This window comes from Carex rostrata, chromosome 2 (assembly GCF_964058835.1).
Source record: "Carex rostrata chromosome 2, lpCarRost1.2, whole genome shotgun sequence".
Lineage (NCBI taxonomy): Eukaryota > Viridiplantae > Streptophyta > Magnoliopsida > Poales > Cyperaceae > Carex > Carex rostrata.
Window position 1 is genome coordinate 2,148,009 of NC_135919.1, and position 71,478 is coordinate 2,219,486.

General features: G+C 33.9%; 8 protein-coding genes and 1 long non-coding RNA gene across 10 annotated transcripts; 6 read left to right on the forward strand and 3 right to left on the reverse strand.

Moving 5' to 3' along the window:
• The first annotated feature begins 575 nt into the window (after nt 1-575).
• LOC144568271 (la-related protein 1C-like) lies at nt 576-4,279 on the forward strand. Its single transcript, XM_078318565.1, has 6 exons — nt 576-919; nt 1,450-1,960; nt 2,074-2,224; nt 2,595-2,685; nt 2,838-2,909; nt 3,682-4,279. Exons 1-6 carry the CDS (start codon nt 728-730, stop codon nt 3,910-3,912), a joined length of 1,248 nt encoding a protein of 415 aa, XP_078174691.1. The 5' UTR covers nt 576-727; the 3' UTR covers nt 3,913-4,279.
• Nucleotides 4,280-13,769: 9,490 nt separating this feature from the next.
• On the forward strand, nt 13,770-17,475 carry LOC144548695 (GDSL esterase/lipase At1g20120-like). Its single transcript, XM_078297429.1, has 5 exons — nt 13,770-14,091; nt 16,204-16,334; nt 16,462-16,695; nt 16,783-17,044; nt 17,132-17,475. Exons 1-5 carry the CDS (start codon nt 13,836-13,838, stop codon nt 17,323-17,325), a joined length of 1,077 nt encoding a protein of 358 aa, XP_078153555.1. The 5' UTR covers nt 13,770-13,835; the 3' UTR covers nt 17,326-17,475.
• Nucleotides 17,476-19,445: 1,970 nt separating this feature from the next.
• LOC144568281 (disease resistance protein RGA2-like) lies at nt 19,446-21,837 on the forward strand. 2 transcript variants are annotated; one of them, XM_078318577.1, is made up of 3 exons: nt 19,446-19,978; nt 20,744-21,521; nt 21,627-21,837. In XM_078318577.1, the coding sequence occupies exons 1-3, from the start codon at nt 19,486-19,488 to the stop codon at nt 21,781-21,783; spliced, it is 1,428 nt and encodes a 475-aa protein (XP_078174703.1). In that variant the 5' UTR covers nt 19,446-19,485; the 3' UTR covers nt 21,784-21,837. The 2 variants fall into 2 exon arrangements, with proteins under 2 accessions (XP_078174703.1, XP_078174710.1); XM_078318584.1 differs by having other exon boundaries at nt 20,747-21,521.
• A 5,376-nt stretch (nt 21,838-27,213) lies between these two features.
• LOC144568294 (protein PSK SIMULATOR 1-like) lies at nt 27,214-28,930 on the forward strand. Its single transcript, XM_078318594.1, has one exon. It carries the CDS (start codon nt 27,300-27,302, stop codon nt 28,809-28,811), a length of 1,512 nt encoding a protein of 503 aa, XP_078174720.1. The 5' UTR covers nt 27,214-27,299; the 3' UTR covers nt 28,812-28,930.
• Nucleotides 28,931-33,813: 4,883 nt separating this feature from the next.
• LOC144568553 (MATE efflux family protein) lies at nt 33,814-36,065 on the reverse strand. The gene is made up of 3 exons (XM_078318919.1): nt 35,434-36,065; nt 34,915-35,328; nt 33,814-34,550 (listed from the first exon to the last, which is right to left on the reverse strand). Exons 1-3 carry the CDS (start codon nt 35,913-35,915, stop codon nt 33,950-33,952), a joined length of 1,497 nt encoding a protein of 498 aa, XP_078175045.1. The 5' UTR covers nt 35,916-36,065; the 3' UTR covers nt 33,814-33,949.
• Nucleotides 36,066-40,708: 4,643 nt separating this feature from the next.
• Nucleotides 40,709-42,604, forward strand: LOC144568580 (uncharacterized). The gene is made up of 3 exons (XM_078318953.1): nt 40,709-40,789; nt 41,047-41,338; nt 41,498-42,604. Exons 2-3 carry the CDS (start codon nt 41,057-41,059, stop codon nt 42,305-42,307), a joined length of 1,092 nt encoding a protein of 363 aa, XP_078175079.1. The 5' UTR covers nt 40,709-40,789; nt 41,047-41,056; the 3' UTR covers nt 42,308-42,604.
• A 936-nt stretch (nt 42,605-43,540) lies between these two features.
• LOC144568589 (uncharacterized) lies at nt 43,541-47,200 on the forward strand. The gene is made up of 5 exons (XR_013515688.1): nt 43,541-43,930; nt 44,022-44,252; nt 45,401-45,541; nt 45,695-45,895; nt 46,856-47,200. It is a non-coding gene; the product is annotated as an uncharacterized LOC144568589 (long non-coding RNA).
• Nucleotides 47,201-48,049: 849 nt separating this feature from the next.
• On the reverse strand, nt 48,050-49,448 carry LOC144548814 (uncharacterized). The gene is made up of 2 exons (XM_078297535.1): nt 49,273-49,448; nt 48,050-49,111 (listed from the first exon to the last, which is right to left on the reverse strand). The coding sequence occupies exons 1-2, from the start codon at nt 49,423-49,425 to the stop codon at nt 48,299-48,301; spliced, it is 966 nt and encodes a 321-aa protein (XP_078153661.1). The 5' UTR covers nt 49,426-49,448; the 3' UTR covers nt 48,050-48,298.
• A 4,719-nt stretch (nt 49,449-54,167) lies between these two features.
• LOC144550683 (uncharacterized) lies at nt 54,168-54,957 on the reverse strand. The gene is made up of 4 exons (XM_078298659.1): nt 54,875-54,957; nt 54,651-54,789; nt 54,367-54,569; nt 54,168-54,284 (listed from the first exon to the last, which is right to left on the reverse strand). The coding sequence occupies exons 2-4, from the start codon at nt 54,769-54,771 to the stop codon at nt 54,168-54,170; spliced, it is 441 nt and encodes a 146-aa protein (XP_078154785.1). The 5' UTR covers nt 54,772-54,789; nt 54,875-54,957.
• Nucleotides 54,958-71,478: the final 16,521 nt, after the last annotated feature.

Here is a 71,478-nt window from a genome sequence, read left to right on the forward strand (position 1 = left end):
ATTTTGAATAAACTAACTTAAATTATAATTAAATCGTCACTTACACAAAACACGTTTGAACATGACGTGAATTACATAACATGATCATTCACATGCTGTAATCATCTCAAACAGTATGGCATAATATTAAAATCACAACGTGCTAACCACAGCACGGCACTCTGTTGGTTTTTTTTTGGCTTCAATCAGTTTTTTTCACCTTATCTGCAGATTGCAAAAGTAACAAAATCTCACTCACAATATTATATTATATATATAAACACACAGACAAATGTATAAATAATAATAAACTTGAGCTAATGAGTCATGACAAAATAACAAGCAGCAGTAGACCAAGGCAGACTAGACTCGGACGGTCGGACCAGATCATTACTCCATATTCTCTAAGCTAACATAATATTTCCATTTAGATCCTCACCGTCCGATTAGATTCCAGGTCAATCCGTCCTGATATAGATTCTAATCGCACGGTGAGAACTCAAACAGAAATATTCTGTTACCTTAGGAATGTGAATTCGGAGACGAGCACACAAACCCATAGAAGAGAAACACAAAAAAGAAAAAAGAATATAGAGAAAAGAGAAACCTCTCTCTCTCTCTCTCTCCTCCCCATCTAACCACCTCCCTTCCCACCTCCCTCCTCACCTCTTACCTCTACCAACAAAACCCTAACCCTAACTTAACCCCACCCCTAGTAGAGGCGCCTCTCTGTCTCTCTCTCTATCTCATGGACCCCGTTCCTGACCCACCTACCTCTCCGCCGACGTTGGAAGTCTCTTCCTCCGTCAAGAAACCTGTTTGGAATATTCCTTCCAATGGTTCCATCGAGGTAAAACCCCCTGTTATAGATGAGAGCTCTTGGCCTGCTCTCTCTGAATCTGCCAAGTCTCCTCTCAAACCTTCCGATGGATCTACTGCCGTGAGATCTCCTCTTTTTGATTTATATTTCTATAAATTTACAAGAGAAGTAGGCATTGCATGCATCGGTTTCTTATCTTCTGTAGATCGATCCTTCTTATTTATATATTAATTAGGTTCTAAGTTTAGATACTATTTCCACTGATTGAGCTAAAAAAAGCTGTGGTTGAGATTTACTGGGGTTTTCCTCAATGTTCCACTATTGGGTTCATAGTTTAATTCATTTTTAATAATTTCCCTTTTATGGATTTTGGGGATTTTTAATTCCACTATTTCGTTGTTCATGCATGGAAAAAGCTTGTGCCTTTTCAATATAATGTACAACAATTTATCCTTTTTCTCTTAATTTGCTCTAAAATTTTGAGAACTACCCTTTCTCAATTGTGTAGACATACATATAATATGCAGTATATTGGGTAGTATGCATTGATGTTCTCATGTTTTGATAGTGAATATCACATTTCTCATTTGTAGGAATACAAGTGACACTGCATTTGAAATATATACTAATATCTGTATGCATTATTTCAGACCTCTGTTGCTGCACCATCCTCGCCATCTCCTTCAAAGCCTCAGTTTGCTAATCAAAACCCTAATTCACCCACAAACTCTAAAAAAACAACCAGGCGTAACATTAATTTATCACCCAACGGGCCCATACCAGCCATGCCACCTCAGAATACCCCGAATTCCGACACAGAGAAGGCAGTCACTGACAGTTGGGATGCGCACACACAAGTTCGGCAAGGAAACAGAGAAAATACTGCAAGAGGAGGAAGAGGGTACAATGGGAACAGAAGGAATGGTAATGGCAATCGTGGTGGGGTCCACCATGGAGGTGGCAGAGGACGTAATGGCGGGGGGTTTGAGGGGCAATATCGTAATTTAAGTGGTCGAGAGATGAATGGGCCACCACCCCATGGGTTTGCTGTATCACCCTATGTTAGGCCCCCACCGCCACCACCTCTTCCCGGAGCTGTACCAGCTCCTTTTATTCCATCGCCAGGTGTTCGACCATCCTTTGGAGCACCTGTGTTCCCCGGTAAGACCAACAGTCTAATTTCATTATCATTACTAAGGTTTATTTCATTATTGCCAAGTTTTTCTTTTATAATATAGATCAGTTTTAACTTCTCTTAACTATATCTTTTGCAGAGATGGCACCACCATCTCCAGTGTACTATGTACCACCAGGAGCCGCGCCTTTTGTGCCACACCCAGTGGGGCCTGCTGCTGTCTTCTTCCCACCACCGCCCGTTGACCCACAACGTGCTGCTCTTGTGAAGCAAATAGATTATTATTTCAGGTACCAAGCAGATGTTGCCATACAATCTAGTATGGATAATTAGGTAAATTTTACAGGTTTATGTCGCTCAAGTGCTGAGTCGATCTCGGTATTCACAGCTCAATGCAAAAAAACCCTAGCATATCCTAGGTGGTGCTGGTAAGGTTAAGTACTGTTACACATCAGACAGTATGTAAATTACTTTAGCTGTATATAGTTCTAGAACTTCATTCTATGTAGCTAATTCTTTTTGCATGAAGGATTTAGAACATTTGAAAATGAACTAAGTTAGTGCATTATCATTAGATGAAGAAAATATAGTGGGCACATTTTTACCACGGGTAATCACTTGTCAATGGTTTGTTACTTGCTGTTGTGTGCTTATATGCAGCTATGACAATCTATGTAAAGATACATGGTTAAGAGGCCAAATGGATGACCAAGGCTGGGTTCCTATTTCTCTCATCGCAGGATTTAACAAGGTAAATTTAATCTTTATATAATATATTTTGTGTTTTTGTCCATTTTTCTATAATTTCAGTGCCGCATAAAGTCTTTTCCCCATTACCTTTTCTGTGATATTCGATGGGTTTGTTAAATGTCAGGGTAATTTGTGAAATATATTGTTTTGTAGGTCAAACTTATAACAACAAATATACCATTTATATTGGAGACTATGCGACTCTCAGCTTTGGTGGAAGTACAGGTATTCTCCTAGTTTTTGTTTTACTTTGTAATTTGTATTTCATTTACTTGTGGTATTTTATTTTTTTTTATAAAAAAATAATCAGGTCACTCAGGCATGGTTAACCTTTCAACTTAAATTATCATATTAAATTTGAAGTGCTTTTGTGATTTCATTCAAAATATACCTCAATTATTATTATTATTTTTATTTTACCTGTTATATAACAATTAATTTGTCATTTGCTGTGGGTCAATGCATGCTAATTTTATGTTATTTTTGTTTGTTTGAGTTTGATCTGTTTCACTCCTGTTATCTATTGCATGCATGCATGCATGCTATTTTGTCAGTAGTGTAATGTCCTTTGGAGTGAGGTTATGGTAATATCTATATAATGGATTGACCCGTGCTATGGATCCATATCTCTATTTTCAAAGTTCAAACAGTTGATCCAAACCATTAAACATGATCTCCATATGAACATGTACGTGGAGACTAATTTTACATTTTTTTAGAATTTCTTTCCTATTTTTTTAGATAGGTAGAAAATCACTTGTATAGTTGTATCTAACAATTTTGTACAATCTGAAAGGTGTGATTTTCTATTTGTCTAAATAAATAGTAAAAAAAAAAAGAATTCGGTCTCCAACTACATTATCATATGGAGATCACGGTTAACGGTTTGAATTGAATATTTGAAATTTAGAAGTAGAGATATGGATCCGTAGCAAGGGTTCACTCATGGCCTTTGTTAATATATAAAAAATAACAAAATGTGTTTGCCAAATGGCAGGGTGATAAGATAAGGAAACGTGGCGATTGGATGAATTGGATACTTCCACCTGAGACACCTGTCACGCCATCTCAGTCGACACAGCACAGCACTGATAACCTGACAGCACAATTTCAAACTGTCAGTGTTGCCAGTTCGTCAAACCAGAGTGGTGTTACCCGATCTGGTGAGTCTGGAAGTGGTATTAAAAGCGCAGTAGAAGAAGAGGTAGATCATACACAGAGAAATTGACATTTGAGTTATAAAGAATGCAGTGAATGAAGGCATTTATAAATTTTGTTGGGAAATATCACAGAGATTGTGAAAATGATTTTGATGGAGTAATTATCGAGAGGCGAGAGGGGAGGCAGTAAAGTTGAAACAGGAGAAGTGAGAATGGATGTGGGTTTCATGGTATGAACATTTTGCATTTAATACCAGAGAGCGTTGAGGTGTTGATGGTGTCTATTTCTATCCTCCTTTTCTTTTTCTTTTTTCTTATTTAGTTTTATTTTTATAATGTGTTTTTTTTTCATGGCTGCAACTTGCAAACCTCCATTTTTGAGTGAGGAGTCTCACTTGACATTTTGGAAAATGATGGCAATGAATTATATTAACTTTCTTGGACTGGTTTTTTTTTTTTTTTTTTTTTTTTTTTGAAACTAAAAATTGTTTCTTGCCAAATAATAGTAGTGTACTCCATTTTGTGGGTTTTTTCTTATGTTATTGAGTAAATTATATGGTATTTTTAAGATTTTTTGGACTTCAGTTATTTGATTTTTTTTCATTATTTATGCAATTATTTTAGGAGTAATGTTTTCTTGGCAAATTTTTGTTAATTTTGGTTTTTGAAAGAAACATTATATTGTATTAATATAGAAAACTTGGTGGTTATAGAATACTGGGTTAAACTACGAGTATTGTTATGTCGATGTGATCTCAAGTTTATTCAAACAGAGCGTAACACTTGCTTGAAAATGACAGTGGCGTGAGTCGTGACAGATTAATATCTTTTCACACTTGAAGCATGAATTTCCCCAGAAAAAAATTTCTCTAGAGGTTGGGACCTGAGGCAAATTTTGTGAACCAATTTGGTCACGGCACGGTACTAAAATGGAGTATGGCTAATATAACATCAGTGTCATTTCAGTTTATATAACACAAATTCTATAACCTATCAAATCAAATTCAAATGGTGAATTCAAACCGTTCAAACTAATTTACTTTATGACGTTTACATGTAAGTTTTTTTTATTTTCGACTTATTTTAGTATCAAATCAAGCGGCAAAAAAATTGAAAAATGAATGTATTAAAATTAACTTAAAAACTTACACATTTGACCGCTTGACTTGATACCAAATAAACTCAAAAACTTATAAATTTTATATGTAAACGCACAACTAATGAAATAAATCGATTTGAACGGTTTGGATTCACCATTTAAACTCGATTTGATAGGTTTTGGAGTTGGTGTTATATAGACTGAAATGACACTGATGTTATATTAGCCATACTCACTAAAATGTAGTTAAATGTGACCAATAAAGTTTGAACACGGTATGTATGGTCAGATATGACTAACATGATATAACTGTTTCTCCGAATTTGATCACAATAAGGCATGTAAAAATTTAAATTTGACTTGATTATGATTAGCCACTACAAAAAATGGAACGATACAAATTTGCATCCCTAGACATGTTGTTATTGAATCGAATTGAATTGATCCATAATAATTATTTAAATAAATTTGAATCATAATAAAGCCATTAAACGGTTCACATGAAATTTGTATTAATTTGTTGCTAACTTGCTATAGAGGCTTTTCAAGGCCCACTAATGAATGAAAACTTAAAAGCCTTTAAAAATTCACATTAATTTGGTTGATGTTGTCGCTCACGCCGCTCACGCTCTCTCTTTTCAAGACCCACCTTATAATTATATTGGGTTAAAGTAACTGCTGGAGTTTGAGGTTTTGTTATTTCCTACTTACAAATTGGTGGCTCTTGTGACAATGAATCCGGAACTTAAAAACTTGCTTGTATAACATGAGATGGGATATGGTGCATTGCAATGCATGAAACCTCTTATGCATTGCACTATAAATTATGGATTTAAAGTCGAAACGATCGATCCGAACCGTTCATCTTGTTCTTCATATTAATATGTGCTTGGGGACCAAATTTTACATTTTTTGAATTTTTTTTACTATTTATTAAGTAATTTTGAAAGTCGCTGATCTGATGATCCAGAAAATTTTACTGTTTTTTTACTGTTCACAGCAAAACAGCAATTTTCAAAAATGCTTAATAAATAGTAAAAAAATTCAAAAAAATATAAAATTTGGCCTCCAAGCACATTTCAATATAGATTAAACATCTAACGGTTCGAATCAGTCGTTTGGACTTTAAATCCGTAATTATAGTGCAATGCATAAGGAAGTTCATGCATTGCAATGCATGATAGCATCATCTCGTAAAACATTTCATCATTTTTCATATGTATTATATATGTATAGTATTTGGAGCTTTATAGCTTTAAATGTTTGTATCCGTATCCGCTTCCGCTTCGTTTAGGGATTAATTTTCCGGATCCAAATTTCCGAATTCGGATATTAATCTTTAAACGGAGATACCGTTAGATCCGGTTTCCAGCTGGTACGGACTAAGCCAGCTTACCTCCTTTAACCCACAGCTGATCCGCATAAGCCAGACAGACCTGCGATCTTTGCTCTCTGCGATGAACTTAAGGCATCGCCCGCTCCGGTATTTATATAAAGTCTCTCTCACCCTTTTACCCAGCCACGTGGGACTAATCAAATTAACAAATATCCTGACACACTCTTTCTTTCCTGATTTTTTTCTTTCTTTTTCACCTTTTCTTCTCCATTTTAAAGTCAATGGCCACCTCCATTTCTGCTCTTTTTTTGTTTTTGTTTTTGTTTTTATTATTTCTTCCTTTCTTAATGTTCTTTTTATTCAATTTCTATTATTTATTCTTCGCTTTTTTGTGGATCAACAATAATGTAAAAAAAAAGTGATATTTTTTAATTTAAATAGATGAATTTTCATATTGGAATTTTGTTAATAATTGTTTGTATCTTAAAGTTCACATGACTCAATTATCCGATAATTATTCGTTTCGTATCTGTATTTAAATTCGTCTTTGTAAATTATCTGCTCCATATCCATATCCGTTTAAAACGGATTTGATTTTGAATTTTGACATTTGTTTACTATCCGTATTCATATTCGTATCCACTCAATGAGTGACAGATACAAATTTGGTATTAGCATTATCCGCTCTGAATTCGCTCTATTTTCAACCCTTATTTCACGAGTTATGCATTAGCAAATAAAATTCATAAAGAGTTCGGCTAAATTGCTTCTGGAATCGCTTCGACTGAAATGCTTACGGGTCAAATTTTAATGTTTGATGTTCGAAACGTCGATCTAAGTAGTTCAACAAATTGGTATATAATAAACATATAGAATACCAAATTTTTTTTACTATTTTTGGAGTTTATTTTAACTATTATTTATGATTTTTAAAAGACAGCCTCTTTTGACTTAAAAAATACTTTTATTTTTAGGTCCAAATAGGCCATCTTCCAAATATCACAACAAATAGTAAAAATCAGTATTCTAAATGTTTATTATATAGCTAATTTATTGAGTTACTTAGGTTGATGTTTCGAAGATGAAATATTAAAATTTGATCCATAAGTACTTCGGCCGAAGTGTTTCCGAAAGCATATTAGTTAACCTCAATTTATAAATTTATAAATAATTCAATAAAAATCAAGCATATTAAATAAATAGACATAATTTTAAAATTGATAAATTAAGAATCAATCAACTAAGGAATCGCACTGATTAATACATATATATAGTTTGTCTAGGTAACATAAAACATATTTAAGTGTTGGTGTTAGTTGGAAGAGTTGATATATAATTATGTGTGTTATTAATTGTTTGTAGCTCAGAATCATCATGTTTTTTTTTCTGCTAGAGAGGACACATAATAAGACATATATATAAAGCAAAATGGAAACAAAACCATGTTGTTGGTATTAAGTTATCATGTTCAAATTAGTTAAATGTCATGATCAGAACAGATCGAGGTTGTATTTGATATAAAGGGCCTCAAATAATTGTCATATATAGCTAGTATTCAATCATTTTGGGATCAACTGTTTCACTATGTGATTATATATCAAGAGAAGAGAACAGAGTAAATCTGATGGGCATTGGTTTTTATCAGTGTTTTAAATAGCGCGCTATAGCGCCGCTATAGCGTTTTCCGACCAAAAAAGCTATGGCGCTATACCCAAATAGAGCCGCTATAGCGCGCTATTCCGCGCTATAGCGCCGCTATTTGAGCATAGCGCGATTTTTTTAACCCGTACGCTATTTCGCGATAAACGCTATTTAAACCATTGGTTTTTATATTGGGTCTAATTAATTCTAACACCGTTCGATCCGTATTAAGTTATGTATGTACGGAAATTAAAGTAGACACACATATTTAAAACAGAGTGCATGCATCTTAATACAGATCAGGCGGTGACTGAGCTCATCTCTGAATTCATATGTCAATAGTATTCAATCCTTTTGGGATCTAGATATTGATATTTATAAAAGATTCGTTCTTAATAATTAAATTCACAATTCAATATACAATATTCGGATTTTAAGAATATACTAAATTGGATTGGGATATATTCTCAAATCAAGATAAAAGAAACTTTGAAAAGAAAATACAAAAAAAGGATAACTATACGTGAGATTTCATTACTTCTAAATGTTCATGAAATGTGTGTATAGATCATATTTAGATGTCATTTATTAAACATTGTTAAGATTGTCAATTTAATTCTTTGTCAATGAATATCAATCCTATATAAGTATATTTTTAGATGAATCCTAGTTATTTTTTTTTTTATATTTTCTAATAACAAAAATTGAAAAATGTATATGTCAAATAAACAGTTAGATGTGATCTATATTATTTTCTCTATATGCACATACAACTATATTACTTTTCGATTTAATTGTTATATGAATTAATAAGTTAAAAAAAAAAATATCGAGAAATTATCCACATCAATGTAATTTTACAAGTTCTTGATAGCAATCAAAACAAAATTAGCATGTCATAATATTTTACATGTATAGAAGAAAAAAAATATATATATCATATCTAATAATTTGATTTGGCATTCAAGTTTTAAATTATAAGTTATTAAAATTTTAAAAAATAATACATACAAAAGGCACAAAAATAACAAAATTAGAGGTTTTTGAACCGTCAAAAGAAATAGTCATAATTCATAAAGGTTAATTTAATTAAATTTGATTTTCTTAGTTTGTAAATTTGTAATGTAAACACACACAAAATTTTCACTCACGTCATGCATGTATTTTATTAAATTTTGACTAAAAAAAAATTCAAATTATGTTTAAAAATTCGAATTCTTATTAAATATTAAGTTTTAAACAAAACATATTTATGAATTAAGATGTTGGTAAACAGTGTTGTAAATAATAGTATGCACTCGTCCGACATACATAGTACCATTAAGTGATTAATTGAGAATCCATAATAATTTAATCGCCACCAATGATTAATGAACCGATTAAACAGCTTAACCGGCCGTTTTTTACAACACTGCAATGCTAAATATAGCACTTGTGTAGTTGTGTTGGAAAACGTTTGCTATATGACATTTATTGTTATTTATTACATGCTTGTTCAACTATGAAAATTTTATATCATAAATAATTAATTATTCATCGGAAGAAGCAGTTCCAACGGTCCAATTGTAACATGAGCTGGACCTTAATTGTAATTAGGAGTTAGGACCATGCATGGCCAATTGCGTAGGTTAATGCATCTACTCCCCCCCACACAATCACATCACCGAAATATCTTAAAAGTTGATTATCTGTAGAAAATCCGGACCGGTCAAATCTTTACTACATGAATCTCAAAAACAACAATTAATAGTATCATTTGTTGTGAGAACCAATATTTGATCTAGAGACAAAGTCAATGTTTTTTGTGTGGGAGATCACATGTTCGAAACTCAAAAGAGACAATTCTTAATAAATATTAAATATTTGGGTGATTTGACCTCCAACTTTTACTTAAAAAATACCGTCTTGTGCATTGCAAATAGGAACTGAACTAAACACGATTCTTTTGTAATACTTTATATATATAGAGAGAGAGAGACTAATATGCTTTCGGTAGCATATGGGCCAAAATATTACCAGTCCAAATTTGAAATTTTAAAATTCAAAAAGTTGATCTGAACCGTTCATCTTGTTTTCCATATTAATATGTGCTTGTAGACCAAATTTTACATTTTTCTGAATTTTTTTACTATTTATTAAGCCACTTTGAAAATTGTTGATCCAACGGTGGCTTAACAAAACAGTAAAATCAGAAGTCACCGTTGGATCAGCGATTTTCAAAGTAGCTTAATATATAGTAAAAAAAAATTCAAAATCCGTCAAATCGGTTTCAAATGACGAATCCGAACAGTTGGAACCCGCCTATTTTACGTGTGATGCATCTACATGTGAAATTTTTAAACTTTCGAATTAGTTTAGTATAAAGTCAAGCGGTCAAAACATGTTCAAAAAATGAATGCACTAAAATTATAACCTTCTAATTTTGACCAATTGACTTTATACTAAACTAATTCGAAAGTTAAAAAAATTCACATGTAGACGCATCACACGTAAAATAGACGGGTTCCAACGATTCGGATTCGTCATTTGAAACCGATTTGACGGGTTTTGAAGTCAAGCTCACCAAACACTTTGGTGAGCTTAAGAACACCCTAGTTCTACTCCACATTTTAACATATATATTATATTATATATACATATACATATATTATATTATATTATATATAGAGTTAGGCTAGGGTGCTATGGATAGCATAGTGGCCTCTATGCTACGGCTCAATATTCGAGTTTTCAAAATCCAAACGGTCGATCCGAACCGTTCATCTTATTCTCCATATTAATATCTGCTTGGAGACCAAATTTTACATTTTTCTGAATTTTTTTACTATTTATTAAGTATTTTACAAAATTGTTGATCCAACGGTGGCTGCACAAAACAGTAAAACCGTTGGATTAGCGATTTTCAAAGTGGCTTAATAAATAGTAAAAAAATTCAGAAAATTATAAAATTTGGTCTCCAAGCAGATATTAATATGGAGAATAAGATGAACGGTTCGGATCGACCGTTTGGATTTTGAAAACTCGAATATTGAGCCGTAGCATAGAGGCCACTATGCTATCCATAGCACCCCAGCCTAACTCTTATATATATACATATACATATATTATATTATATTATATATACATGTACATATATTATATTATATTATATATACATATTACGGTCCAAATTTGATTTTTCAAAATCCAAACGGTCGATCTGAACCGTTCATCTTGTTCTTCATATTAATATGTGCTTGGAGACCAAATTTTACATTTTTCTGAATTTTTTTACTATTTATTAAGCCACTTTGAAAATCGTTGATCCAACGGTTTTACTGTTTTGTGCAGCCACCGTTGGATCAGCAATTTTCAAAGTGGCTTAATAAATAGTAAAAAAATTCAGAAAAATGTAAAATTTGGTCTCCAAGCACATATTAATATGGAGAACAAGATGAACGGTTCAGATCGACCGTTTGGATTTTGAAAAATCAAATTTGGACCGTAAGCACTTCGGACCATATACATTCGAATGCACATTAGCCTATCTCTACATATATTATATTATATTAATTTTTCTTACGGCCATTAAAAATCCGGCATGAAAAATGTTGATCCGGATTATTTGTAGCAGTCTTTCGAATAAATCAAATTATATAGTATTCCATCTATTTTTTAAAAAATATAATAAATATTTGTAATATTTCAATACAAAAAATAAAAAAATTATAAATAAAAACTGAAAAATGAAAAAAAAATTTCCTAAAAAAAAAAAAAATCCTAAATCCGGAAAAAATAATTCCGGATTTAGGATCCAATTTCCGGAAAAATTTTTTCCGGAAATTGTATTGAAACCGGAAATTTTTTTTCCGGTTTGGGTAGTTTTCGAAAAAATAAGCGGTTTGATTAATTTTTTAAATTTATATATTTTTTTGAATAGAAATAAAAAAAGCGGTGAGTCACATCCAATAATGATCATTATCATGTGACGGTGATTTGCAAAACAGATAGCAGCAATTAATGCAAATTTAAAGCCGCCCCAGCAGCTCCGTGTCACATGATAAATTTATAGTTTGCACTGTGCAGAGAAGATTTTATTCTTCAGAATCAAGTCTCTAGATAAACTTTCTTATTATTTTAAACAAATAGTATAAATACCAGCAACTTTTTTTATAAATGTCTCAAACTTCTATATATTATAAATAAATTAACGCTTAATCCTAAGAGTACAAACCTCTATGCTATCAAACCAGATCTTTAATTAATTATAGGTTAAAGAAAAAAATATATAAATATTGAAATAAACTAGCTTAGTGCTAGTTTAATGTTAAAAAAACACATAGTCAAACAGTTGTTTTTTTAATGAATATATGTTAAAAACAATTAACTTATTACGTATTAAAGATAATTAACAAAGTTTTTTTTTATAAATAACTTAATCTGTTAAAAAATGCTATTAAATGTTTAGAAATAGAGGAGGGATCAGATGACACCCTTTTTTGGTGACATCGAATGACATTGTGCATTTTCAAAGTTTTCAAAGTCCAAACCATTCAACTTGATGGATATGTTAAAATGTGCTTGCAGATCAAATTTTACATTTTTCTGAATTTGTTTACTATTTATTAAGTATTTAACAAAATCGCTATATTTAGACTGTTGAATTTTTGTACCCACCTTAATAAATAGTAAAAAAAATTCAAAAAAACGTAAAATTTGATCTGCAAGCACATTTTAACATATTCATCAAGTTGAACGGTTTGGATCGACTATTTGAAATTTGAAAATACATGATGTCATCCGATGTCACCAAAAAAGGGTGTTATCTGATCCCTCCTCTTAGAAATAAAACAATTATAAAATTGATGTTCATTCACTTATTCAGTGATGCCATCGTCAAAGTAAGATCTTGAAACACAAATTTGGATTATAGCAAAAAATAATAAAATAATAAAATAATAAAATGATTAATTGACATTTATTATCAGTTTATCTTGCATAAACTGATCACAGATTTTGAACATAAATAAAACTATACAAAAAAGGAGTGTCAATTTCTAATTAGTTATCAACTAGCTAGTACTGGTACCAGTACCAGTACACAAGTCATTATAAAGTCACCAGCATTTTGCACATTAATTGTCATCAAATGCTTACATATGCAGCTGGTCACAGTGCATTCTGTAAGTAACCAAAGACAAAATAAAGATTTGAGATCAAGTAACTCAACTGTCCTCTATTTGAATTTCAAACTTAATTATCACATTTCCACACATAGAACATTGTTTTTGTCACTGAACCAAAAACTAATTTTCAAAATTAATACTGCCATGAAAATCAACTGCATGCACTAGCTAATATTACATAATCTCACATTATCTCCTTATTAGTATCAACAAATGTATATATGATCAAATAATGCTGATTTTTGTAACAATTTATTAATTGGAAAGTTAAAAATTTGTTATATTATTTTCTTTACATTGATCAATTGCTGTAAACTTTGTTTATAAGCATTACAAATATTAGGTCAAAATTATAAATGTCATACCAGACCATAGTCAATAGTATTCTCACTAGTTTGAATGAAAGTTCATTCTTGTCAGAGAAATTCTAGATTCAAGCAAGGGTGGGGCCCACAGTTATGAAGAAACTATACCAGTTTACTTTACACTGTTTAACAAACTGGCACTCAAGAGTCAAGATACTTCATTGTTTTCACTGCTCATGCACCTACCCAATTAGTATTTTTGTTTAAACAAAATCTAGCTAGCACTTAATTTGAACAGTGTAGAAATTAAAAGCCTAAAAATAAAGCATATGTGGGGACATTCCTACAATAAAAAGTAGAAGAGGCCTCCAATCTCCATCTCTTATAAAAAGAGATGTCATTCTACATTTGATAGCAACCAAAACCAATCAGAGAGAACACAAAAATGGAGGGAAAGAGACTGCTTATTTGTGTTTTGGTTTCCCTGTATCATCTGTCATGTGCAATGGCATACTCGTTTAACCAGACAAAACCAATGGTACCGGCTATAATTGTATTCGGCGACTCGATTGTCGATCCGGGGAACAACAACGACCTCAAAAGCCCGATCGTAGCTAACCATCCACCATACGGGCAGAATTTTTACGGGCATAAAGCGACCGGACGGTTCTCGAACGGAAAGATCCCAACCGACTTAATTGGTAACTAATCAATTGAACCTTCACATACTTGTTTTTGGTATCTTTTTTTAGTGATGCTATTGTAATGGTACTATATATGTATAGCGCATGTTGGTCGGTACTATAGATTAATATTTTACGTGATCTCTATATATATGAAAATGTACTTGCAAACTAAATTTTGTATTTATTAGAATTATTTTACTATTTTTTAGATAGTTTGGTGGAAAATCACTACTTTTGAATGATCTAGAATTTTTAGGTCAAGCAATCTAAAAAAAGAGTAAAAAATTTCTAAAAAAATGTAATTTGATCTATAAGTACATTTTTATATTGAGAACATGTTGAACGGTTCAATTTGATTGTTTGGATTTTTTTTATATGGTGATGATATTGTTGAACGGTTCAGATTTATTATTTGGATTTAAAAATAAAAATATTAATTCATAGTACATACCATTATACGATATACATAGTACCATAGCCTCACTCATCTTTTTTAGTATGGATTATATTACATTGAAAATCTTTGCAACTATAAAGATACAATATACTTTACAATAATATTTTAGCTAAATGAGATGAAAATATATAAAACTCTTTACAGTACTATTTTTGAAAATTATACTGAAATGAACATAAAAATCTTATGTAATTAGTAAAAATAAAAGCTTTTGTTAGTGTGGTAGAAACAAAAAGAAGGTAAGAACAGTAGCATTGATTAGGCTACAAAAATAGTTAGGTTGTGTGGCCCATGTATATATATATATTGAATCCCTCGGATTGTGACATTCTACCAACGGACACCAACGGTTAATGTAAAGACGCTTGATTTTCTGTATAGCAAATATGTGCAATTGCATCATGCAGCAAAGAATATAGTGACAAGTTAATGATTCAGGAAAGGTTCAGCGGGATTAAAAATTTATGATTCGGAAATAATTTGGGTATAAATCTGAATTATACATTGAGAGAAACAAAAAATCCCACAAGAGAGCCAGAAAAAATCACAAAAAATTCGAAAAAATTCGGAAAAAGTTCGTAAAATTCGTGAATTATTTGAAAAAAAATCGGGAAACAGAATAATACGGGGATTTACTTGTGAATAATTCACGAATCTTGTAAATTTTAGATGGTAATTAAGAACGACAACATATGGTAAATTTAGATAGTAATTTAAAACAATAATATTATTATTGAATCATTTGTTATCATATTGAAAATAATTTCTTAAAAAAAAACTAGAAAGCAAAATTCCTAGTAATAATCCTGCAATATGTCAAGTTATTTCTGAACTATATATTAGCTTATCTAAATTAACATAGTTTTCCCTTTAGTAAATTCTATATTGAGAGCCAATAAACAATAAACTAGAGACAAAACATCGCCCCCCGAATTTTACATTAATTAATATGGGGTCATCATCAATTCATCATAATAAAAGGGCATGTGCACAAATAATAATCCAATTTGTGCTCACCCTCCTCATTAAATCCTAATTTGTCCTTTCAAATCCATGCACAACCCAAAAACAATACTCAAAATTAATTCCAGTTCTACTAATAGCATCATAGCATGTAGCTAATTGCATCTGAGATCCACACACACATATATATATACCTTACATATTTGTAACCCATATACTTTTATTGCATGTATTCGTTCTTAATTGCTTCCTCTTCTTTTCCATAACAAATTACATATGAGGCAAGCAAAGCTTTGCAAAAGGGTTCAAATGCACCCAAATTTTTGTGCACCCAAATGCACTCTATCATTTTTCTCCGTTTTTAAAGTCCGGATAGTTAATCCGAACCGTTAGATGCGATCTATATATTAAAATCGCTAATCCAACGGTTTTACTGTTTTGTGCAGCCACCGTTGGATCAACAATTTTGTAAAATACTTAATAAATAGTAAAAAAATTCAGAAAAATGTAAAATTTGGTCTCCAAGCAGATATTAATATGGAGAATAAGATGAACAGTTCGGATCGACCGTTTGGATTTTGAAAACTCGAATATTGAGCCGTAGCATAGAGGCCACTATGCTATCCATAGCACCCCAGCCTAACTCTATATATATATATATATATATATATACTGCAAGATCTAACACTTGTAACTTTTTGTTTCAGCTTCAGGACTAGGAGTAAAAGATTTGCTACCTCCTTATGTGGGTTATCCACTGACTCCAGAAGACATCCTCACTGGTGTTAGCTTTGCTTCAGGGGCCACAGGATTTGACCCTCTTACCCCTGTTATTGTGGTATCATTTTCATACCTTCACTTAGCAAAACAAAATTCAAAACTAAATGCATATAAATATATCCTCCATATATTACATCCTTTGAGGAGGATATATATTTGTTAATGTTTTATTTATTTATTTTCAGAATGTCATACCAATGATGGACCAACTGAAGATGTTTGCCGAGTACAAGGAGAAACTAAAAGCCATAGCTGGTGAACAAAAGGCGGCCAAGATTATATCCGAGGCATTATACATCATCTGTGTTGGAACCGATGATGTTGCAAACACATACTTCACAACCCCTTTTCGTGTCATAGATTATGATATACCATCTTATGTCGATTTTCTCGTCTCCCATGCTAGTACCTTCATCAAGGTATCTAATGAGGCTTTCTGACAAAATGCTGCTAAAACACAATGGTGCTTGGCTTTTATTTATTTTGATTCTCTGTTATTGTGGCAGAAACTTCATGAAATGGGAGCACGAAAGATCGGTTATGTCGGTCTTCCACCGATAGGTTGCGTGCCGTCACAGAGAACTGTTGGAGGAGGGCTTGAAAGAAACTGTGAACCGAAACGGAACTACGCTGCACAACTTTACAACTACAAGATCCAGGTGGAAATTGAACAAATACTAAAAGGGCCAAGCTTTAAAGGATCAAAGATAACATATCTCGACATTTACAATATTTTGCTCGACATGATCCAACGGCCTGGCTTTTATGGTAAATTAGTCCTTCAGATTTTATTTTCTTCTTTTAAAAAGGTTACTATTTCATCATTTAATTTCAATTTGAGTGATAAATTTATAGGATTTGAGGAGGCAACCAAGGGATGTTGTGGCACGGGATTAATCGAGGTAACGAAGCTATGTAACAACAAGACGTCGACGACTTGCTCTGATGTAACAAAATATATATTTTGGGATAGCTTCCACCCGACTGAACGAGGTTACAAGGCCATTGTCAACAATATTTTCGACAATTATCTCCATGCATTAATCTGAAGAAGCAAATGAAAGCAATCGATCTGCGTGCACTTTTTAGATATAATCTGTGCCTTTCTCCCTTCTTCTTGAATTGTTTTTGTTATGTTATATGAGATTCATCATTTGTAAAATTCTATGAACATTCCAAAATTAAGATATTTTTTTTTCATGTAGCAACTTTTATCTTGTTGCTGTTGGTTTCCATGTTAAGATCATGAAAATCTCACCTCAAATATCAATTCTTCTGCAGAGAGTTATGACTAGAATGACAAAAATGGTAGACCAAGGTTTATATATATATATATATATATCACCCCAGCAATTTTTAGATGTATTTTTGTGAAAATTGAACCCACATTTCTCCGCAGAGAGACATAGCTCATGCCACAGCACCAAGCTCAAATTTCTAGACCAAGGTTGATATGATGAACTGCTTTTTAAATGATTAAGGATTTCGGTTATATATAGTCCACATTGGTATACACAAGTTGACTTGCTTATGATTACAAATATGTCATTTCCAAGATGGCCCAACAAGCCCAAAGCACAAAAAAAGTGATCCATTTCTATTGTATCTCACAAGTTAACACTACATTGAAAGGTTCTTGGGTTTCAGTTTCAGCTAAGGAGAAGGAATTTTGTCTATTCCTGATTTCTAAAATTAATGTTAGAAATTATGACTCGATTATAACTGAACGTGCCATGGGGGTGAAGTAGTGGTTTGCTAAACCCGTTAGGGGTTGAACCCGTTTTGCCCGGTCCGTACCCGTTGCCTGGGTACAAACGGGTAGACGGGTAATAAACGGACCGGACAACATAATTTTGAAAAAAACCCGTTGTACCCGTACCCGTCTACCCGCCAACCCGTACCCGCCTACCCGTACCCGTCTACCCGTACCCGTACCTGACCCGTTACAAAATTTGAATTTCAAAATTTTTTTGGCGGCACCCTATAGAATTCAGATCCAGTGCAATACCTGACTTTGTAGAATGAGATCTGAGTCATCAATTTTAATTTGGCATGAATCTCAAAACGGACCCCTATATCTAAACTCCATCCGGGATGTCCTTTAACTTGGCACGAATCTCAAAGCATAAAAATTCAGAAAAAAATAGAAAAGAAAAAAAAAAAAAAAAAACCCGCCCGTACCCGGGATACCCGTACCCGTCAACCCGCAACGGGTACGGGTAATAAACGGGTAGGGTAGTGGTTTTGGGAAAACTACCCGTCTACCCGTTGCGGGTTGTACCCGTACCCGTCCTACCCGTCTACCCGCCCTACCCGTTACCCCTAACGGGTTACCCGGAACGGGTCACGGGTAACCCGTTAGCAAACCACTAGGGTGAAGACAGCGCCAATACAAAACGGATACCGATATTTTAATTAATACTCTAAAAATAATGAAATTAAAAAACATCTACTCCGTTTTTTAAAAAAAAAATTCCTGACCGTCCCCAATGGAGTGGTCCACTCTCACCACTAGATTGCCCTGCACTGGGGCAGTCAGCTATTAAAATCAGCCCTCCTCCCAGTGGAGCGGTCAGCTATAAAACCTACTATATATTGGTTTTTTCTCTTCCGTTCACTCAAAATTCATTCAAAACGGCTGAGCAAAGACAAAGAGAAAGAAAAAGAAAAAGAGAAGAAGAGAAAGATGATTTTTTTGACGACTCCAAATATTTTTTTAATTACTTTTTAAATTGTAATATATTAGTTTTTAAATGTTTAATTGTTATTTAGAATCAACCGATTTTGTAATTATTTAATTATTATTTAGATGTAATTTGTTAAGGACAAAATGGAGAGCGCGCACGCTGCTTTTTTATTTTTTTTTTATTTTCCATTGCAATTCTCCTCCATCATTTCTCTCCGTTTTTCCTCCCAGAAAAATGAGCTAAAGCCTAAAGACCACGAACTTGCACGACCATTTCGTGATTGAACAAAAATACCATCTCATTATGTTAGTGGTAATAAAGAAAGAAAATATATATCCTTATATCATTTTCGTGTGAGCAAGAGAAAATTCTATTGTATGGAAACTGCACTGGAACTTTCTTCGTCAGTCAGTCAACGGATAGTCTTCTACTTCAACCGTTGACTCGATTCTTCCCATCTCTACTTCAACCCAAGCAAAAAAAAAAAAAAACCATTGCTCCCATCAAAACGAAACAAGGAAAATGGAAAAAGGAACAATGATTTTTGAGAAATTCATCGAGGCTGTAGTTAGTCAAATCGTGAATTTTTTTCCCACCTTAATCACCAATCTCCCGACCAAAGCATCGGCTAGGGCTGAGCTGGACAAGCTCCGCGATCGTGCAACTCGGATACAGGCCCGGCTTGCCGATGCAGAGCAGAAGCACCAGATCGAGAACGAAAACGAATCGGTTCTTCTCTGGTTGAGCGAGCTCCGATCAATTGCCTCTGATACTGAAAATTTGAAAGAGGAGTTTGAGGCACGAACTCGGATTGCGACGGAAGCTTCTCATTGGGCCTTCTTATCATTGGCTTGGTACTATTGGTGCGTGTTGAGTCAAGTTGATGAGATAAACAAGAAGTATGATAATATTTATAAGGATAGGAAAGCACAGATGTTATACTTAGAGGAGTTCGATCAGGCTCGTCCTGTCACTACAACTAGAACATCTGCTACTTGTCAAACAGGCTCATTGGGTGAATGCTCTTTTTTCTTCTTGTTTTTTATTTTTTTATTAAAAAAAAATAGCTTCCTGTTGCCAAATTTGCATGTTTACCTTATTTTTGGTGCTAAGTTGGTTCATGTCCTTGGATGAAATAGGCTCAATATTTGCATTTTAACTTAATTTTGGTCCAATGTTAGTACCTTTCTTTTAACAAACAGTTTTCATCTAATAAGAAGTACGAAGGCTAATTTTTTTTTGTAATGATATTAGATTTAAACTCAAAAGTGGTCTCTTAGTTTAAATTAGTAGGTGGAAATATATATATGCCATTTAGACTGGGTTAAACTCGGGTTGGCATTTTAAATTAAACATATAATTTGATTTGGTCTATGTTGATTCCTGATTGCAAAGCTTGACACAAATGTGTGCCATTAAAAGGCTGCTTGGTTTATCCCCTTTGCCAAATTGTCAGATTTAGTTTGTTTTACATACACAGTGGTTAATTTCTGTTTCTCTTTCTTCTTTTGGATGAGAAAGGCTGGACTAATAAATAGACACTTTAACCTTTTTTTATTAACCAAAAACTAATTAATGGCAAATGTTTCAGTCGGGTAACAATTGGGTCAGTTCCTACCTAATATATGCTTTCAGCGCTTGAAAGCCCTAGTTCAAAATATATTTACTGTTAAAAGCTGCTGACTCAAAAATAAAAATAATGTGGTAGGTTGTTGAATTAATTTTATGTTAAAATTGAAACAAATAGTAAATACTGAAACAACCAATGAAAAATTTCTAGCAGGTAATGTTAGCCTGCATGGGAGGCAAGAGGAATACGGGAGGCTTCTAGACTTGTTGCTCGACTCGAACAACATGTATTTCCCTCCAGTCTTATCAGTCTTGTCCATAACTGGAGAAAGCGGCATGGGAAAGACTGCCCTTGCTCGATCAGCATTCAATGATCCTGCAATTACAGATCACTTCAACCTGCTAATATGGGTAAGCCTATCTCCTAATTCTGACCCAGTTGAAACCATAAGAAAGATCATTGAAGGCATACCCGAAACCAACTGCAACCTTTCGACCTTAGATATGCTCCAACGCAGTCTCCAACAGTTACTGAGGGGTAGAATGTTTTTACTGGTACTAGATGGTGTGTACACGGAGGATGTATTTTTTTGGGAAACTGTGCAGGCCCCTCTTAGCACAGCCCAATCTGGAAGCAAAGTTCTGGTAACAACCCGAAACCAAAAAACCACACAATACATGGGTTCATCAGATCAGGTTGCCTTGACTGATTTGGATTCTACTTCCCTTTGGCTAATCTTGAAAGATGAAGCCCTTCCTCAAATCTCTAACTTGACTGAAAATTTGGAAAGCATTGGCAAGGAAATTGCCGAAAAATGCTATGGGTCCCCACTAGCTGCCAAATTATCAGGCAGAGCCCTATGTGGTATAACTGACGAAGAAGAGTGGAATAGATTATTACAAGATATGTCTGGTCCAGATGGAGTAGTTGATAATATTTTACCAGTAATTGCTGGCTCATCGGAGACACTCCCCAATGAAGATAGCTCGTATGTTTCTCTCGACCTATATATATATATATAATTCAATATTTTTCTAGCTTGACTAGCTATGAGCATAATAGTTTTCTGATTATGGTAAATCTTTTCTTGCAGTTTATCGTGGGTCATATGTTGTTTCCCAACAAGAACTCTGGGTGCATGTGCATATTTCATTCTTCCACTAGCCGTGTGTTCCTGTATTCTCTATTTTTTAATTGAAAAATTGTATTTCGGTACTGTAGATCTAACAGAAGTTGTGCATCCAACTTGAGAGCCTGTCCTGTACTTCTCTACTCTGTCTATATAGTGTGAACACTTGAGGTGCCACTTTCTTCTTGTTCCTGTTTTTTTTTGTTTTTTTTTTACAGCAAACACCCGTAGGCTTTTCATTACTCATGACAAACCAATTACATAGATCATTTTGTACCAGTACAAATAGCAGTACATAAAAGTACAAATAGCAACTCATACCAGTACATAAAAACAGTACAACTGAACCCCTTGTACAAATCTAGACATGAAAAACATAAAAAAGCAGAATCGTGCTCAGATTACAAGAAATGAGCCTTCAAGTCGACATGCTCAAATTGGTAGAAAGTAAGCTTGCTTGTGTTCTTGTCGTTGATGGAATCAAGGCGAGTAACGGGTATCCAGAGGAGCCTTCGTGCTCAGAGTAAGTTTGTGCATGATTTATTCCGATGGATATATAACGAAGAAGACAGAGAAAAGAGAACATAACCGCTAACAAAACAACTAAACATAAACAAGTACCTTACTGACAAACAAAAAGAAAAGACTTCAGGAGAGGGGGAACGAATAAACAACACCCCAATTTGAATCAGAAGAGAAGATACGATGGGCGGAGCGAAGAGCGGTGGCCACATGCACTAGGCAGAAGCACCGAGAACGGTGGCTAGATCCACTTGGCGGCTAAGAACGACCCGCATTTCCACTTAGGATAGGAGATATGTTTCTTCTCGTTCCTGTTATTAAACAATTTTAGACCTGAAAAACACTAGAATGCTCAGCAATTTATAACTTCCATGTAAGATACAAAGCAGTAACCGTATGATCCTTCCAAATTCCATTGGTAGAAAAGTTCTGATCAAAGTTGTGTTATGAGTTAAAGTATTTGGTGCCACCATGATGGAATGACACCAGACCCCCCTCTGCAGAACATGTCAAAGTCATTATTGTTATGTTAATGTAATTTTAATTTCATACAAATTATGTAAAGTATTTACAACCATTTAGATCGAGGTGTCATTCTGAGAAGGTTCATGAAAGAAAAATCGGGGTATGTTTATACATAATTGGACGAGCAACGCTAGCTAGCTTCAACACCTTGCTCTCATCATAAATTATCATTTTTTTTTCTTGAATAAAAGGCTACTAGACCCGTTTCCATTAATGTTAAATTATCAATCAATACATATATATTTTTCAACAACATTTTTGGCAATTACTTACAATTTCTAGCCGAAGGAATCAAACAAAGACAGGAAATATAATGAAAAATTAAGAAATTTATCCGAATTTAGTTAAGAGTTAGATACTCTGTTGTGCAATTTACCTTATTATTGTATTACTTAAAGTAATTTTTTTCAACTAGGAATTTTATCTTCTTGTTGTGAAATTTACATAAATGTCACAAATTCTTGCCTACAATATTATTCTTCTCCAAAAAAAGGTTACAAGTAGAATGGTAAAATGGCAATCAACTTGTTCTCTATATACAGAGCAAGATGGCTTGCTTATGAGTACAAATATATTAGCCTCTCATGAAGTGAATCCGGAGCGTTGGATGCGCAACTAAAAAGTCGGTGGATCTAGTTGTGGAATAAAAACCCTAGCCGCCACCAAGAGAAGAGGAATAAAAACCCTAAATCCACACCGTTCAATATCTAATATCATGACCGTCGAAAGCACTATAAAAGGATGTGCAACCAACAACCTGAAGTAAAACCCTAGAAAGACTTCCATCTCTTCTCGCCGCAATGCAATCGGTAATATTCCTCTTTGTTTCACTCAAATTTCTATTTCTCCTTCCACTTATTTACAACATTTTACATCTTTCCATTCTCTATCTAAGGCCATGCATGAAGCTTAAGAAGAATTGCTTTGTAGTGTGGGATGGAGTATGGATATGAAAAGAGACTACTACAAATCACTATATGGTAATTCTTGATGAAATTTTATTTATTTTTCTTATATAGATACAAAATTTGAAACTACATGCATGCCATAATCTATTTTGCAATCTTAATTCGAATTTGTTTGTGAAGGTACTCAAATTTTGAAATTAAATTATTCCATTCTCAATCTTCTCTTTTGGAATTAGTTAATTGTACATATTAATTATATAAATAGAAGTAGAAAACTCCAAAATAAGTCAATATATCTGATAAATAATAAATTGATCACAGGAATCCATTATGTTTCAATTTTTTTTTCAATTGGTTACTGGTACTTGACTTGTGGCATGACAAGAACTAAGCATTAAAATTGGCTTCAAGTTGGTGAACCTATCTATAATCTTCACTGGTATATGATTCCTGGATGACATGTCAAATCTTTGCCCGCGCAAGTTCAGTTTCTTTGACATGCGAGCGAGCCAAAAAAATAGCCAGAATTGTTCTTGCAACTAACTTAGTTATTCTTTTGTTATATTAAGCAAAAGATGCTAAATATAGATCACAAGATTGATTCTTTCTATTTTGTTGATTAAACACTTGTTGACATGTCAAAGAGGTTGTTCCTGTTCGGTCAGTGATACTGACAAGTCATCAGATTAGTGATAGTGTCACCAACTTGAAGACCATTATAATGTTTAAATCTTGCAGAGAACAAAGTTCAACTACAAGTTACCAAATTGGAAAAGAAATATAAACATAATTGAGTGTTCTTGTAAGATTTATCCACAAATTCAGTGTTTATCCAACCAGACAATAGTAGACTAATTCAAGTAGGAAACTAAGTGTTAGGCCTAATATTGTTGCCAGAAGCCCAGAAAGTTACTACTTAATTTATATAATGAGCTTCTTTTTTTGAAGCTACAGTTTGTCTCAATTAGGCCTGCTTACAGAAGGCCCAACTTCTCTTAAATCCCTTTACACACTTTCTGGTAAGGAGAACAGCTAGAAACAATTATTTTGGCGCGTGAATTTGTTTACGGAATGTAAATTTGTAATCAAATTGGATTTTTACGTGACGTGTTGTGATTAAATTTTAAAGAACGGTTACAGTACATCAGTGATGTCATGACCAAAATATAAAATGATTATATGTGTCATCTTTGAACATAACTTGTCATATTTGTTATATTTGATCACACTTAACTATTATATTTTAATTTAAGTTAATTTACTATTTGATTGAGATCTAACAATTATGATTATCTGTGACTTACGTGATCACGTATCATGTTGTGACGTGATCAGATCAGTTCACATGTTATGTTATTTTAAAAAAAAAAATAGTCATGTTACGTGAATAATTATAGTACATAACATGCGAACGTAATCGACATACATACCGTGTGACATATCCAGTCAATGCATAACTTTTTCACAATTCTAATTGTTTATACCAACAATGCAACTTAAACCAATAAATTAGGTTTTGAGAAAAGAAAAAAGGACAGTTGACTATTTTAAAAGTACTTAACTAATGCCACTAAAAAAAAAAGCAAAAATAGCAAAGGTCAAATCTGTATGGGAAAGCTCCACTTTGACCTTCTAAAAAGATTTTAGCTCAACTCAACCTCAACCATTTGTGTTGCTCTTTACTTTTTTATGTTTTGGTGCTTTGCACGCGTTGGTACAACAGCAACCCAACGACCCATTCACTCAGGGACCGCAATTCCCTGCTCCAAATTTTCACATCTATAATTTATTTTCCCTTCAAACAAAAGCGAATAGAAGTTGTTATACAGAGTATCTCTATTCATCTATATATTATTAGAGTTTTTAATCTGAAATGATATTAATATGAGATGATAGTTTTTATTTCAATTTTACAAATGTATGAAAATTTATTATTTAGAAACTATACAGAGAAAAATTCTTATTAAGAAATTGTTTATAAACTCTACGCTAACAAAATTATTGACTTAAGTTTCTTTCTCTTGCAGAAAGTTTCTTTAATTGCTGACATGACTTAATTTAGAGATGTGGAGGTTTAGAAATTAAAAGAGACTTAATTTTTTATTTAGTAGTTACTGATTATTTAGAAATTAATTAGAGTTGTTGGGATGAAGATAATTAATTATTTAATTAAGGTTTTGGGTGTTGAGTGCTCTTCATTCTAATTCAATATATTTAATGCTATATATAAACTTAATTTGTATAATGGACTTTAAACTCATTACCAAAAATTTCTTATAATTGTACAACAGATTCCACCCAGTTTGTTATCTGTCCATTTATGGGACCACTTGGATCAATTCAAGTGAACTTATTCTTGAAGAAATCTCACAGTTTAGAAAATCAAGATCATGAAATGTAAAGTAGGAATTTCTGATACTCAAGATATTTCAATTACAAAAATTCTTTTCTGTTAGCTTTTGTCCTTTTCTTTCATCTAAGCTGATAGCTCCTATCATACTTCTTATAAAAAAAAAACAAATAAACTAATTAATTATTGCTTAAATGTTAAGGTACTAAAGGCCTCAATCTATGGTAATTTCTATGTGGTGTAAAGATAATATATATTCTTTAAGACTCAATTTTGAAAAAGTAATTAATAAATTTTATAAGAAAAAATTATTTGGATGATAAGAAGATTTTTCTACATGTTTAAACATTTGACTTTTCAAATAAAAATATAAAAAAGTTTTCATAATTAAATGGATGGCTCTGTTTGACCTAATGTGGAGAGGATGAGAGCAAATTAAATTAGAATTCGTATCCTCTGCATTAATTCAAAAAAGGGAATCTTTTGAGTTAATGAATCTCAACAGTCAGATTTTAAACGGAGGCAATCCGGCCCCTGCTTATGATATGGGAGGCATTTAATATTAGTGCAGATCTAATGTGCACGAATCTTAAAATAGATCGGATGGTCAGAATTCATTAACTCAAAAGATTCCCTTTTTGAGTTAATGCAGAGACCTCTGCACTGAAGTAACATCCAAGTCAACATCTGCAACAATGAAACCTTCTAGCTATTGGTGCATACCTCTCAATCAGATTTCAGATATTAGCCCACAATATCACATGGTCAATCCATCGGTCGTTTCAGTACAATTTTTATTGGTGGAATTATTATTTACCTCAGTTAATTTGGAGATGGTTTAAATAACAAATTATCACTTTAGAACTATATATTTAGAGAAAAGATTTAGCTCAAGTATCTCCAAAATAATAAAAAAAAATTCTGAAAATGCAAAATTTGATTTTCAAGTATATTTTCATATGAAGATCAAGTTAAACAGTTTGAATTTACAAGCATATTTTCAAGTATATTTTCATAGTACCATAGCCTAAATCTTATATCTGATATAATATTAAATTTACAAAAATTATAAAAATTAAATTATGTGTTAATTAATTCATTGTCATGATCTCGTCAGAAATTTTAATTTTATAATGATATAATTCCAGGGAAGTTAGACTGTGGTCCCCATCCCATTCCACTCTCTGTTGCTTCACCTCTTCTCTTTGCTATATTTATCTACTTTCCAGAGAAGCCACCTTCCATTATTCTTTTCTCTCCTCTCCAATTCCATCTCTCCTACATCCTAATCTCTCTCTCTCTCTCTCTCTCTCTCTCTCTCTCTCTCTAAACATGGCTCCAGATTCATGGCTAACCAAATTTCGCTCGGCTGTGTCGCCTCGGCTTGCAGCTTCTCTCCGGTCCACACTGATCAACCCGTCGCACAATTCCACCACTACCCGAATCAGCATATTGGCATTTGAAGTAGCATCTGTCATGTCAAAGCTACTCCATCTATGGCAAAGCCTCACCGACTCTCAACTATCTCGTCTCCGCCATGACACCATCTCGTCAGAAGGCATCCGAAAGGTTGTATCAGACGATGACTCCTTTCTCCTTTCTCTTGTCTGTGCTGAGTTGTCAGATGTTCTCCGTCTCGTCTCTGAATCAATATCAGCGCTGAGTTACAAGTGCACCGACCCCTCGTTACGCCAGTTTAAGAATTGTTTGATAGAGTTTGCTGATACCGGGATTGACCGCAACCGATGGCTGATGAGTCGAAAGGAGATGGATTCCAAAGCCAAAAAAATGGATCGTCTCATCACCGCCACCTCTTCTCTGCATAAAGAAATTGATAAATTAGCCGATGCCGAGCACAGTTTAAAGAAGCTGCTTCAGTGTACTAGCCCAGGATTTCAGAAAGGAAATCTGGTACGAAACGGTAAGATCTCTGCTGTCGCCGATCTCCAGCAAAAGATATTCTGGTCAAAGCAAGAGGTGAAGTACCTCAAACAAACCTCGCTTTGGAATTACCGATACGATGCTATGGTTCTATTAATGGCTCGGTCGGCTTTTATGGTCATGTCTCGGATCAAGCAGATCTTTGGTTTCGGACAAGACAATCCGGTACCACTGTATCGGAGTGCCAGTCTTTCTGCAATGGTTCACCCTTCCTTAGATGCACCTTCGGTTGAATCGAAACCGAAATTTGTATCAGTATCAGGCCCTTTGTTTCCGAATAAAATTGTAAAACAATGTGATTTCTTCGAGTCTAACAAGGAGGCACTTGTGCCGCCTCCAATGACACTTGGCGCATCGGCATTGGCAACACACTATGCTAATCTGATTATATTAATTGAGAAAATGACACGCACACCCCGGTCTCTAGGGACCGATACACGGGATGACATGTACGCGATGCTTACCGCTAGTGTTAGAATAAAGCTTCGTGAAAGGTTGCGAGGAGTTCAGTGGGACCCAGAGTCAGTGAGCGATGCTAGTCTCGCTACCGAATGGAAATGTGCATTACATAGTATCATCGGTTGGTTGGGACCGATGGCCCATGCAACGATACGTTGGCAAAGCGAAAGGAGCTTTGAGCAGAGGCGTAGTTCATCGGGATCAAAGGGTAATGTGCTTCTCATACAAACGTTGCATTTTGCAAACCGTGACAAGGTTGAAGCCGCCATTGTTGAGTTGTTAGTAGGGATCAATTATGTTTGGAGGTTTGAGAAAGAGATGGAGTACCGGCGAGAGATGCTACTCATTCAATTCGAATCGGAGTTGTGCAAGAAGGCCGAAGATATCGATGTTAAACATGGAGATGTAGAAAATGAAAAACATGAGGAAGATGGTTTTGTTTAAATTTTGTTTTTCCTATTTAGTTTGTTTTTCCTTTGTGAAATCAGGGATTATTCTTATTCCTGTTGAATAGATGAACTAACACACATATATATATAATTCTCTTTTATTTTCTAACTTCTTTACTGAGAAACTAATAGTCTTCTAATTAATATATATATATTTGATTAATTTAATGAGCAAAGGTTCAAGTGAATTGGAAGGAAGATATATTAATTTAATGCTTGATTTTTTTTGTTAATACTCAAATGGCTGAGAGCCTGAGATAATTAATGAAGTGAATGTCATGTTGCTTGGAAACAAAGAACAAGAAGAATGTCTTAATTAATTAGTGCACTTGGTACATATGTTCAAATTAAAGGTTTCATTTTAGCAGAAGATATCTTTATCCACAGATCAAGTTTTTTCAGTAATATCTTTTGCCTTTTTTTTTTTTGAAGGATTTGGTTAGTCGGAAAAACTATTCATATCGCTATGCCATATATATACTTTATACTTATGATGTATATATATATATATATATATATATTTCTGGTGTTTACATTTTGAATTATATATCTCCTTTCCAAAGTTAGAATTGTTCATAGCGCAAGAGATTGATCTTTTTTCTTTTTCTTTTTTTACAAAAAAGATAAAAATAATTTTAAAACACATCTAATTTAATTTGCTAAAATTCAACATCTAAGCTTTATGAAAGAATAAAGGGTTGACCCCCTTATTCCTTTCCTCAAAAGATATAGAAAAACTTAAAACAATTGAGTCAGTGGAGGGGGGGGGGGTTAATTTAGGAATAAATTAATTATATTATTCATCTTTATATATATTATAAAGAAGTTATACATCAAGTCACTTAACTGTTGTCTAATATCTATAAGAAATCCCCTACACAGAAAAAAATTATCTTAGATAATTATTATAAAAGAAGTTAGAGATCAAACCACTTAACTATTGTCTAATATCTATAAAAAATCTTCCACTGAAAAAAATCCTTATCAATTGTCCAATACATAAATTATCTCCCACTTAACTTTTCATTATTGTTGGGTTGAAATTAATTAATTATTCTTTCTATATTGGTTAATTACATGGATGAACATGATCTCAAGCACTAATGTGAGATTGCTATTTGAAGTTTGACCTTTGCAAATTGCAAATAGAAAAGTTAGAAGTATCCTCCCAATAAATATATCTCCATCATTACTCCCACCCCAACTTAACCTTGACGCAATATCAAGTGCTCCCACCAATTTCACAAAATTATAAAGTAGCTAGTGTATGTAGCGGTCGCACACATAGTCATGCCCACCCACTCATGCTATATATTTGGTTTGATTCCTTGTTCATTTGCTACTAGCTTCCAACCCAATCTATTGCTAATTAACCACTTGATTCTAGTTCTTTCTGATATATGATCACTACTCATGGTAGATTCAGATTTTTTTTTTATCAGAGAAGTAATGAAATAGTGAATCAGATTTAAATAGTTAATTGGGTACTTGATAAAAAAAAAAATAATGTTTTTACTTCTAATTTATAATGTTCTGATTTCTAATTTTAATTATCAATCATAATTTCAGAGGAAGACAAATAAAATTTCAGAAGAGACAAAGTTGGTATGGACATATAAATCTCCATAAAAATTCAAATAAAGGGGGCATATTTGATTTTTCTGAGATAAAACTATAAATTTTAGATTAAAGAACGGGAACACAAAGTGCATAACACGTGACAGTGAAACATGAACCCAAGTCTAATAACAAAATAAAATTTAACTAAGTTACAAGCACACACTCAACATCCTATGAAGAGGTTGAACAATATAAAAAAAAAATTAAATTAAATTTCAGTATATATATATTTAAAAAAATTAAAATCATAGACTAAGAACTTTTCAAAAGCTATAAATCCGCCCCTAATTTTTTTTTTTTTTTGTATTTCACATTTACCTTAATTTCTTTACAATAAGATAAAGTCTTGAAACCATTTCACTGAAATGCACCGCCTAAATTTTATATATCTAACATTTCACACGAACAACAGCCATTTGGCATCTCTTGATTAATATAACTTTGTCCTATATATGAATGAGTTAATTAATTAATTAATTTTTAAATCAGTTTGCTAACAGATCGAATGAGTGGCTTCTTAGAAAGAAAAAAAAAAGCACAAAAAAGAAAAATGAAATTGTCTTATTTATGGCCTCTTAGTAAGCAAGCATGGGTCCAGTTGTAAACCACTTGCTCTTGTTTAGATGTGTTTTTGGGGTGTTATGTCTCTGATCTGGTAAGGCACTAGCCACACATGGGGGTTAGGTTTCTTTCATCATGGCGAATCCATCACATGGAATGTTTCATTTTTTCTTCTTCTTATTTTTCTTTTATTTTCTGGTTTTTTGAGATTATATTTCCGGATTATATGATGGCGGGGCATGTTCACATATTATTTAATTTTAACGGTTCTTGCTCTTTAAAGCATCTGAGGAGGCACTTTTTGTTCAAATTTTAAAAAAGAATCAAATAATTAATTTTGTGGAATTAATTTATTTTATTGGTAAGAAAAAAATACTATTAATTTTAATTTATATCAATGTTGTATAAAAAGGCTATTATGCCGATTAATCATTGGCGGTGATCAAACCAACACGGATTTTTCCGACTAATCAGTCGATTATTTCTTATTAATAACTTGATGGTATCATATCCATGTGACGAAGCACATACCGTTGTTTACAATACTGATTAATATGATGATAATCTCATATCTTTTTCCCTATAATTAATTAATTCTAAGACTTGTTACTATTTATATAAACTGAACAAAAGGATCAACTATATATAGAGAGATAAACTATTATGCTTAATTTGTAAATTAAAATGGGTGTTTCAACTTGCACTCATATCTCTAGTTTTAAAGTTCAAATAGTCAATCCGAACTTCTCAACATGTTCTTCGTATTGAATGTACTTGGAGACCAAATTTTACATTTATTTTGGAAATTTTTTACTATTTTTTAGAATTTTTCAAAATCCATGTTTTTCTGACGAATTTTGAAAAATTCTAAAAAAATAGTAAATTTTTTCCCAAAAATGTAAAATTTGGTCTCCAAGCACATTTCAATACGAAGAACACATTGAGAAATTCGTATGGACTATTTGAACTTTGAAACTACAAATATAAGCGCAAATTAAATCACTCACTTAATTTGCAAAGCATAGTAGCTTATCTCATACACACACGGTAAATAAGGGATTTTTTTTTATAGTAATTATAAAATTCATATGTACGGAAAAAAACTTAGACTACAGTTTTACAAAAAATGGATCGTGGGTATTGTCTTAGATCCATAAAATATTGGATCGCGATCAATGCTGACGATCTTATTATATTAGTTGAAAACAATGTACTCTATCTGTTTTCATTGAATTTTATAATTACTATGAATAAAAAATTCTGGGTAAATAAAGAGCCGTACTGTATAGTTTCCTTAAATAAAGAGCACGTTTCAATAATTATACTCACATGCGCACACTTCCTACTATTGAGATATAAATTCAGTTGGAAATAAACAAATTGGTTGGGTGTTGACTGTTGACACCCAAATTTCATTTCATGACTGATATAACAGTGCTATACTATGAGCAATGATCAATGGATATGGATAATGGCGGCACATGTTAACGGAGTGTTAAAGAACAAATTGATTCTTGTTCAACTATCCATGGAATGGATATCCTATTAGGTAACAGAAAATATTTTGTTTAGATTCAGACTGTTTGATTAGAATCCGCATAAATATTAAAGAGTCTCATACAGGGGTTTGCTCTCGGGTAGGTTACGGGTACCTCGGGTATACCCGGGACGGGTAGAGCGGGTACGGGTAGGACGGGTAGTTGGGTAGGGCGGGTACGGGTAGGTTTTTAAAAAAGTGTACCCTACCCGTTTCAAACCTGTGCCCGTCTCGGGTAACGGGTATGGGTAGGGCGGGTAGGGTACGGGTATTTTTTTTTTTCGTTTTTTAATACTGTTTTTTCTGTTTTTTAGTTTTTTTTTTCTGTTTTTAATACTATTTTTTTCGGCGGCAAAATAATTTTGAATTTTGAATTTAAAAAAAACGGGTAAACGGGTAAAGGTACACGGGTAAACGGGTAAAGTTGGTCGGGTAAACGGGTGCGGGTACGGGTAAAACGGGTGCGGGTAGGCGGGTTTCGGGTACGGGTAAAACGGGTACGGGTTGGGCAGGTTTTTTTTCCCGAATCATTGAGTCCGGTCCGTCTCAAACCCGTACCCGTTTACCCGCCTATACCCGGGCACGGGTACGGGTACCTCGGGTAACGGGTACGGGCCGGGTAAAACGGGTAATACCCGCACGGGTATTAGCAAACCTCTAGTCTCATACATGTCACCTCAAACCAGATTGGTTCATAATCTGATCGGATGGTGCAGATCTAAACAAAAATATTATGTTACCTTAGGCTGTGCTCCGCAAACCAGAGTGAAATGACATTAATGAAAGGAGAAAGGAAGAAAATTTGTTCACCTCCGTACAGTGATCTTACATTGCAATTTTCAGGTGAAAATTTTTCGTCAAAAATCAACACAGCGCTAATTTTGTCTCTCCTCCACATAGTGTTTGTTTACTTCCGCTCTCTTTCCGTATCTTCTCTTCTGAAAGGTGAAGTTGTCGATCAAGTGCGGTATGATGTGAGACTTCCCTCCGCGAAGTGTTTCTCACTTATCCTGTACCCCCAATTGGAGCAAATCCTTAGGTGATATGAATTCTTGAGCACTTACCCAATGCCAAATTAGCCTTATTTCATGCAACTAATTGGTTGTAAATAGTAAGCCACCAAAAACTAGACCTAGCCCAGTAGCCCTAGGCCTAGGTATGTTGACATGCACACTATCAAATGTAACAGGCCTATAAGTGGGCTCACAAATAAGTCCACTAACAAGTGCACCATTTAGGGAAACACCTGCTCTAGGTCTAGGTATCAGGCATCACCATGAACAGCAAACTCTACTTTATATAAAAAGAGATATTCGCTTTTTCCTTAAATAAATAATCCTATATTTTTACATCCACAAAGCAAATGATCAAGGCTTATCAATTTGCACAATTTAATTAAACGTGACATTTTTTAATCAAATTGTAACATCATTTGATTGCTCAGAAGTTCTTGTCTCGGCATCAGCCAAGTTCTTCGCCTTCTTCGCTTCGGCATCCCAATCCAAAGCCACCACTAACAAAATCAACACAACCACACTCGCCGCAGCGCCAATGACAAAGCCCATTAACAGCCCACCAAGGCCCAATCTAATCTTAAAGCCCAGAATCACAGCCACAGGCAATGCAATCAAATAAAATCCACCAAGACTTGCATACATGCCCAACCAAGGCCTGGCAGTGCCTCTCACAATGCCTCCACACACTGCTAAAGGAAAATTGAACACCTCAACCAATGCCATGATTAGCATCATTTTGCTAACTCCTTGTATGATTTTTTGATCATTGGTGAATAGATGTCCCCAGACGTGTCGTGCCATGACCATGGCAAAAGCACCGATAAATCCGGCCAAAGCACCGCAGCTGATTGAGACGAAAGCTGACATGCGAGCGGCTTTTGAATTGCCTGCGCCTAGATCGTTGGAAACACGAGTCGATGCGCATGTGGCGAGTGATAGCATAACCGAGAATAGGAGGTAGTCGAAGTTTAGTACAACGGCAATCACTGCCACCATCCGTCTGGCACACATAATTAATTAACAAATTCATTATTCATTGTTAATTGAATCAAATCAGAAATAGTTAATATTCCACCAAAACCTGTTGATTTTCTGTTATATAATTTATTTAATTTAAAAAAATTATAATTATAAAAGAGGAGGGTTCAAATACCTCCATTTTTTTTGCCTCCATCATACCTCTATTTTTTAAAACTTTAATAACTCAAAATTTAAAACTTAAAAGTTAAAATAAAACCGTTAGATGTGATCTATGTTATTTTCTTTATGTGCTAATAATTGCATCTAATCATGTACACTGCTAGTAAACAATTATATCTAATTTTATATCTGCAGATATATATTAAAAAAATCAATATATATACCTGGCATCAGGCAACCGTCCAGTAAGCAAAACAAGAATCTCATAGCACCACCACTCGAGGCAGGTTGTCAGACAGCACGGAGCAGAAAGGCGGAGCAGGCGGACCCAATCAGCCGTCCTCTGGTCCCACCACCCTCCAATACTCACTTTCTCGACCCAATTCTTTCTTTTCTCATTTAAAAAGATGTACGCGGATAGCATGACCGCAACGCTCATGTCTGTCACGCAAATTGCCATGGCCACACCATCTATTCCTCTCTTTCTTGAGAGAAAAATGTTAAGCGGTACATGGAGGCCAAGAGCAATGCCAGAGGTGAAGAGAGTAGGGAGTGTAACACCTTGTGAGCTCAGATAGGCTTTTAAAGGGCAGAGGAATGAGGTTATTACCAGGTCTGGTAAAAGCCATATTATATACCTGTCAATTATAAATGCCAAGAAGTGAAAAAAAAAAAAAAAAAATTGTTCTTGACAAATTAATATAGATAATTTGTTTTAACATATATCAAAAATTTGTACATACCTCTTTGCAAGTGTAGCAATTTCCCTTTGTTGTCCAAAGTGAACTAAAATTGTATCTACATTTAGCCATAATAGGGAAATTGGAATACAAGTCACCAAGAGAAGAATAGTTGCCATGAGGAGTGTCTTGTGCAAGAGTCTATAATTCTTGGCCCCAAAAGCTTGACCACAAATCGGTTCCATGGCCCCGCAAAGTCCGTTTAACACCGAGAAACCCGTAACGTTCGCAAAAGTAAAACCAAGTGTCCCGGCGGCCAATTCGAGATTGCCTAACCGACCGAGAAAAGCAGTTGTTGTTGTTGTTTTCGCAAACCATGCTAGATTCATGGCCATTAACGGCAACGCAATCCCCCGTTGCACGTGGAGTTCTGATGTGACTGTCTTGATTGCCGATGAAATCCACGATGATCGTGACGGCAATGGTGATGATGATGATGGGCATGATGACGGTGGTGGTGGTGCTTCTTGCAAGTGGGGATGCATCTCTAGATATGAAATATATGTTTGGTGAAATTAAGAGGGAGAGAGAGACGTGGTTGGCTCTTTGTATACTGTTATAGAAAGCACATATGATGCGTGAGCAAGTTAAATAGGAAATCATCAAAGCTAGTGCTTTTTGTAGAGTGAGATAAATTGTGAAGTTTGTGATTTTCTTGTGGGAGAAACAGAAAGCAGGAGAGTTGTAACGGCTATATAGCTTTATCTTTTGAGTCCACATAATTCCATCTCTTTTTTTCCCCAATTTAAAATCTCTGCAATTTGCAATTCTTATGTCACACATGATAAATATTATATATTTTTTTAATGAGTTTTAATAGAAAAATCAATAATTTGAATAAGGTTGGGATTTTTTTTAGAAGGCTAAATATGATATTATGAATCTGGAGGGGGAAATATGTAATTTTGAGGTTTTTGAGGGGTATACATGAAATTCCGCCTAAAATCTCTGCAATTTGCAAATATTTATGTCACACATGATAAGTGTCATGGAAAGTATGATCCATATCTCAAAAATTAAAGTTGGTATATATAAAATGTGATGAATTTTAAAATTCATATTTAGATGCTGGGGTGCTAAAAATGTGGGGAATTAAATCAAGATATATATAAATATATCATTCTTCCAAATAATAAATTAAGGAATATTAATTGATACAGAGAACCAACCAACGCAGTATGATACTATGCTGATTCCATTTTTTTTTTCCTTTTTCAGTACTTTTTGTTCTATTTAATGTCTGAAATGATTGTAACATAAAAAGGATAGCGAGCTTTTTATCTACTGTACTTTGATCGATAATGCAACTTTAAAAAAAATGTAGGATCGCTTTCTCTGTGAATTGAGATATTATTCTAATTTATAATCAGAGAGTGCCATATGAGAGTGAAGTCACTGGAGAAATGCCTTCCCTTGTATAAATTATGAATTCAGTTCTACTCCAGTGCTAACAAACTGGAGAGCTCCATTTCTCTACCATGTGAATATTTCTTTTTGAGTGAGGCTATGGTATTTTGCAATGCGTGGATCCTTTTGAAAAGCATTGCATTTATACCATCTGAACCACTCAACATTATTATCATATGAAAATATACTTGGAGACTAAATTTTATATTTTTTGGGTCTTTTTTAAGTATTTTTTTTTGGTAGGTGGAAAATCACTACTTTCGGATGGTCCATAATTTTTAGATCAAGTGATTTTCTAATTGTCTAAAAGAATAGTAAAAAAGTTCCAAAAAAATATAAAATTTGGTCTCTAAGTATATTTTCATATGAAATAATGTTGAGCGGTTCAGATCGGCTATTTGAACTTTGAAAAACGGAAATATAAATTCAATGCACGGAAGGATCCACACATTGCAAAATACAATAGCCTCATTATTTGTTTTTACATACTATCAGTTATTAGTACCAGTTAATAAAATAGAAGTTACTTATAATGTTTAATTTTAAATACATAATATAATTATTTATAATGTTTAATTTTAAATAGAAGTTACTGTATACAATAGTAATTATTGTCAAATAAATCCATTATTAACCGAGTGAATTCTCGTCCTTATGTAAAATATTAATATTTATATCTAGAGCTACAATTTATTGACAAACAAAATTACTTTTACCATCTTTTTTTTGGTTCAAATAAATTCAATTCTTAAGTTGAATCATAATGATATTAAACTGAATCCTTCTCCATTGAACTTTTTGGTTTTTTAATCCTTTGCTATTAGACCTATTTAAATAAGTTGAATCATAAAATTATTAAATTAAATGACAATGCTATTAAGTTGAAGGGGGGGGGGGGGGGGGGGGGGGGGGTCACGTATACCCCTCAAAAACTTCAAAATTACGTATTTCCTCTTTAAATTTTGAAATTACACATTCCCCCTCTAAACTTTAAAAACTCACATATTTACTCATTTTATTATTTTTTTATATTAAAACACATTATTAATTTATAAAATAACTATTTACCTTTTTATTAAAAAAACATAAAATGTCCATCTGACTCCAATTTGAATTATGAAAATAATAATGATAATAATAGCAATGTAACCGTTAAGGGTATGAACTATCACATTTTTTTTTTTACTTGGCCTTCTAATTATATCCTTGTCAAATAAGTGAAGGTTTTGTAGTTCGTTTGGACTCCACCACTAGAGTATATTCTCTTTTTGGAAAGCAATCCATTATCCCTAATTAATTTCTCCACTAATTAATGATATATATATATATATCACAAGTGGCCAATGATAAAGCTCCTCAATTTAATAAAAAATGACATAAAGCCTAATCAAGCACCTGGTTTTTGACTTATTTCCATACCCAATTAATTGCTAGCAGACAGGTCTTCTTTTGCTTTTGAAAATCATTAATTAGTGTACTTAAATCATAGTAACATAGTTGGCAATATATTCGCAAATTATTTGCTTTTATTCGTTCTTTTTTTTTTACGTTTCCAAGTCGAACATCGAATAAAACGCAAAAAAAAAACGTATAATACGTTTTATTCACAAATAAAATGCGAATTACGAATTATTCGCAAAAAAAAATATTTTGGGATTTTTTGGGGTATTTTTTTTTTGCTTCCTTGTGGTACCGAATTATTCCTGAATCACAATTGTTTTAGCCCGCCGAACAAAATCTGAACTATTCATTTGTCACTATGCTTAAAATTGCATAATTATGTTAGAGGTGTTACTGACCCGTTACATTAATAGACCCACTGCTTTTGGGATAATTGATAAAGCAAACCTTTTTTATTTTCCACCTTTAATTAATTTTTAAAAAATGACAATGGAAGCTGATGTACATTCCTTTGAGAATAGTATCTGGACTAAATTAAGAATATACTTGTAAAAGAGAATTGCCACAAATTAAATGCGAGTGGCGAGCGAGTGCTCTTTTATTGGAGCCAACTATACTTGCCACTGCAATGCTCTATTGGCATTGATTGGTCCATATAGGCAGCTCATCTAACGCTTCGAATTTGATCAGACGGTCCGCATTTCTTTCACAGTAAAAAACAAAGCTGTTTATCCATGAGAAAAGATTTGAACAGAACAAAGTTGGGCTTTTGATGGTCAATTAAAAGTTTTGGGCCTAATTATTTTGTGAAGCTATACTTCTTACTTTTAAGAACATTTTTATGAAGAGAGAATTTTTTATTTTGTTTACTAAAGCCAGTAGGCAGAAGAGAGAATTGTTAGTTTACATTGAAACATTCTAAATTGTCTATTTTTTATTAAATACTTAATTTTGTATTTCTCATTTTAAATTGAACAATTATTGTCATTGTTGTACCTAAAAATTGGCTATTGAATTCAATATGAGAAATAACAATCTTGGGACATGTTAATATACGTGGAAAATGTGAAAGTCATGCATAGGCTTTTCAAGATAAATTGGGTATGGCATATTAAAGTTCATGGTAATATGCTATGTGCAAAACCATGAATTTTGGAGGGTTAAAATACACCCTCTTTTTGTGCTCCTAACGTGCACCCTCCTCTTATATTTTCATTTTCAAAGTTCAAATAGTCGATTCGAACCTTCCAACGTGTTCTTCATATTAAAATGTACTTGGAGACCAAATTTTATATTTTTTGGAAATTTTTTACTATTTTTTCAGAATTTTTGAAAATAATCACTTTGCTGAATTTTTTATTATTGTTTAGTTTAATAAAAAATTCTGAAAAAATAGTAAAAAATTTCCAAAAAATGTAAAATTTGGTCTCCAAGCACATTTTAATATGAAGAACACGTTGGAAGGTTCGAATCGACTATTTGAACTTTGAAAATGAAGATATGAGGGGAGGGTGCACGTTAGGAGCACAAAAGGGAGGGTGCATTTTAACCCTCCTTTGAATTTTGATATATAATATGGTCAAAATCATAGAGGAATTGAGAAATGGAGAATGAGTCTATATATATAGGTTTTGAGGCAGAGAGGCGATTTCTTGTGGTCCACGTAAGGCAGAGAGACTTGTATATATCGCATCACCAAAATCTCTTGCGGTCCACATAACCCTAGAGGCGATTTCTTCGTGTAAAATTTAATCGTCGCCTAGGTCTCTCTCTCTCTCTCTTGTTCTCTCTCTCGTTAAAAGCCAAAATGCTTCGTTTTATGGGAAATTTCAATTCTACTATGGCCGCAGTATGCCGATGCGGCTCCAAAGATTGAGGTCCGCACTATGCCGATACGGCCCCAGACAGAAGTCTGCACCGGTGTTCTGCGGCTCCTACATTTTTCTTTTCTTTTAACTTTTATTTAAAGAAAAATTACTGAGTTCCTTGAAATTCACATCCCATGAGATATATAAAAAATTGCGGTAAAAATTGAACCTTTAACTAGAGCATCCATCAATCAATCAAACAAACAAAACTTTGATTGGAAAGTTGATTTTTTTTTCAGAAAAAAAAAAGAAAAAAAAAAAGTAGGGGCTGCAGAACATCAGTGCAAATATCTGTTTGGGGTCGCATCGGCAAAGTGCGAATTTCAGTACTTGAGACTGCACCGTCGTGATAGAAATCGAATTTCCCAGAAAAGAAATTTTTTTTTGTGGCTTATAATTATAAAATTGTAGTATAAATAATATAAATATTATTCGTTTTATGGAAAATAACAGTCCATCCAGTTGATCTATTCGGACCAGTAAACCAGTGATCCGAGATTTCACACAGTTGATATCCAGTTCGATTGTGTGAGCTGTGTCCATACAATAATTTATTACGGAAATATATAATTACCTAAAATTATGTATCACCGCCTCGGAGCCTCAAAACCTATATAGACTCATTCTCCATGGTCGACGTAAGGCGATTTCTTCGCGTAAACTGTAATCGTCGCCGCCTACAGGTCTCTCTCTCTCTCTCTCTCTTTCTCTCTCTCTCTCGTTAAAGCTCTTGCTTGCGTGATTGGATTGTTGATTCACGGTGTATATATTATGTTGTTTATTTTTTTCATAAATGAAAAATTTGTACAGTTAACTTAGAAGCACGAAACAGTACCCTTAATTGCTGTATGTAATTGTAAGCCACACGTGATGAATCCATCTCTTTTGTTTAATTGCAAAATTAATGTTAGACTTTGTTGCCTTGATAAATCCATCTCAGAATTGCAAAAATGGTGAAATGTCAGACCGATTGGAATAGTTATTACGAGTCTGACGAGTCTGACGAGTCCGACGAGTCCGACGAGTCTTACGATTCTGACAAGTCTGACAAGTCTGACAGGGTTTTGAGCTGGCCCGCCATGGAGGTATTTGCACTTAAGTTTAATTTTGGTAAAAGGAAGCAAGGATATATCTCGGGTAAGATAGAAATCAAAGACGAATATCCTGGTTGTGGTTGGCACACGCTCTTTAGCACACTGACTCACAACGACTTCCTGCTAATCAATACAGGGGTACAAATTTATGCTTTATATATTTTATTTTACTCACACAACTGCAGTCACATAATGAATGATATATGTATATATATATGGAACTAAAAATTACAAGTTCCATAGAATTTTGATTGCATTATCTAAGATATTAAGCACCTCTTTCATTTGAACCCACAGAAATTTACACAACTCAGTCTCAGTGGAAATAGGGGACTACCTATAAGTGCATTGACTTCTGTTAAGATGAAGTTGGATCTGGTTGACAAATCCTCTGGAATCTTGGACTTTGGTTGGAAATTTGGTTTTCGTGGAGTAGAGATCATAGAAGGTGGTGAGGAGGAGGAGGAGGAAAAAGAAGAAAAAAGAAAAGAAGATGATGATGATGATATAAAGATGAGTGCCACTGAATGTATGCAGTGTGGTCTTTGGAACAACCGGGGTTTTCCCAATCGTTTTTCCCTCGGTTACAGTGAAAAGCTGTTGTGCAAGAAGGTCACCTGCCCATGTTTCTCTTTAGAGGTCATGTATGCAGTGTACAAGGAGGCGATAGCAGCCAGCGTGGATGTCAGGTTTGTCAAGTGGAACACTAGTGATTTCACTAGGAGTTCCATGTCAAATGGGATGCATGTTTATGGGCAAGTGACAGCTCGCAACACTTCACTCTCTCATCCGGATGCTACTACCACTCTCTTTGGCAAGGAGATTGGCGAGCTTTTCCATGTTAAGCGTGGCGATCTCATTCCCTTCTTAAAAACTTATGTGGTTTTACCCCGTAAATCATCCCTTATACTCGATATAGATCTCACTCATGTGCTCCCCAACTCAGGAGATCACAAGCTCCCTCCATCAGAACTGTTTGTCAAGACAACTCTGCAGATCACCAATCAGAATTCTAAGAACCGCGTTGTTGTCAAAGACTCGGGCCCTGCACAACTATTTGTTGATGTCACTTGGCATCGTTTACTTGGGAATGGAATGTTCTATTAACATGACTTTATAAGCTGTAATGCCACAGTACGGGGCTTGAGTAGAATTAATGTCTAGCATGTCATAGTGCCGTGTTTGTTTTTAGTTGATACTGTGTTTAATTTGGTGGTGGAGACTGGTATGCAGTGGTGTCATAGCTAGAGAATTGTGTATGTTTTCTTTTGTAGTATAGGTAACTTCTTGGTGCTGTTCTTCTTTGCTTGGAATTGCAAAATTAAGAGTTTTAAGTTTTGTCTTATCTTATGATTTCTTGTTTGGTTCGCTTTTTTGCTTTTAAATCAAGCTGGATTTGTGATCTCTCTACTTCTCTGTTTGCTTACAACTAATGTAGTGATTTTGGACCCTGATATATATTGGATTATAAGCTTGATAGGTAAAACTTGTGAAAAACAAAATTGGCCTAAATTTCCACTATGCTACTTTCCCTCTTACATTACCCTGAATTTTAATGCAAATATGCTTGCTGCAGTACATGTATCCGTTTGTTCATTGGTATAAGCACATATGCTTGCAGTACTTAATTAGTAAGCAACAAAATATGAACTAAATCAAATTTTGAGTTTAAATCCGGATCTGATCAGAAAAATTAAGCTCCAATTTACAATATTATGAAGGGAATAATAAGGTCCATTGGATTTTTTTTATCATCATCTCCTTTTCTTTTCAGGTTGCAACCAAGAGAATTTACTTTAACTGATAGAACAACTGCAGAGAATGTCAAAAAAGGTCAACTGACACCATCTCTTGCTTCAAACCTTTCCGAATCAGGGGCTGGTCTCAAGCACAAATCTGCTGCCTTAAGGTTTCATGTTTTGCATTTTCTGTGTTTGTTACTTTAGGAAAATCAGATAATACTTTCATGATCAGTTTGTGCTGGAATTTGATTAGGTAATGCCATGCATTACTGTTTTCTTCAAAATATTTTGGTTGAAAAAAAAAAAATTATTTCTTTTTTTTTAACAAGGTCAATTTCCTGTATGTATTGTAAACATTTCACTTTCTGCTGTAAAGATACCTCTTTTTTTATGTATAAATGGTTTGTCCAAAGCTTTCGTATTGAAGCATTAATTCCGTCAATAATTAACGAACTACAACAAAGCAAGATTCTTCTCCAAAAGAGCATTTATAGTAAAAAAAAGTGAAAATAAAGAACGAAATGTCCAAATTAGAGTATACTAGTGTGGAGGGTACAAACCGCATTGCTCAGCACAGATTATGAGGGGCCTTTATACCAAAAAACAAATGTGGAGGGTACCCAAATGGTAAAATTGATGAACTTTCCAAACAATAAACACCAGTGCTGTCATTCTTACAATTTGACCTATTTCCATGTAGCGCAGTGGGGACAAAAGAAGCATAGAATTATGCGAGGAAACGATTAGTACTGAGGTGACAGTTGTGAGGTCTAACTGGCTGATGGAGAGACGCCTGAAGAAGCGTAAAGTCACAAAAATACCAACATATGATAAGATTTCTAGTTCTAGCATTGGGTGTTCTTAATTGAGCAAGAAGAATGAGAAATCCATGGATTCAAGTGACCCGCTTCGTTTTTTCGCTTGGGGCTTTGAGTATAGGAAGTTTCTCACAAGAGAGGAAGAGAAAGAAGTAATTACTAACATACAAGTATTGTCCAAGCAACCCCTATAGTATTAGAAATATCACATTTTCGATAGCACTACTACGGGATCTACTGCGTAATAATGAAGTAGAACAGAATCTAATCAGGTTGGAGGAAGCGGAAGAAAGGTTCAAGTCTCATTTTAACTGTGAACCGACACCAATTGAGTTGGCCCGTACTGTTGGCATGAGCGCTCGGGATATTGATTCGTGTGTTGTAGTAGGAAAGTGTAGCTTAGAGAAGATAGTTCATACCAACTTCTGACTTGTGTTGCATTTTGCTAAACAACATCTCGGGAATGGTATCGGCATAGAAGACCTTGTTCAGGTTCACTAATTTATCTTCTTCTTTTGTCATTTAGGTTACTATGATTTGAGTGAGCTATTGTACTATGCATAGCGCACATTAGTCTGTTCTACAGATCAGTATCTGCATTTTCAAAGTCCAAATAGTCGATATGAACCCTTCAACATGATCTCAATATGAAAATGTACTTGTAGATCTCATTTTACATTTTTTAGAATTTTTCTACTATTTTTTTAGATAGGTAGAATATCACTTGATCAACATATTCTAGGCCATTCAAAAGTAGTGATTTTCTACCTATCTAAAGAAATAGTAAATAAGTTCTTAAAAAGGTAAAATTATATTCATCTGGAAATCATGTTGAACGGTTCAGGTTGACTATTTGAACTTTGAAAATGAAAATATTAATACGTAGTACGGACAAATATGCGCTATGCATAGTACCATAGCCTCACTCTTACTATATTTCATTGGGAAGTTAGATAACTTTTGTCATATGGTGCCTGGCTTTTTTTCTTCATGTTGTATATTAGCAATATTTTATCATCTACCTTGAAAGTTGCTAAATGCAATTCCGTGTCTAGCCTCTTAATTGCGAAAAATTGAGAAGTTTGACAGAGCTCATGTTCTTCATTTTTTTGATGTTATATATATATATATATATATATATATAGAGCCAGGCTAATATGCTTTCGGCAGCACTTCGGCCGAAGTGCTGCCACCCCATTTTCGATTTTTTAAAATCCAAATGGTCGATCCGAACCGTTCATCTTGTTCTCCATATTAATATCTGCTTGGAGACCAAATTTTACATTTTTTAGAATTTTTTTGCTATTTATTAAGCCACTTTGAAAATCGCTGATCCAACGGTGAACTGCCAAACAGTAAAATCAGGGGTTCACCGTTGGATCAGCGATTTTAAAAGTGGCTTAATAAATAACAAAAAAATTCCAAAAAATGTAAAATTTGGTCTCCAAGCAGATATTAATATGGAGAACAAGATGAACGGTTCGGATCGACAATTTGGATTTTGGAAAATCGAAAATGGGGTGGCAGCACTTCGGCCGAAGTGCTGCCGAAAGCATATTAGCCGGTCTCTATATATATATATATATATATATATTTTTTTTTTTTTTTTAATTTTAACTTGATTAAAATCTGCTTTGTAGGAAGGTTATAAAGGGTTGATGAGAGGCTTGAGGAAATTCAAAATAAGTAAAGGACGTAGATTCAAAAACTATGCAACTTTTTGGATTCAGTACTCCATAAGAAAAGCTGTACAAGAAAACTCTCGAACAATTCGGTTGCCGGTATGTATTTAATATTATGAATTCTCATTTGCCTGAATTTTTAATTAATGCAAAAACTGGCACTGGTGCATATTCAAGCAATGTCAATGGCATCCTCTTTTTCCAGATTTGCATAAGAAAAAATTTCTTCTATTTCATTTAAAATTTTGGCAGGTGCGCTTGTTTGATCTTTTAAGAAAGATCAAAAGAGAAAAGAAATTATGCATTCAAGAAGGATGTGCACCGGAAGAGGAGGAAATTGCAAGGCAGGTTGGTATTACAACTCAGAAATTGAGAAAAGTGCTTTGGCACGGGAGAGAACTGGTATCACTGGACGATTGAATTACATGGCATGGTGAGGCTGTCACTTACCAGGTACTTTGTCTTGCTCAGACAGTTTATTTCATGAAAGCTCCAATTGAAAATGAAAATTTCAAACTTCTACACCTTGAGTTTTAAAATGACCAAAACCACTTAAATATCTCTAGGAGTTTAAAAATAGAAGTTTTATGCTAAGAATTTGTGTTAAAACACAAAAAGTCTACAACAAAAGTGGAATAAGTAAGGCTTTAACAAGACGGGTTGTGAAAAAACTAAATCATAAATCCAACCGACTCAAAGCATTTCTAACAACCTTTGGTAGCCAACATGACTGCTGCAATATCATTATCTCCCTGTCTGTTGTTAAGCAAAGAATTACAAATAGGGGGAATTTCATGTATACCCCTCAAAAACTTCAAAATTACATATTTTTCCCTCTAAAACTCATAATATCATACTTACTCTTCTAAATTTCACAAATTTATCCAATTTATTGACTTTTCTATTAAAACTCATTTTAAATTTATAAAGTACCCATTTTGCCTTCTATTAAAAAATAAAAAATATGTAGTTTGTGTAAGAAAAATGTCATATCTTCTAACTGATCGGTTTCCGAGGACAAATGATTCATTTCTCTACTTGTGACACATGCACAGTGACATTTAGGCATATGCTTGTTTGTTCGTCACAAGTAAGAAAATGAACCACTTGCTTTCAAAATCGACAATTAGAAAAGTAAATGTTTCTCTTAAGCAGGTTAAGTATATATATATTTTTTAATAAGTAAAAGGGTGCAATGGGTACTTTATAAATTTAAAATAAGTTATGATAGAAAGGTCAATAAATTGGGTAAATTTGTGAGTTTTTGATATTTAGAAAGATAAATATGATATTATGAATTTTAAAGGGGGGAATACATAATTTTGAAATTTTCGAGGAGTATACATGAAATTCTAACTGTTTTACCGTGAGCAAATTAGTATGAAAGTTTCAAAAATCATTTATTTTGTACAGGAGATAACTGCTGACCCGACTATAGAGCAACCCGACATTGCCGTATACAAGCTGCTGATGAGACAGCATGTACATGAGTGCCTTAATATTCTAAAACCTAGAGAGAGAACTCTAATACTACATCGTTTTGGTATCTTTGGTAGAGAGAGAAAATCTGTCAGTGAGATTGGCAGTATGTTTGGTTTGACAAAGGAAAGGATAAGACAGACAGAGTGCTGTGCAATGCAGAAGCTGAGGGAGATTGCTTTGAGAGAAGATTTATCAGCATATACAATGTTTCTAAGTTGAAAAACTTGCATGTTTTCTTTTAGGTTTCTATTTATATATAAAATAAGTTTCAGAAAAGAGTTTACATCTTAAATAAAGTAACAAATTGCTGTACAAAAGGAGTTTCTTTGTTGGAAGATTGTATTTGATGTCTCTACAATAAAAAATAAAAATAAAAAAACCTTACCAACATTTGCCTGTTGTTTAAACTGAAGCATTCACTTGATAATAAGTTATCTTGATACTTTTGATTAAACCTAAAAATAATGTTATAAGTATAATTTATTCTATAAATGTATTATTTCTATAAAAATAATAAGACTTGGTTCATATTTTTGTGGTTCACTAGCTAATTAAGTAATTTAAATATTTTTTCAAAAATCTGACATTCATGATTATTGTCGTATTATCAATTACACTCAAGGTCTCTAATTGTTTGAGAATTCAATTAAAAAGTTATGTATATGTTACACAACACATAATTTAGTATTTAATTATCAATATTACTTTTGATTTTAGATTTAGACTGTCGGATCAACTTCAACATAAATGTTAAAGAATTATGTACATTTCACCTCGGAGAAATGATCGGTCTGGATTCTGATCAGATCCGGATTTAAACTCAAAATTTGATTTAGTTCATATTTTGTTGCTTACTAATTAAGTACTGCAAACATATGTGATTATACCAATGAACAAACGGATACATGTACTGCAAGCATATTTGCATTAAAATTCAGGGTAATGTAAGAGGGAAAGTAGCATAGTGGAAATATAGGCCAATTTTGTTTTTCACAAGTTTTACCTATCAACCTTATAATTCAATATCAGGGTCCAAAATCACTACATTAGTTGTAAGCAAACAGATAAGTAGAGAGATCACAAATCCAGCTTGATTTAAAAGCAAAAAGCGAACCAAAGAAGAAATCATAAGATAAGACAAAACTTAAAACTCTTAATTTTGCAATTCCAAGCAAAGAAGAACAGCACCAAGAAGTTACCTATACTACAAAAGAAAACATACACAATTCTCTAGCTATGACACCACTGCATACCAGTGTCCACCAACAAATTAAACACAGCATCAACTAAAAACAAACACGGCACTATGACATGCTAGACATTAATTCTACTCAACCCCCGTACTGCGGCATTACAGCTTCTAAAGTCATGTTATTAGAACATTCCATTCCCAATTAAACGATGCCAAGTGACATCAACAAATAGATTTGCAGGGCCCGAGTCTTTGACAACAACGCAGTTCTTAGAATTCTGATTGGTGATCTGCAGAGTTGTCTTGACAAACAGTTCTGATGGAGGGAGCTTGTGATCTCCTGAGTTGGGGAGCACATGAGTGAGATTTATATCGAGTATAAGAGATGATTTACGGGGTAAAACCACATAAGTTTTTAAGAAGGGAATGAGATCGCCACGCTTAACATGGAAAAGCTCGCCAATCTCCTTGGCAAAGAGAGTGGTAGTAGCATCCGGATGAGAGAGTGAAGTGTTGCGAGCTGTCACTTGCCCATAAACATGCATCCCATTTGACTTGGAACTCCTAGTGAAATCACTAGTGATCCACTTGACAAACCTGACATCCACGCTGGCTGCTATCGCCTCCTCGTACACTGCATACATGACCTCTAAAGAGAAACATGGGCAGGTGACCTTCTTGCACAACAGCTTTTCACTGTAACCGCGGGAAAAACGATTGGGAAAACCCCAGTTGTTCCAAAGACCACACTGCATACATTCAGTGTCACTCATCTTTATATCATCATCATCATCTTCTTTTCTTTTTTCTTCTTTTTCCTCCTCCTCCTCCTCCTCCTCACCACCTTCTATGATCTCTACTCCACGAAAACCAAATTTCCAACCAAAGTCCAAGATTCCAGAGGATTTGTCAACCAGATCCAACTTCATCTTAACAGAAGTCATTGCACTTATAGGTAGTCCCTTATTTCCACTGAGACTGAGTTGTGTAAATTTCTGTGGGTTCAAATGAAAGAGGTGCTTAATATCTTAGATAATGCAATCAAAATTCTATGGAACTTGTAATTTTTAGTTCCATATATATATACACATATATCATTCATTATGTGACTGCAGTTGTGTGAGTAAAATAAAATATATAAAGCATAAATTTGTACCCCTGTATTGATTAGCAGGAAGTCGTTGTGAGTCAGTGTGCTAAAGAGCGTGTGCCAACCACAACCAGGATATTCGTCTTTGATTTCTATCTTACCCGAGATATATCCTTGCTTCCTTTTACCAAAATTAAACTTAAGTGCAAATACCTCCATGGCGGGCCAGCTCAAAAACTGGTCAGACTTGTCAGAATAATCATAAGACACGTCGGACTCGTCAGACTCGTCAGACTCGTAATAACTATTCCAATCGGTCTGACATTTCACCATTTTTGCAATTCTGAGATGGATTTATCAAGGCAACAAAGTCTAACATTAATTTTGCAATTAAACGAAAGAGATGGATTTATCATGTGTGGCTTACAATTACATACAGCAATTAAAGGTACTGTTTCGTGCTTCTTAGTTAACTCTACAATTTTTTCATTTATGAAAAAAATAAACAACATAATATATACAAATTGAACGTCGAATTTCAACAAGCACCAGATAAAAAGGTACTTAAAACAAATTACATTTGTTTATGAAAATTTCTCAAGCTTCTAAATTGATTTGGCACAACAAATTAAATAAAACAGTGGTTAATCTGCCAGAGGAAGCTAAATGGAGAAACCGATGATTATCACCGTGAATCAACAATCCTCACGCAAGCAAGAGCTTTACCGAGAGAGAGAGAGAGACCTGTAGGCGGCGACGATTACAGTTTACGCGAAGAAATCGCCTCTAGGGTTACGTCGACCGTGGAGAATGAGTTTATATAGGTTTTGAGGCTCTGAGGCGGTGATATATAATTTTAGGTAATTATATATTTCCGTCTTTTTATTGAATAAATTGATGTATGGAGTATGGACAGCTCACACAATCGGACTTGGATCAACTATGTGAAATCTCGGATCACTGGTTGGACTGTTATTTTTCACAAAACGAATAATATCTATATTATTTATACTACAATTTCATAATTATGAGTCAAAAAAAAAATTCTCTTTTCTGGGAAATTCGATTTCTATCACGGCTGCAGAATACCGGTGCAGTCTCAAATACTGAAATCCGCACTATGCCAATGCGACCCCAGAGAGAGATTTGCGCCGTTATGCGGCCCCTACTTTTTCTTTTTTGTCTGAAGAAAAAATCAACTTTTCAATCAAAATTTTGTTTGATTGGCGGATGCTCTAGTCAAAGGTCCATTTTTTACGGCAAATCTTTTATATATCTCATGAGATGTGAATTCTAAAGAACTAAGTAATTTTTCTACAGATAAAAAAAAAGAAAATAAAAATGTAGGAGCCGCAGAACACTGGTGCGGACTCCTGTCTGGGGCCGCATTGGCATAGTGCGGACCCCAGTTTTTGGAGTAGCGTTGGCATACTGCAGTCGTGGTAGAATTGAAATTCCCCATAAAACGGAGCGTTTTGGCTTTACCGAGAGAGAGAGACCTGTAGGCGACGATTAGAGCTTACGCGAAGAAATCGCCTCTATGGTTACGTAGACGCAAGAGATTTGGTGATGTGATATGTATATGTCTCTCTGCCTTACGTGGACCGCAATAAATCACCTCTAAGGTTACTTGGACTGCAAGAAATCACCTTTCTGCCTTAAAATTATATATCACATCACCGCCTCTCTATCTCAAAACCTATATATAGACTCATTCTCCATTTCCCAATTCCTTCATGATTTTGACCAATTTATGTATCCAATTTCATGATTTTGCACATAGAATATTACCATGAACTTTAATATGCCATACCCAATTTATCTTGAAGAGCCTATGCATGACTTTGACACTTTCCAAATTCCAAGTGTATTAATATGTCCCAAGATTGCTACTTCTCGTATTGAATTCAATAGCCAATTTTAAGGGTACAACAATGACAATAATTGTTCAATTTAAAATGAGAAATAAAAAATTAAGCATTTAATAAAAAACAGACAATTTAGAATGTTTCAATGTAAACTAGCAATTCTCTCTTCTGCCTACTGGCTTTAGTAAACAAAATAAAAAATTCTCCCTTCGTAAAAATGTTCTTAAAAGTAAGAAGTATAGCTTCACAAAATAATTAGGCCCAAAATTGTTAACTGACCATCAAAAGCCCAACTTTGTTATGTTCAAATCTTTTCTCATGGATAAACAGCTTCACTTTGTACTGTGAAAGAAATGCGGACAGTCTGATCAAATTCGAAGCGTTATATGAGCTGCCTCTATGGACCAATCAATGCCAATAGAGCATTGCAGTGGCAAGTGTAGTTGGCTCCAATAAAAGAGCACTCGCCACTCGTATTTAATCTGTGAAAATTCTCTTTTACAAGCATATTTTTAATTTAGTCCAGGTAAGGCCGCAGAAGACACACCACCTTCACCAAAGTAAAATCTTCTTGTCCTTTCCGAATTGATTGAGGACGGTGGTGTCACTATGTTAATTCGGCTGTTTTTAGATCCGGCCCGCGAGCCCGCATGAATTTGTCTTTTTCTTTGTTCAATTTTCTGATCCTGGTATTATATTTATTGGGGGCATCTATAGTGCAGTAAAGTGATTTTGACTGTAGTACGGCTTAAATTGTGGTCGTTCATTTTATATTTCGAATGGTGTAGATTAAATCATCAATTGAACTCTCCGTTTGACTCCATGCACAGATTATATGCTAGAAAGGGTATAATAGTCCTTTGTGTAAATACATTCCCTTCGTTTTTCTCTAGTCGTCTTTCCCTCCAGTTTATCTGTCTCCTCCCTTTCTTCTCTCACTGCTGCAAAATCCTTATCCTGAGGAGTTCCCATACCCGTGTAGTGCAGGGCCGTGTACCAAATGGAGTTCTCCATCACTGCCGCCAACAACTCCTCCTGTTTCGTCGAGATAGGCTTGACCAAGGTGTTTCTACGAGTTGGCCAGATGGCAGAGCTTGATGCCATGAGAAATGAGGTACTGGGACGATCCGCTAGCAAGATTCAGAGGAAGGTCCGGACCCACCAGGCTCGCAAAACACTCATTTTGGTTTGTTCTTCAGCAGTTCTCCTCCAAGCCATATGCAGAGGTAAGCATAAGCCATGGAATAAGGGGTTTAGGGCTTTAGGCCTCAGTTATTCCTCCAAACGAGCATTAAATAGGCTGGCCTAATTAGGTGTAAGTCTAAAAGTTAGGCTGGCCTAATTAGCAGTAGTTATTCAGGTATTATGTGTTTGAATATCACTGATAACTAAATGGATCTCCATGAAATGAAATTAAACATTGAAATGCTTTAATCCCAAAAGGTAGAAATCTTGTACACTAGGTACACTTGGATACCATATGGTATTTTAGGAGTATAGCTTTCTTTTTCGGTAAGATTGGTGCTTGTTTGTGTTAATTAGTAAATCATAACATCTATTATATATATTTTCTGGTATTTTTCTGTTCCAGAGCTGGTCTCCAGAACCCATTTGGCAAGGTCAGATTACATGCAGCTAAAGAAAGCAGCTATTTCAACTCAATGTGCTTGGCGTGTTAGAGTTGCTAAAAAGGAGCTTAAGAAACTCAAAATGGTAAAATGCAATACTTATATTATTCCATTGTTCCTTCTTTTATTCTTCGGTAATGTGCTTGGCGTGTCTAATGTAACAGTACTACTGATGAGCAAGTCTTACATATGGAAAGCAATTTGCTATTTCCGTAGGATACTAATTAAAACCTATTTACCTCAGGCTGCCAAGGAAACTGGTGCACTACAAGCTGCCAAAAACAAACTCGAGAAGCAAGTCGAGGACTTGACCTTGAGGGTTGCAGTTGGAGAGACGAATGCGGGTATGCCATTTGTTGTGTGTGTTATTTACAAAATGCAACTGATTGTTTCCTTGTGCTTACTTTACACCTAAAATTTCTCATTTTTTCAACAAACACACTAGAGATATTGATGGAGGGGTATAATTAATTAGATGTGGATACTTTATATCCATCTATTCCTTCCCTTAAGACTATTTAGATTTCCAGCTTGTGTAAGCTGGTCAAGGAGCGATTTTGCTGAGTTATTTTGAAATATTCCTGGGCTATTTAGTCAATTTGTTCATTCTTTTAGATCTTTGTTTTAGCACTTGTGTTACTCTGGAGGTTAGTTTTGTTAAGTCACAACTATGACACTTGTTGGTTACAATTTTCATATAGAGGAATTAATACGGATTATTTACATATTCCTTTCCGTTGCTTGGAGATCATTATTTTCTGATTTCTTTTTTTTTTCTCCTTCTTAGTTGGAGTTCACTTATGAAATTGAACTTAACTGATGCACAAATTTTGTTTCTTTCAGTCTGATGCAGAGGAAGCCAAATCAAAGGACACTACAACAGAACCTACTTTCAGCGACCGGTTTTCCGGTCGCTGAAAGTTCACACGCCGGTCTCTGAAAGAAATTCCGGTCTCAGAAAGTAAAAAACGGTCGCTGATAGACCGGTCGCTGAAAGCATCGTCGCAGATACTCTTCCGATGACGTCACCGGTCGCTGAATGACGTCATCCGGTCGCTGAAACTTTTCTGCGACCAAAAGTTTTTGCTCGCTGTTGTTTTTTTGCTGACGTCATGTAACGTTATCAGAGACCACAAATAACGGTCGCTGATGCTCTCTCCCGGTCGCTGATACTTATTTATCAGGTTTTTAGGTTTTTTGTTATTATTTACATTTGCACCATTTAATAATTGGTATCACACGTACCAACATACAACATACAACATACAAGCAAAAATAAATATCGATACACACTCAACATACAACGCAAGCATACAAACAAATATAAACATAAAAATCAAAAAATAGTATATCATCTCATCAAACATAAACATCCGAGTAAGTCTAAATGCCAAACAGTCGAGTACATAGCTGTGCCAATAACATAAACAATATCATATGACAATGTAGAAATATATAAAAAGACCTAAGCAGTACCATCACCGCCAACATCCGACCAATGCTCCTCGTCATCAGTGTCGTCATCATCCTTGTCATCCTGAGGAGCGGGCGGCGAGGCCTGGTGCGAGCCTGAACCTCCGGCCTATGAGGTTGTAAGAAAGTAGTTTACATAATTAGGATTAGTTTACGGTTCACAATTAAAACATACTTATCGAATTTTATACCTGAGTAGCTCCCAACCGAGCCTCCAACCGAGCATCCACCCGAGCCTCGATCTGAGCCTCCATCTGACGAAGTATCCGAGAAGATATCCTGTCGATATCTTCTTCTAAGAGACGCTGACCTGGCGGCATAGAGGAATATGACTGTGAAGAATGCGACTGAGAACCGCTAGACCCATTGGAGCGAAACATGCCTCTCGTCTTGCCTGAAACATTAAAAGTAAGACAATTAGTATGAAATGACAAAACTAAAATAAATTTCAAATTTCAAAAAATGTTTATTTTACCTAGAGCACCGAGACCATAGTTGTCGCCGTGGACATTCTGATCATCAATACCCGTAGAGTACCAGAGGTCGGCGTCGTATGCAGACCATGCGCCTCTATCCGCTCCATACTTCTCCGTCATAGCTTTCTCATATTTTAGCTGTAAATTTTTTAAAATATAACAATAATGTGATGTACAACTGGAACCAATTGGTGTAATCTAAACGATTGAAAAGTATTATTACCTGTGCGTTTTTAGCCTTAACATTAATGTATTCCCCCGTTTCCTTTCTCGTATGAGTAGGCTGGAACAACTCATCCGACCATCTGGGTTTGGAGACCAAATTTTAATATGTGTTTGGAGACCAAATTTTACATTTTTTGAAATTTTTTTACTATTTTTGTAAATAGGTAGAAAATCAAATATCTTAATGGTGCAGAATTTTTTAAATTAAGTGTTTTTCTACATAGCCAAAAAAATAGTAAACAATTTAAAAAAAATATAAAATTTGGTCTCCAAATACATATTAATATGGAGAACAAGATGAACTGTTCGGATCGACCGTTTGGATTTTGAAAACTCAAATATTGATCAGCCGTAGAACAGCGGCCCTCTATGCTATCCATAGCACCCAAGCCTTACTCTAAATATATATATATATATATAAACATATATATATATATATATATATATATATATATATATATATATATATATATAGAGGAGGGTTAAAATGCACCATTGGTTTGTGCCCCAACCATACCCCATGTCTATATCTCCGTTTACAAAGTTCAAACAGTCGATCCGAACCGTTCATCTTGTTCTACATATTAAAATGTACTTAGAGACCAAATTTTATATTTTTTGGAATTTTTTTACTATTTTTTAGATAGGTACAAAATCACCGTTTTTGGATGGTCCAGATGTAGTGATTTTGTACCTATCTAAAAAAATAGTACAAAAATTCCAAAAAATATAAAATTTGGTCTCTAAGCACATTTTAATATGTAGAACAAGATGAACGGTTCGGATCGACTCTTTGAACTTTGTAAACAAAGATATAGAAATGGGGTATGGTTGGGGCACAAAACCAATGGTGCATTTTAACCCTACTCATATATATATATATATATATATATATATATATATATATATGAGACAGGCTAATATGCTTTCGGCAGCACTTCGGCCGAAGTGCTGCCACCCCATTTTCGATTTTTCAAAATCCAAATGGTCGATCCGAACCGTTCATCTTGTTCTCCATATTAATATCTGCTTGGAGACCAAATTTTACATTGTTTGAAATTTTTTTGCTATTTATTAAGCCACTTTGAAAATCGCTGATCCAACGGTGAACCCCTGATTTTACTGTTTGGCAGTTCACAGTTGGATCAGCGATTTTCAAAGTGGCTTAATAAATAGCAAAAAAATTCCAAAAAATGTAAAATTTGGTCTCCAAGCAGATATTAATATGGAGAACAAGATGAACGGTTCGGATCGACCATTTGGATTTTGAAAAATCGAAAATGGGGTGGCAGCACTTCGGCCGAAGTGCTGCCGAAAGCATATTAGCCTGTCTCTATATATATATATATAGTAAGGCTGGGGTGCTATGGATAGCATAGAGGCCTCTATGCTACGGCTCAATATTCAAGTTTTCAAAATCCAAACGGTCGATCCGAACCGTTCATCTTATTCTCCATATTAATATCTGGTTGGAGACCAAATTTTATAATTTTCTGAATTTTTTTACTATTTATTAATCCACTTTGAAAATCGCTAATCCAACGGTTTTACTGTTTTGTGCAGCCACCGTTGGATCAACAATTTTGTAAAATACTTAATAAATAGTAAAAAAATTCAGAAAAATGTAAAATTTGGTCTCCAAGCAGATATTAATATGGAGAATAAGATGAACGGTTCGGATCGACCGTTTGAATTTTGAAAACTTGAATATTGAGCCGTAGCATAGAGGCCTCTATACTATCCATAGCACCCCAGCCTTACTCTATATATATATATATATATACACACCCACACACACATAGAAATGCATCCATATAAAAACTAATCTATAAACATATATATATATAGAGGAGAGTTCAAATGCCTCCATTTTTTGTGCCTCCATCATGTCTCCATTTTTAAAACTTTAATAACTCAAAATTTAAATCTTAAAATTCAAAATAAAACCGTTGGATATGAACTATATCATTTTATCTATGCACATGTAAAAAATTATGGCATTTCAACTTTGTTTTGATTGTCATCTTAAGCTTGTAAAAATGTATACAAATATGGATAATTTCTAGGCGTTGATTTTTCAACTTATTAATTCATATAAAAGCAAAATCAAAATGTGATAATTTTTTATGGGCATGTAGAGAAAATAATATAGATTACATCTAATGGTTTTATTTTGACGTTTAAGTTTTGAATTTTGAGTTATTTAAGTTTTTAAAAATGGAGGCATGATGGAGTCACAAAAATGGAGGCATTTGAACCCTCCTCATCTATATATATATATATATATAGAGGTTGGCTAAGATCAAAGTGGTAGTTCCTGAGCTTTGGTGCTACCAATTCGTTTTTTAATTTTCAAAGTTCAAAATGTCGATCCGAACCGTTCAAGTTGTTCTTCATATTAAATTGTGTTTGGAGACCAAATTTTACATTTTTCTGAATTTTTTTACTATTTATTAAGCCACTTTGAAAATCGTTGATCCAACGGTGGCTTAACAAAACAGTAAAATCAGAAGTCACTGTTAGATCAGCTGTTTTCAAAGTGGCTTAATAAATAGTAAAAAAATTCATAAAAATATAAAATTTGGTCTCCAAGCACAATTTAATATGGAGAACAACTTGAACGGTTCGGATCGACATTTTGAACTTCGAAAATTGAAAAATGAATTGGTAGCACCAAAGCTCAGGAACTACCACTTTGATCTTAGCCAACCTCTATATATATATATATATATATATATATAGACACACCCACACACACATAGAAATGCATCCATATAAAAACTAATCTATAAACACACACACACACACAGATATATATATCTATATATATATACATATATATATATATAGATATATATATATATATAGATATATATATATAGATATATATATATATATATATATATATATAGAGGTTGGCTAAGATCAAAGTGGTAGTTCCTGAGCTTTGGTGCTACCAATTCGTTTTTAAATTTCCAAAGTTCAAAACGTCGATCTGAACCGTTCAAGTTGTTCTCCATATTAAATTGTGCTGGGAGACCAAATTTTACATTTTTCTAAATTTTTTTACTATTTATTAAATCACTTTGAAAATTGCTGATCCAACGGTGGCTTAACAAAACAGTAAAATCAGAAGCCACCATTGGATCAGCTGTTTTCAAAGTGGCTTAATAAATAGTAAAAAAATTCAGAAAAATGTAAAATTTGGTCTCCAAGCACAATTTAATATGGAGAACAACTTGAACGGTTCGGATCGACGTTTTGAACTTTGAAAATTGAAAAACGAATTGGTAGCACCAAAGCTTAGGAACTACCACTTTGATCTTAGCCAACCTCTATATATATATATATATATATATATATATATATGTTTATAGATTAGTTTTTATATGGATGCATTTCTATATATATATATAGACACACCCACACACACATAGAAATGCATCCATATAAAAACTAATCTATAAACATATATATATATATATATATATATATATAGAGCTGGGCTACGGTGAGTTGCGAAGTAAAGCGACTATTTTACTTCACGCTCATATTTTGTGATTTTAAAGTTCAAAATGTAGATCTGAGCCGTTCATCTTATTCTCCATATTGAAATGTGCTTGGAGACCAAATTTTACATTTTTTGGAATTTTTTTACTATTTATTAAGCAATTTTGAATGCCGCTGATCTGAGGGTTCACAAAATTTTACTGTTTTTCTACTGTTCACAGCAAAACAGCAGTTTTCAAAAATGCTTAATAAATAGTAAAAAAATTTCAAAAAATGTAAAATTTGGTCTCCAAGCACATTTCAATATGGATTAAACATCTAACGGTTCGGATCGGTCGTTTGGGCTTTCAAAATAAAAATACGGCGTGAAGTAGAAACGCGTTTTACTTCGCAACTCATCGTAGCCTATCTCTATATATATATATATATATATATATATATATATATATATAGTACGGCTAACGCGCTTCCTCTAGCATATTGGCCGAAATGCTTCCAGTGAAAATTTGAAATTTCAAAATCCGAAAAGTCGATCTGAACCGTTCATCTTCTTCTCCATATTAATATCTTCTTGGAGACCAAATTTTACATTTTTCTAAAATTTTTTACTATTTATTAAGCCATTTTGAAAATCGCTGATCCAACGGTAGCTTCTGATTTTTACTGTTTGGTAAGCCACCGTTGGATCAGCAATTTTCAAAGTGGCTTAATAAATAGTAAAAAATTTCAGAAAAATGTAAAATTTGGTCTCCAAGAAGATATTAATATGGAGAAGAAGATGAACGGTTCAGATCGACTTTTTGGATTTTGAAATTTCAAATTTTCACCGGAAGCATTTCGGCCAATATGCTAGAGGAAGCGCGTTAGCCGTACTCTATATATATATATATATATATATATATATATATATATAGGCTGTGGCTAATTTGCTGCCGGCAGCATTTCTGCCGGTGGTGCTGCCACTGTTTTTTCCATTTTTTGATGTTCAAATGACAAATCTAAATCGTTAGATGTTTAATCTATATTATAATCTACTTGGAGACCAAATTTTACATTTTTTGGAATTTTTTTACTATATATTAAGCTGGTTTGAAAACCGCTGATTTCAATGCTGCAGAAATTTACTGAAATCAGTGGTTTTCAAACCAGCTTAATATATAGTAAAAAAATTCCAAAAAATGTAAAATTTGGTCTCCAAGTAGATTATAATATAGATTAAACATCTAACGGTTTGGATTTGTTGTTTGAACATCACACGGCTAAATATAGCCCCGGCAGCACCTCTGCCGAAATGCTGCCAGCAGCAATTTAGACAGACCCTATATATATATATATATATATATAGAGAGAGATGGACTTGGGTGAGACGCGGAGTATACGCGTTTGGTGCTCCATGGTACATTTTAGCAATTTTGAAAATCCAAACAACCGATCCGAACCGCTTAACACGATCTCCATATTGAAATGTGCTTGGAGACCAAATTTTACATTTTTTAGAATTTTTTTTACTATTTATTAAGCCACTTTGAAAGTCGCTGATCCGGTGGTCCAGAAATTTTTACTGTTTTTTACTGTTCACCCGGATTTTCAGATTTTCAAAGTGACTTAATAAATAGTAAAAAAATTCCAAAAAATGTAAAATTTGGTCTCCAAGTACATTTCAATATGGAGATTACATCTAACGGTTCGGATCGGTTGTTTGGACTTTCAAAATGAAAATATGGCGTGAAGTACAAACGCGTGGTGCTTCGCGTCTCACCCAAGTCCATCTCTCTCTCTCTATATATATATATACACACACACACACATATATACATACTCAAAGACTATAGTAAATAGCTCGAATAATCCAAAACCCTCTCGACCATTACAATGGTCTAGAGACCGTTGCAACGGTATCCAGTGGAACTTTAGTCGCCAGCTGACAAAAGGTGAATCTCCTCTACGAAAGTTCTAGATTTAAAAGGGATTTGTTTCCATAACATTTACATGTATTTTTCTTATTCTTTCCTCCATAAATATTCCTCCCATGATTGATTATTTCCAAATCAGTTTAATCGAGATATATTTAATATAGGGAATTAAATCAAGATAAGAAATTCAAAATATTCTACAAAGATTATAAATGAACCTTATATAAGAGGAGCTACTCTATGAACAAATTCACTCCACTAAACACAATATTTCTCTACCTTCTTCTATCCGTATCTCAACTAAGAACTCAATCATGCCTCCAAAACCTTATTCCCTTGGGAAGATTGACATTGAAAAACTTAAGAAAGGAGAGTGGGTAAGTATTGATATTGATAACTGGGGAAACTGCATGAAATGTGATGAAAAGAATAGAATGTTGGAGATGTTCTACTGCATGGACTGTACCGCTACCATTCATCCCCTCTGCTTGGATGATGATGCTGATCTGTATGATACCCTCGATTCCAATTTTGGAAGTGTTCTATCTGTGAGGAGAAAGAGAAGAATAACAAGCCCGATAATGGTGAAGGAAGCTCCAAGAAAAATGATAAAAAGCCCAACTAATAAAATCTAAGTAGCTTCATACTCTATAACTAAGTATTAGTCTATGTTATTTTCGTTTGTGCTCTTTACCTTAGTGATCGAGTCAATTTGAGTGACTTGTATCTTTATCATGTTTTCTTTCCATTATGAGTTTTCCTTTAATTAATATAATATTATTAATAACTACTCGTGTCAAACTCCAATGGATGAACCTTAAAATAATGATCAACAACTTCTAAATAACTGCAGGATTAAGTGTATCATTGTTGAAAGCACAAATGAGTGTTAATATGAGAATCAGGTGAACTTTCTCATTGAGGAAATAATTATCATGAAAAAAAAACAATTTACTTGGTGAAATCAAAATGACATCCATTAACGAAGGAATAGAAAGAAAAGAATTCCTCAATCGCACATTAATCATATGTTCATTACTACAAGAAAGCTAATAACTCGGAGAAAAATCCTGAACCTTCTTTGTCATGAGATAACTATGCTTCATATTCATATTGTGAAAATTTGTGATAATATCAAGGTACAAATCTTTGAATACCAAGTCGGAGAAAAATTAATCCTGTTCTACATGATTCCGACGCATTTGTGTTTGCACTTAATATTTTGTGGTATAATACTCCTAGTTTTCAAATTGACGACTATTTGCTTGTCTATGAGAATGAAACATTGTTTCGCTGTAAACCAGGTGATGACAAGTGGGACATCATTGGACCTGGATGTGACGGTCAATACCGCTGTTTCTATTTGAAGGGTTTGTTTTTCAATATTGAACGTGATACTGCAGTTACATAAATTATGGATGTTAGTACCCATAAAGAGCTCTATGTCATGCCAATATGATAATTGATTAATATTTAAACTATATACTGTTTATTATTATGCTGATCCAATGGTGGCTTAACCAAACAGTAAAACCAGAAGGCACTGTTAGATTAGCGATTTTCAAAGTGGCTTAATAAATAATAAAAAATTTTCAAAAAAATGTAAAATTTGGTCTCCAAGCACATTTTAATATAGAGATCACATCTAACGATTTGGATAAATCATTTGGACTTTAAAAATCCGAAAAAGACTTGATTGCACAGGAGCCGTGGTGCAAACATTTTGATATTAGCCAACCTCTATATCTATATATATATATATAGATATATAGATATCCATTTTCATACTTTAAATAGTGGATTGTAATCGTTCAACATGATTTCTACATTAAAATTTAACTGGAGACCCAATTTGTATTTATTAAAAACTTTTTACTTTTTTTTTTATATTTGAAAAATCACTGTTTAGATATATATGGTAGAATAATAATATTTTCTTTATATAAAACAATGATGTTCAACAATTCTAAAAAAATAGTAAAATATTTTCAAAAAAATTATATTTGGTCCCCAAGCATTTTCTAACATGGAAATCATGCGAATTGACTATTTGAACTTTAAAATAGGAAATATAACTTGTTTGTTCCTAGGTCGAAATTCAAACATTTTGACACTAGCCAGACTTCCAAGTTGAACATGTCTGATTCCCTCCAAAGGCCAAAGAAAGTTGAGCAACTCAATTTGGTACGTAATTTGCTCGTGTTTATTTACATTGATTAAGGCTTAGTTTTGTTCATGAATGTGGATGACATCAATAGGCTTAGTTTATGAATAGTGAGAATCTTTCTGATTTATAAAATTCAACCTGTTCATGTGCAGCCTTCAAGAAAAACCATCTCAAATGTAGAGGTGCTACTTTTACCTGATTATCCGGATCTGATCCGGAACCAAACCGGATACGATCCGGAACCGACCCGGATCCGATTAATTTGGATAGGGTATGGTTTAAAAGATATAACCGGTTAAATTATGGGTATAGTTACAAAATTAATAATTTAATATCCGATCCAGATCCGAACCGGAACCGATACTGTAATGGGTAGGATATGGGTTTCATTTAATTATCCGACCTATAATCGAACCCGACCCGATACCCGTATAAATACCCGATAAAACATATATTAATAACTATTAATATATAAAAATACAACTTTGCATATTAATTTTTGCATAAGCCGTGGTGAGTCCAGTACTTTTTTGAATATGATAAAATATAATGCAGTGACATATTCGCTATGTTTATACACATAGATGGATGCCAAATTTATTCCTTCTATAACAGCCGCATTAATTTTTTAAATAAAATTTATTACTATGGATACATCCTTCAATATTTGCCTTGATATCCTCTGCATAATAATGAAAATTTATTGCTCTCATTGACATGTCATTTCTACAAATTATTAGTATTCCATTCATAGATTTTTTGAACCATAGAAAATGAAATCGTCATCTTTAATATTTTACTTTTTAAAAATTATATCTCTTCTTCAATATTTTTTTTTCAAAAGTTATTTTCTCTCCATCATCTTGATTTTTTTTGCGACATATACCCGCTCCGGATCCGGAACCGCCCCGTATCCGAACCAGACCCGATAATCTACAAACAAGTTATGAGTATATATCTACCCGGAACCGAAAGACTGGACCCGAAATATCTACGGGTAGATAGATACCCAGATCTGGACCCGACCCGAATTGAAATAGATAAGTGTATGGATCGAAATCTAGACCCGAACACTTTTAGGGTACGGATCCAAATATAGTAGTATCCGGACCCGACCCGACCTGATAGCCCCTCTACTCAAATGGAAGCTGAAAACCACCTTCTAAGGAAACAAGCTCTGCCTTCTCCTTCCAGACAAACTTCACAAAGGCTGAGGAACCTGTCGGAAGCCATTCGGACATAACTGCTCTCCAAAGCTTTTCCTGACCGGTGGATCAAAATTTTATCAAGATTGATGAAATTAATGCTAACAGAGGTTACCTTGTCTCCGTTAAGCAAACAAGGAAATAGTTCTCTCTTTTTTTTTTTCTTTTTTTTTTTTCTGTTAGTCAAAGTATAGAAACTCTTATCTCTAACAATTGGAGATTTTGGTGAAGTTTTTTGTTTTGTTTTTGACAACCCAAGATTATAGAGTTAGGCTAATATGACATTGGTGTTATTTGAAACTAAATAACACCACATCTTAAACCCTTAGATCTGCTTTAAGATTCGTACAAAATAAAGTGCTTGAACAGTAAAAGCGAATATTACGAATCTTAAAGCAGATCTAAGAGTTTAAGATGTGGTGTTATTTAGTTTCAAATAACACCAATGTCATATTAGCCTAACTCAAGATTATATACGGTTACAATTGGAGCAACTATTTATTTATTTTGCCCAAGGGCTGTTCTAAATATATAATAAAACATTATTATTTAATTAATTAACTAATTAAATATATAATAAAACATTTAAAATTATGGGTTAGGGCGAGGCTCATCCACCCCTGTTGGTATCTCTGTCTTTAATAAACCGTCATTTTGGCATTACAAACGTCATACTTGATACTAGCTAGTCCAATGTAACCAATTCAAAGTAGGTCGCCCATTGGACATGCTGTGGTTATATCCGTCGATCTACATTACGATGCGTGCTATCCTCTTTAAATTCCGTACTTGATTTCTTTAATTTATGTAGACACAGATCTTAATACAGATCGGATGGTATTTGAGTTCATTGGACCTAAAAGTAAGTCCGATGTCCGTTGGACTTACTCCGTGCTCCACTGTAACAGATGCCCATTGGACAGAGTGCGTACCCTCTGAGATATCTCATATTTTGCGTGACCGACGTGTCCGGTGCCTATTTGGGGATAGCGCAGGGGGCAGTATTATTTGAGCTGTAGGATTAGTGCAGAACGTATTGAACGGTTGAGATTTTCCAAAAAGTCATGCAAAATATGAGATATCTCAGAGGATACGAATTCCATTGGACATGAGACATTTGGACCTAAAATAAAGCTGCCATATATGCAGGGGCGGAAGGTAGTATATTGCAAGGGTGGCTAAGTAAACCCCATGGTTTTCAAAATTTATTATTATTATATATATATAATTTTTCTATTTTTTTATTTTATATGTATTAGCCCCCCTCTATGATAATACAAAAAATTGAAGGGCTTATATAGAAGAATAACATGTCTTTTGGATTTCCAACGTACCAAAACCATGTAAATAAATAAATAAAACCATCTTTGACTTGATTTTTTGATACGTCCAAAGGGTATGGTGCAAAGTTTCAGTACAAAGATGTATTTTTTAAACCTTTAACACACGTTTGCGTTAAATTGCAAGTGCACAATTCTATCAAAGTAGTATTTGAGGTATCGAACTACAAGGAGTACGATAAAAACTTAGTTTAAACTATACTAATAAATTTCAGAAAATAAAATAAAGTAAAGTGCAATAAAAGTAAACTGGGGGGGGGGGGTTGTTCTAACAATTCCTAAATTTGGGTTCAATACCCGAATAGAGAGTTTAAAACAATAAATGAATGAAATAAAGATTGGTTTGCTTTCTAAATGAGAAGATCTAGGGGTATTCGGTCTATTAGTTTGGTATTTGTTTGAATTCATGTATAATTTGACGAGGTTTCTAACCTAATATGTTATTAAGGGTTACTTTCGTAAATTAATAACGTGCCTAGGTAATTCGGACTTCTCGATTAGGTTCCTCACCCTAGCTACCTAGACCCATTGAGCACTTGCAGTCTCTCATCTCCTCAAATATTGGTACTTCGCGATTAAGTCCATCATACCAATACCCGATTCGAATTGAGATGTCCTAATTAGGGTTTGACTTCACGGTTAGGTTCTTCACCAAGTCCCTAACCTTAATTTCTATAGTTCTGGCTTAGATTAAATTGATTACAATCTTAATCTAAACCTAGGGTATTTGCATTCATAATTTGGTACTATCCTATTGATCACAGTCAATTTTGGTTCTTTCGAATCCAAAACGGGATACTACAATTCAAGTACTAACTATGTAATTAACACAAATTATTAAATCACAGAAATTAACATCAAATCCCATAAAACAATCATAATAAAAACAAATAACCGAATAAAATCAAATTAAACAAGTTCATGCATTGACCTAAACCCCTAGAGAGAGATCTACTCCCTCATGGAGAGATCCATTACAAAAATTGGCAAAGTAAGAAGAAATGAAATAAAATAAGTAGTTACACCCTTTAACAAATCAAAAACCTCTATCTTGCCGACTTCTTGCTCAGGAAACCCTTCTTCTCCTTGCTTGAAAGCTTTCCTTTCTTCAAAATTTATCGCTAAGCATTGTGTGTGTGTAGAGAGAGAATGAAAGAGTGAGGGATGCCTTGAATGGAGAATGAACACCCTCTTTTATAGCCAAGGATCATGCCCCATTAAAAGCCTAGAAAGTGGAGTTAGTGGGTGTTATATTTGGATTGTTTCCCAAGATGCCTTGTCCACATTTGGCTGTAAAACGCGTCCATGAAGTGCCAAAAATAGAACTCGTGTTGAAACTGTGTAAATTTGGCTTTTCTGCGGGTCCAGTGCGGATGGCTGATCCGCACTGCGGGTGGTCTCATCCGCATTGGCTCTAAGTTTCCTTATTTAACTTCTGCGAATTAGTTGGGTGCGGATGGATGATCCACACTGCGGGTGGATTCTGCTTTTCTGAAGTTTCTGAAATCGGCTAAGTATTGAGTGCGGCTGGGTTCATCCGCACTACGCTCAGACTTTTCCTATGCAGCGCTTGTATGTTGGAAATGCGGCTAAGTACTCAGTGCGGCTGCACTTATCCGCACTGCGGGTGGAATGATCCGCACTGAAGGGTATTTTCGGCATTTTTCATCATTTCCTGCAATGAAAAGCCAAACAACCGCAGTAACTTGATTCTAGGTGTATTTAAATCACTTTATATTAAAAATACAATATATTTGAGGTTGTTTTATGATAAAATCTAGATCAAATGTGTATATAATTTATTCTTATCAAAATCCCCCAAGCTTGAACTTTGGTTGTCCTCAAGCAATATTTAAACTTGGACTACAATTCAATCTTTAATTTAACCCTTATATCAAGTATACATTTATTCCAAAAAATTTACGAAAAATTTGTATGATCTTGACAAAAATTAGAGACCTTAACGTAAATCTTTACAAATCTAAAATTCAACCCTTGGTTAATCATGATTCACCCCACAATTTGCTTACTCTAACTTTTATTTCCTTAAAGACTTAGAATTTGTAAACTTCGATCATCTAAACTCATTATGAAAACTTCATACTTATTTTGCGAAAATTCTTTCAAAATCCCCCAAGCTTGAAACAAGCTTAGGCTAGAAATCCGAGGACTTCATGTGTTGAAATTTGCAAAATTCTTTTCTTCTTTTATTGCTTTTTATTCTATGACACTATAATTCTTTATTCTTAGAACAAAACTGGTTAGTTATAAGTAGTTAACCATACCCAACCGTTTTAATTCAAAAGTGCATTTTGCAATATTGCTCTTGGTTCAACCCTTCCATGACACGAACTCACATGTTTAGTGCGAACCCGGTCACTTTATCGGGCAAACTAGCGGAGCAAAGTGTCAATGATTCATTGCTACAAGTACGTCATGTCGCCGTAACATAAGTAAGCGGAATCTCTTTTCTAAAATTTTAAATTTTAAACAATTTTTCAACATTTTTGCAAAATATCATGAATACACACATCCTTAGGCATTAACTCATACCTATGGATATCCCGATCTTTCTAAATTCATTTTTCACAAACAAGTTGTATTTTCAAAAACAAATTTAAATCTCTAAGTTTTCATTTTCGTAAACCTTTATTTCCACAAAGGTTTTCGAACACTTAATTACCACAAAGAATTAATATTTCGAACACTTAATTACCAGCATGTAATTAAGTTCTTTCATGACACAATTCTGATAATTAAGTTGATACCTATAAAAAGAAATGAAATTCTGTGAAGCAAAATTGAAAGCATCGCTAGCTATTGCAGCTCATAGGGATCTTTTAACATAATAAATCCAAATATGAAAAAAAAATACTCAACTTCTCTCACATTTTCACCAAAAGCACATCTACTAAAATGTTGATCTAAGACCATACTAAAATGTTGATCTAAGACCAATGATCAAAAGCCTATAGGTCGGTTATTTATTCATTTGGTAAACTCCAGAGGATACTGGTAAGGCGCAAGAGAAGCTGTCAGAAATGTGGAAATGGTTTTTTCGCAGTTTGACCCCTAGCAGATAGAGTATTCGCAAAATGAAAAAAAGGGGCGGTACTCAGCGATATGGAATTAGAGGTTTAGATGAAAGGCTGGGATTGGGGATTGGTTTTGCTGTCACCGTTTACTTTACTTTTAATATATGACTTGCAAAAATATGGAAGCTAGTCCCGATACAAATAGAACCATGCCAAAAAAATTTAAGTCAACACCGACTGTTTTTAGGACCTATACTGACTGTTTTGGAACTGTCGGTGTAGAGTACTTACATCAACTGTTTAAATAAACCATCAATGTTGGATATCTACACTGACTGTTTTTTACTCGTCAATGTCGGGTTTCTATACTGCTGGCATCATCACTAACGTCCCAATAATAGTCGGTATAGAGGGCTTTTCAGCATTCAGTAGAGTTCTTTGTACTAGTGACAGCTGTGGAAGCTGGTGATAGGTTGCGCGTACCTGGTCTATTGCTGATGTTGCTGGTGTAAGTTTGCAGTTTTGACCATTTATTTGTTGCTGATAAAATGAAAGTCTGATAAGAACTGGATAACGAAGCAGTGTGTTATTGTTAGTTTTTATTTAAATAACATACTTGGATGTCTTCATTATATTTTTATTTTTAAAATCTTATTACTTAAAATTTAAAAGTTAAATATCAAATTAAAATCGCTTAGATATGATTTATATTATTTTCTCTATGTACATACAAAGGATTATGACATTATAATCATATTTTGATTGTGATCATGAGAGCTTGCACAAATGCACTGTTGTGGATAATTTCTGAATGATGTCGATTTTTTAACTTAGTGCTTCATATAAAAAGAAAAGCAAAATATAATAAAAATTTCATATGCATACAGTGAAAATAATATAGATCATATTTAATGGTTTTGCTTTGATATATAAGTTCTAAAAATTTTGTAATTGAAAAATAAAAAAATAGAAGCAAGAGACACAAAAAATAACAATATTTAAACCCTTCTCTTTAATTATAACATAATAGAACACTAAAATTACTGTGAAATATTTTATTGGAAAACTTAACCAAATTACCAAAATCTTATTTCAGCGTTTAATTTACCCCACAATACCAAACGACATACTCCGAAAGAACTATTTACGATCGATGAACATATTTTGGTTCAATCTTGACATTTTTGCAATTTTCAGTTTACAACAGATTTGGCGGTTCTCTCATTTTTCAATCAAAACTCTTCCATTTGTATGATAATTTAATGGATCCTTGGGCAACTATTGCTTTAGTCTTACAAGCAAAAGAACATTACGGTTAACATAATTAAATAACTAGTAAAAAGTGATGGATTGGGGCTGACAGTGGTCCCCAGGCGTTAAAAGAGGTAGCAGGCGAGCATGAGTTATCTCACAATGACACATGGGTCCCACGTAACCAGAAATAGAGAGGAAATGGAGGCGAGACTAGAGATGATGAATAAGCGACCGTTCTCCACAGATTCTGAATTTGTTAGATTCTGTTACATCAGCTCATCTTTTTGAGCTGACATAGCAGTTGTAAATTTACTTTTACAGTAACAATTAGATTACTTTTCTTTTACCATTCACATTGCCTTTACAAGGCAAACTGATCTTTTACCATTCACATTGACATGACAGTTGTATCTATCTAATATTCAATTTGTATGCGTATCTGAAAAAAAAAAAAACAGATACAAATATAATTTTACCACTGTCCGATACACCCCTAGGTATACCGGTCCTTCTACCTATCTAATTTGAAAATAATCATTCTAGTTCCAATTTTATTTTTCAACAATTTCTAATTATAAAAAAGTAGCTTTTGAACGAGGTGAAGAATCAATAAGCGGAGATTGTAATATTTAAAAATGGAAAGTATGCGGTTTAGTGGGTCGTAAAACATTTTGTAATACAACTGCCTTTATAAAAAAAAAAAGTAAAAGGGAATATATCAGTGTTATCAGAATCGGACCGGACCGGTCGGTTCGATCGGAAAAAACTGGAACCGGACATCTGTACGGTTCGGTTCTTCACAAGTATCGTTTAAGATAATAAACCGGTCATAGCTGGTTTAACCATCCGGTTTTATTAAAATTCGCTGAATTGAATGGACAAAAATACCCGGTTCATTTCTCAAATCTCCTTCTCAGAGTCGCCGCTTCCCATCTCAGATCTCTCTCAAGTTTCGATCTCGCTAACCTAATAAGTTCCATTAAATTTAATAAGTTCCGATCTCTCAAGTTTCTCAAATCTCCTTTTTCTGGGCTTTAATTTTTTTTTGATCCGATATTGACACTTTGTAAAATGAGGATCAAAGATTGATGCTGCCTTTGGTCGTTTTGTGAGAAAATATGTAGTCGTTGGTATAATCAGCTGTTAAAAAATTATTGATTAGTTGTGCTGATAAAGTGATACCTAGTACCTTCAATCGTTGCCCTTGTTGTCCCATATCACTTTTTTTTCGGTTGTAGTTTTTCAACCAAATAAAATACTTTTCTCTACTGTAGTATGTTTTTTTATTTTTTTCATTTGTAAAGGCACCAGAAGAAGTTATAAAACTTACAACTCTTTCTACTGGTACAAGTACAATGTTCGAACTTGTGAAAATTTTATACCATCAATGATATATCCTTTTTCAAGGATGGAGTCAGTCACGAGTCAGTACACAATAGCTGCAGGTACTGGTAAAACATAGCTGTTGCAAAATGATGGAGATTTAAAACTGTACCGGACTGGTACATGATACTGCTTGTACGATAGGAAGAAGAACCAGGGGCTCTCGTGTAAAATAGCAACTTCTAAAGGCTGTTTCTTTTGTTTTCGCTTTTTCTGTCATTTTTTATTCGCCCATTTAGGGACTTCTCTTTCACTTGCTTTAATTTTCTCCAATTTATTTTCTGGTTTCAAGCTCAATTGTTTTGAGCATTTAAATTTTCTGTAAACCGTGAATATAAACTTTGTAATTAACCACAATTATCAATTAAATATGAAATTTGACCCAAATTTTTCTTAAAAAAAGATATATCCTTATTCAAGGGTCTTCTCATTTCCTTGTTTCTAATTATTAATTCAATTATAATGTGTCTCTGAATATTCAACTCCAATCAAACTGGCAAACTTTGTTTTGTTCAATTTGAATGTCAGACTACTTATATTCCTAATGCAAGTGTATCATATAGCATGAACAATATTGACCTATTAACAAGTTATGTAATTTATGCAAGTGCAACAGATTTCAATCTGTATGAACGCGTTCAGAATTGTTGGATAGAGTTGAATTCACTTGGAAAAAAAGAAAAAAAGAAATACTCTGCTAATTTGATCTATGACTTGCAGAGAGATCAAATTCTTGATCAAAGCTCACATATAACTATAAATATTATAAAAAAATTCTAGAACGTTTATTCAGCT

Excerpts from the sequence above, each read along its gene's own strand:
- LOC144568271 (XM_078318565.1), top strand. The coding sequence starts at position 728 with ATGGACCCCGTTCCTGACCCACCTACCTCTCCGCCGACGTTGGAAGTC. Across the intron at positions 920-1,449 it reads CTTCCGATGGATCTACTGCC|ACCTCTGTTGCTGCACCATC; the intron begins GTGAGATCTCCT and ends GCATTATTTCAG. Across the intron at positions 1,961-2,073 it reads TGGAGCACCTGTGTTCCCCG|AGATGGCACCACCATCTCCA; the intron begins GTAAGACCAACA and ends TATCTTTTGCAG.
- LOC144548695 (XM_078297429.1), top strand. The coding sequence starts at position 13,836 with ATGGAGGGAAAGAGACTGCTTATTTGTGTTTTGGTTTCCCTGTATCAT. Across the intron at positions 16,335-16,461 it reads CTCTTACCCCTGTTATTGTG|AATGTCATACCAATGATGGA; the intron begins GTATCATTTTCA and ends ATTTATTTTCAG. Across the intron at positions 16,696-16,782 it reads ATGCTAGTACCTTCATCAAG|AAACTTCATGAAATGGGAGC; the intron begins GTATCTAATGAG and ends TTATTGTGGCAG.
- LOC144568281 (XM_078318577.1), top strand. The coding sequence starts at position 19,486 with ATGGAAAAAGGAACAATGATTTTTGAGAAATTCATCGAGGCTGTAGTT. Across the intron at positions 19,979-20,743 it reads TTGTCAAACAGGCTCATTGG|CAGGTAATGTTAGCCTGCAT; the intron begins GTGAATGCTCTT and ends AAAAATTTCTAG. Across the intron at positions 21,522-21,626 it reads CTCCCCAATGAAGATAGCTC|TTTATCGTGGGTCATATGTT; the intron begins GTATGTTTCTCT and ends CTTTTCTTGCAG.
- LOC144568294 (XM_078318594.1), top strand. The coding sequence starts at position 27,300 with ATGGCTCCAGATTCATGGCTAACCAAATTTCGCTCGGCTGTGTCGCCT.
- LOC144568553 (XM_078318919.1), bottom strand. The coding sequence starts at position 35,915 with ATGCATCCCCACTTGCAAGAAGCACCACCACCACCGTCATCATGCCCA. Across the intron at positions 35,329-35,433 it reads ATTGCTACACTTGCAAAGAG|GTATATAATATGGCTTTTAC; the intron begins GTATGTACAAAT and ends TATAATTGACAG. Across the intron at positions 34,551-34,914 it reads GGACGGTTGCCTGATGCCAG|ACGGATGGTGGCAGTGATTG; the intron begins GTATATATATTG and ends TATGTGTGCCAG.
- LOC144568580 (XM_078318953.1), top strand. The coding sequence starts at position 41,057 with ATGGTGAAATGTCAGACCGATTGGAATAGTTATTACGAGTCTGACGAG. Across the intron at positions 41,339-41,497 it reads TCCTGCTAATCAATACAGGG|AAATTTACACAACTCAGTCT; the intron begins GTACAAATTTAT and ends TTGAACCCACAG.
- LOC144548814 (XM_078297535.1), bottom strand. The coding sequence starts at position 49,425 with ATGGAGGTATTTGCACTTAAGTTTAATTTTGGTAAAAGGAAGCAAGGA. Across the intron at positions 49,112-49,272 it reads TCCTGCTAATCAATACAGGG|AAATTTACACAACTCAGTCT; the intron begins GTACAAATTTAT and ends TTGAACCCACAG.
- LOC144550683 (XM_078298659.1), bottom strand. The coding sequence starts at position 54,771 with ATGACGGAGAAGTATGGAGCGGATAGAGGCGCATGGTCTGCATACGAC. Across the intron at positions 54,570-54,650 it reads CTATGGTCTCGGTGCTCTAG|GCAAGACGAGAGGCATGTTT; the intron begins GTAAAATAAACA and ends TTAATGTTTCAG. Across the intron at positions 54,285-54,366 it reads CTCGGTTGGGAGCTACTCAG|GCCGGAGGTTCAGGCTCGCA; the intron begins GTATAAAATTCG and ends ACAACCTCATAG.